Source organism: Salvelinus sp. IW2-2015, linkage group LG15 (assembly GCF_002910315.2).
Source record: "Salvelinus sp. IW2-2015 linkage group LG15, ASM291031v2, whole genome shotgun sequence".
Lineage (NCBI taxonomy): Eukaryota > Metazoa > Chordata > Actinopteri > Salmoniformes > Salmonidae > Salvelinus > Salvelinus sp. IW2-2015.
Window position 1 is genome coordinate 56,360,738 of NC_036855.1, and position 72,089 is coordinate 56,432,826.

The window sequence follows — 72,089 nt, forward strand, 5'->3', positions numbered from 1 at the left end:
TACAAGAGAGAGCTGACATTTGCCTTCCTGACAGGCGGTAGATGCGGCGGTGTTGTGTGTGTGTGTGTGTGTGGGTGTGTGTGTGTGTTGGTGGTGTAGTGAGGTAGATGTCCGCCCAGGGACTCGGTGTCATCGATTGAGCTGCAGGAAGAGGCCCATTATCCCTGCCCACGGTTCAAACGGGGGAGTCAAGTGTGTCATACGTGTTAGCTCTAATTGGCTCTAGCTAGTGGAGTTCCAGCTAGCTCAACCTCCCCTGTCTGTCTGCCCACCACTGTCTGTCAATAATAGTGTGCCCTCTTCAAAACCCGGCTTCATCCCATGTCATTGTTAATAGTTTGGTTTTACATGTGTTTAATTCCCATAGCTGTTTGACCCTCCTGATCCTGACTGATCTTATTCAGATAGGTAGTGATTCATGTCAGAATGGACTGATCTTTCCTGGGTCTGGGTGTCTCTATTCCTTTCTCACTCCGCTCTTCTCCTGTTCAGGGAGGTCATTAAAGGAGGAAGAATGGACATGTCTGGTTGGACAGGTGGCTGTAGGTTTTAACCCTCGCCAGTCTAGAAACACCCCTCTCTGTGTTCTGTCTGTGCTCCGTTTGTGTTGTGGTTGGTCTGTGTGTGTGCGCTGGGGTAGAGGGGGTCTGATGGGTAGGCTACCCTCAGACCCCTTAAAGCATAGGCTTGTCTGTCTTATAAAGAGTGAGAGAGATGGAATACAGAGAAGGCAGGAGATGAATCAAAAAGAGGGAGCAGAACAAACAGACTTTGATCACTGCTAGAAACCATATTTTATTCTGCACCACAGCCACACTGGATTTGACTCTTCACAGAGCAGGGTTGATTTGAAATTTGTTTATGAATTATTCCCCATAACTGGAGGCTCCTCTAGTTATCAATAATAGATTTTAACTTGAAGATCTGTGGCATATGATACTTTGTTATTTGTACCTTTTTAGTCTTTATTATCCTGTTATAAAATCATACAATTATTGGAAAAAAATCTAATGACAGACCATATTCATCTTAATGCTGATAATGATAATTATGTATAATGCGGACAGATGTTGTAACGTTTGTTCATTTCTAAAAGGGAATCGAACAAAGACATTGAAAGCACCTCGGCTAAGCTCAATCAGGGCCATAGACCTAAATGGGCTCTCATAACAAAGATAAGTGTCAACGGGCAGATTTTCCTGGAAACCTTAGAATGGACTCAACTTCAACAGCATGAAACTGCAGAATTCTAACACTTTGTCATTTTTTTTACTGTTGGGTGATGCCGATAATCTCAAACTGAATTTATTGGTGAGCTATCATATCTCTATTGCCTCCATACTGAACGGGGTCAATACGGACCGATGTTCCCGACTACAAAAACTTGGTCAGGCTTTGACCCCTAGTATCATATAAACACACATAAGACATGGAAAAACTTGTAGAATTGCCAGATATGAGATTTAAAACAGCAAAAGAAATCTCTGCCCCATGGAAAATGTGTAGAATTGCGGAACATTTGTTTTAAATCTGCAAGCTGTTCTCTCTGCCAACAAAAGAGGTGTGAACTGTTTGGGGTCGCATGGGTTGCGTGGTGGGGGTTTGTTACTATGCCGATAGACGACAATATCCATTCGTACCTCTGCCACCTAGGAAATCTGTGTGACCGGACCTTCTCAAATAGTACTGTAGGGGAGACTGGGGATGGTTGTAACACGGAATAGTTGTAACACTCTCAATATCTCCAATCAGGAACAAGCTAAAATCATGTGACTCACTGTGCACATGCTCAGTTTAGTCCTCAACATTCATGTGAAGAAGCATGACCCTTTGATAAACTGCAGATTTTATTGACAAAAATCTGATTTTGAGGTAAGAAAGTAATTTTGGGGGCTAAATTTGTTTTTGTGATGACATCACCTGGTTTGTAGTTAGATTCACCAAACGTATTTCAGGTTTATAACCAGTTTGTGTAGATATATTTTATGTAAGTTAGCAATGCTAAAGTTTTAACATGTAGCTAAAATTGAAGCTAGCTAATGGCTGCAAGGGTCAGGTTTAGTTGTAACAAGCCTAATGAGGTCTGGGTGCAGTGCTGGGAATACAAATGATGGGCCCACCAAACCTGTACCCCAGGACTACCATTACACTGTCACAACTGTGACTCTGATTGAGTGAACATGTCCAACATTCACACACACTCACCACCGCTCTCACTCACTCACTCACTCACTCACTCACTCACTCACAACTCACACTCACACTCACACTCACACACACACACACACACACACACACACAACACACACACACACACACACACACACACACACATACACACACACACACACACACACACACACACACACCACACATACACACACACACACAATGATTTGTATTATGACTTTATTATTTATGCAACACAAAATGTTAAACATGGCAGTGTTGTTCTCATGTTCTCAATAAAGGCTTTCAGTATCTTGTTGCATGTCATGATTTAAGCATGATTTTAAACTGTTACATTTCACCCCAAGCCCTGTTACAACTGACCCGGGAGGTGGGGTAAATTGTAACATTTCACTACTTGTATTTGAGACAAAGTCACACCGTGTCTGTTTGATTTAGAGAGATAATACCAACACGCGTTTGTAGCAGACAGATGGTTGTTCCTATCACATTTTGAAAGTAGTAACTCAAACAATCTTGGAGAAATTGACAAAAAAATCTAAAAGTGTTACAACCATCTCCGGTCTCCCCTACTTGAGTAACCCTGCTCTATTGTATGTGCAGTTGATTGCAAATAGGATCATTCGGCTATATGCCTACAACAGGCTGTGGAAGAATGGTCACATCATTCATCCTAAATGGGGCTTGCTGAACCTGGATATTGTATCTCATAGTTGAGGTGATACAAGAAACTAAACGGGGTGATGAAGATTACCCCTGATTAACGTTATCCTTCATAGCCACTGAGAAAGAGAGGGGGGAATAAGAAGATCAAGATAATGTGAAATATATGGTTTAATGATAAGCATTAGGAGGCAGTAGATTTGTTAGGACCAGTGAAGGAGGTGTCTCTGTAGCCCAATGTGTCTGTTAGATAGTCTTCTACTGCCCTCTTCTGGTGAGTATGAACTCCTCCTTTATTATTTACATGCCAACTTGAACAAACTCCACTAATCATAACAATAGAATATGAATTGGTCACACATGAAATATACAGAGATGGAAGAACGTAAAATACTTTCTAAGCTGATGAGACATGTTTTATTGAACAATTGCTAGAGATCAATCCAGAGAGCAGACACAAAACCGTAGTGTCCATTCACATAGCCTTCTTATTTCCAGGACCATCATATCCACCTAAGGCAGTATAATTATAATGAGGACACCCAGAGTATGTTCCTAATGACACACCCCTGTACTGTCTGTCTCATTATCTCTGGGCCTGATGGGGAGAAAGGTTGCTATGCTTGTTACTGTTCTTATTGCTGCTTCAGAATGGTCAGAGCCACCTGTCACCCCGGCAGAGTATAATGACATAGAGAATGAGCCCCAAACCACCACAGGCTGCTCTTACTATTATCACCTCCATGGGCATTGCATGTAAGAGCTCTACAAGGACAGATGAGTAGAGGTGAGCCATTCTCTTAATAGAGATCTCTAGCATGAGTAACACCACAAACCCTGCTCTCATCGTTGCTGCTTGACATGTTCTCTATATCTTTTTGATGGACTTTTTTCTGTTCTTCTCAAATGCTTGACTACTTCTTCCTTAATACATACAGTACCAGTCAAAAGTTTGGACACACCTACTCATTCCAGGGTTTTTCTTTATTTTTACAATTTTCTACATTGTAGAATAATAGTGAAGACATCAGAACTATTAAATATCTCATATGGAATCATGTAGTAACCAACAAAGTGATAAACAAATCAAAATATATCTTATGTTTGAGATTCTTCAAAGTAGCCACCCTTTGCCTTGATGACAGCTTTGCACACTCTTGGCATTCTCTCAAGCAGCTTCATGAGGTAGTCACCTGGAATGCATTTCAATTAACAGTTGTGCCTTGTTAATTCATGGAATTTCTTTCCTTATTAATGTGTTTGAGACAATCAGTAGTGTTGTGACAAGGTAGGGGTGGTATACAGAAGATAGCCCTATTTGGTAAAAGACCAAGTCCATATTATGGCAAGAACATCTCAAATAAGCAAAGAGAAACGACAGTCCATCATTACTTTAAGACATGAAGGTCAGTCAATACGGAAAATTTCAAAAACCATCAAGCACTATGATGAAACTGGCTCTCATGAGGACCGCCACAGGAAAGGAAAACCCAGAGTTACCTCTGCTGCAGAAGATAAGTTCATTAGAGTTAACTGCACCTCAGATTGCAGCCCAAATAAATGCTTTGCAGAGTTCAAGTAACAGACACATCTCAACATCAACTGTTCAGAGGAGACTACGTGAATCAAGCCTTCGTGGTCGAATTGCTGCAAAGAAACCACTACCAAATGACACCAATAAGAAGAAGAGACTTGCTTAGGCCAAGAAACACGAGCAATGGACATTAGACTGGTGGAAATCTGTCCTTTGGTCTGATGAGTGCAAATTTGAGATTTTTGGTTCCAACCGCCGTGTCTTTATGAGACACAGAGTAGGTGAACGGTGATCTCGGCATGTGTGGTTCCCACCGTGAAGCATGGAGGAGGAGGTGTGATGGTGCTTTGCTGGTGACACTGTCTGTGATTTATTTAGAATTCAAGGCACACTTAACCAGCATGGCTACCACAACATTCTGCAGCGATACACCATCCCATCTGGTTTGCGCTTAGTGGGACTATCATTTGTTTTTCAACAGGACAATAACCCAACACGCCTCCAGGCTGTGTAAGTGCTATTTGACCAAGAAGGAGAATGATGGAGTGCTGCATCAAAAGACCTGGCCTCCACAATCACCTGGCCTCAACCCAATTGAGATGGTTTGGGTTGAGTTGGGCCGCAGAGTGAAGGAAAAGCAGCCAACAAGTGCTCAGCATATGTAAGGAAATCCTTCAAGACTGTTGGAAAAGCATTCCAGGTGAAGCTGGTTGAGAGAATGCCAAGAGTGTGCAAAGCTGTCATCAAGGCAAAGGCTGGCTGCTTTAAAGAATCTAAAATATATTTGTTGTTTAACACTTTTTGAGTTACTACATGATTCCATATGTATTATTTCATTGTTTTGATGTCTTTACTAGTATTCTACAATGTAGAAAATAGTACAAATAAAGAAAAACTCCTGAATGAGGAGGTGTGTCCTAACCTCAGACTGGTACTGTATACTTTTGAAATGATCTGTGACAAGAACAGCTTGTTTTTGTATTGCTTACAAAAAAAAAACGGCATATTGGGGTTATACTTTGTACAATGAGAAAGCAATGGAACTCGGCTAGTCTAACGTGAAATGTAGAGTTGGCGTGAGACCATGGATGGCCAGAAGTGGGCAGTAGACTATTTCCCTGTGTTCAGAGGGGAATCCAACCACCTCCTCTCCACCCCCCGTGGTCTGGCTGAGGAATGGGGGGATGGAGTTTGTGTTGTGGGCGTGATGAAGGGCATGCGGGGGCGGAGGAGCGGGGAATGGGACGCTCCTGCCAGCTGCTCCCCTAACATGACAGAGACAGGTGCTGCACATTTATCCCTCAGTCAGCCTAGGAACTTCCACAGACACACACAGAGACACATTCATGGACAGACATTCATTCATCGCACATACCAGGGTTAGCCAACAAACACACCAGCTATTTTCACTCTTGTTATAGGCCTTCTGTACCCACTGGGCACAAAAGTCAATTCAACATCTATTCAACTTTGGTTCAAAGAAATGTTGTTTAAATGTTGTGGAAACAACGTTGATTCAACCAGTGTGTGCCCAGTGGGTATATACTTCAACTTTAACACACTTCAACTGTTACATTAGTTTCAATAGTCTGTTTCACACTTTTGCTACAAATCACCTTATTACTTCCATAATAATTCCATTACCCCAAACAAGTAGATTTAAACAGCCTTTAAACCACAGTGTAACTGTGGATCTTGCCTCCCAGAACCATGTTGGATGGACAGCTTTAGTACATTGGGAAACATGGTGTAATGCAGGGCCGTGCACAGACCTTTCATGGGACAGGTGATCAAACTGAAAAAAGGGCATAGGCCTATTTTTTGTTGTTGTAATTTATCTACAAAGCTCTTAAATAATAACTTCATAATTTAATATTCATAATCTTCTAACTCAAGATATATGGCTGGCTGGCTAGTGGCTTGTGTGGGTATTTTAGTATAGACTAGGCCTACCTGTGTTGCTGCTGCCGACTGAGGAAGGAATGGAGTTGGGTCGTTGATGCAGCCGCTCCCCTCGCTGGAACCTGGACTCAGGTGTAACTGTAACATAGTAAATGTAAATCTGCCTGCCTCCATTTTGTATGATATTTTACATTTCGTATGTTATGTATTAATTTGTGGATGTCCATCATCCATTTCATATGATATGTTATGAATTCCAATTTGTTGTGACTAACGTTAGCTAGGTGGCTAGGTGGCTAACGCTTACCTTTGGGTTGCTAGAAGTTTGCGTTATATGCCCACCATTCCACCCCCACCAACCACCCACCTTTCATTTTTGCTGTCGCCCTTTCTTGCAGTCAAATTACCAAATCGCCCTCTATTGGCCTCATAGGTGGAATGTTATGATTTTTTTCATAATTAATAAACTTAATAAACTTTTTTTTACTCTGAAAATCCAGTGTTTCTATGTCAAACTGTTTAGTTATATTTCAGTCTTCTGTGATGTATATAGAGTGTTATATTGGGATGCAAACTCAAAATTGAATACATTTCAACTCTACATCTGACATGGTACAAGTGTCTTCTTTTTTGTTGTTGTTGCCCATAACCATGAGTGTAAGGTGTTTACTTTTGTTTCCAAGTAGATTTGTTTAAGACTACCAATAAACACTACGTGTGACCCTGATTTACCTTGCTGCAGTAAATTAAGTAACCTTCTGTCTCAGTATATAACCATACCAAACGTAACATATGATACTAATTTGACTATGCCAAATTTATGTTACATCTAGTCTATGAGACCAGGCTGGTCGTTCTGGTTCTCTCTGCTGCACATATCAGCGAATCAGACCGAATATTCATGATGATGTACAGTGTATTAAGCGTTAATCAAATGTTATACAACTGGTGGGTCTAATCCTGAATGCTGATTGGTTAAAACCACATTCCAGCTGGTGTCTGTCTATTCCACAAGTTACCACCGGCTAAATCTATTACGTTAAAATGCCTATTTACTCTGTTCCATCTGATTGCGCAATCCACTGTCTCATCAGCCAAGCAATTTATAAACTTGATCTCCACTATAAAAAGCATCTAGACATTCTCTCACATTTCTTTTAGACTAACATTTAGTTTTCAACAGTGGATATTTGTATAAACCTTGCTGTCTGTCTCTCCAACATTTGCAACATTGTTTCAATTTTCAAATTCCATCTCCAGCTGTCCCACAGTAATGAATGTGTCGAGAGTCGGGATGAGACAGACAGGCAGGCAGCATTTCTCAGCCAGTCGAAATCATCAATCAGCTGGCATAATATTTATGAATATATACAAAGAAATGTAAATTGAAAAAATGTCAAACGAAACAAAGTGCAGCTAGTTTGCAGTCTTTCCAGCTTCAGTTTGAAGTGATTGTGTTGATGGCTAGCTCCTCGGAACAACAGTGTCCTTACTGACGAGTGAGCACATTTTCTATGCCAGGCGGAATCGCGCCTCATTAGCTCATTGTTATGGATGTATCCAAATAAATGTCACTAGAAAACCGCTTAAACAAATGCAAATACAGCTACTTTGCTATTATTCCGGCTGCACTTTTTGATGTGACTGTAAATTAGCCGTAGTTGGCTAGCTAGCAAGCAAGGGATAAGAACGTTTCCAGACAGTATAGCAATGTAACATTTAGAACGAACAACTGGGTCGTGTCCATAGATACAGAACAAAAAGACTGAACGACTGGGTTGTGTCTCTAGCAACCAAACCGATAGAACGAATGACCAGCCGGCTTGGGTAGCAATGGATGGGGTGGGGGTGGGGGTGGAGGGTGGATGGTTACGAACTTTACAACGCCACAACGATTTGTGGGCATGGGTTCAGAAACAACGACAAAACTTTATTTAAAAAAAATTGACCACCATCCAAAAGGATGAGTGTGAGGACAAGGGGGCATGTGCTGGGCACAGGTTGACTACTATCTGTGGCAAGTGCCTGGTGTAAAGGTATAATGTGTTTACTCCCAGCTACTAATTTTTAACGTCTGACCCTAGAGAACACTCAGAGACAGGGGTGATGAACATTGAGAGTAGCTTAGAGAACAGTCTGGTTCAGATCCCCCGCGGCTCCCCCGTTCTCCCCTCAGTCTCCCTCACCCTCGCCTCATATCAATCAGCAGTCAGCACAGAGGGTGAAAAACAGAGATCAGTAAGTGAGCAGCACTCTCTGAGGAGATAAACAACAGTCTGGACTGGGTGAGAGGCCTAGCTCCACATCTCCACAAAAGTAACACTACCTCCTCCGCTCTGCTCTTTAATGACTCCTCACAACAGCAGAGTCAGCCACCCTTCAAGGATGCCTTTTGAGAGATTCAGCACATTGAAAGATTCCCCACTGCCATAAAAGAAGTGCCATACTACACTGCTCAAAAAAATAAAGGGAACACTTAAAACAACACAATGTAACTCCAAGTCAATCAAACTTCTGTGAAATCAAACTGTCCACTTAGGAAGCAACACTGATTGACAATAAATTTCACATGCTGTTGTGCAAATGGAATAGACAACAGGTGGAAATTATAGGCAATTAGCAAGACACCCCCAATAAAGGAGTGGTTCCACAGGCCACTTCTCAGTTCCTATGCTTCCTGGCTGATGTTTTGGTCACTTTTGAATGCTGGCGGTGCTTTCACTCTAGTGGTAGATGAGACGGAGTCTACAACCCACACAAGTGGCTCAGGTAGTGCAGCTCATCCAGGAGGCACATCAATGCGAGCTGTGGCAAGAAGGTTTGCTGTGTCTGTCAGCGTAGTGTCCAGAGCATGGAGGTGCTACCAGGAGACAGGCCAGTACATCAGGAGACGTGGAAAGGCCGTAGGAGGGCAACAACCCAGCAGCAGGACCACTACCTCCGCCTTTGTGCAAGAAGGAGCAGGAGGAGCCAGAGCCCTGCAAAATGACCTCTCAGTAAGGCCACAAATGTGCATGTGTCTGCTCAAACCGTCAGAAACAGACTCCATGAGGGTGGTATGAGGGCCCGACGTCCACAGGTGGGGGTTGTGCTTACAGCCCAACACCGTGCAGGACGTTTGGCATTTTCCAGAGAACACCAAGATTGGCAAATTCGCCACTGGCGCCCTGTGCTCTTCACAGATGAAAGCAGGTTCACACTGAGCACATGTGACAGACGTGACAGTCTGGAGACGCTGTGGAAAACATTCTGCCACCTGCAACATCCTCCAGCATGACCGGTTTGGCGGTGGGTCAGTCATGGTGTGGGGTGGCATTTCTTTGGGGGGCCGCACAGCCCTCCATGKGCTCGCCAGAGGTAGCCTGACTGCCATTAGGTACCGAGATGAGATCCTCAGACCCCTTGTGAGACCGTATGCTGGTGCGGTTGGCCCTGGGTTCCTCCTAATGCAAGACAATGCTAGACCTCATGTGGCTGGAGTGTGTCAGCAGTTCCTGCAAGAGGAAGGCATTGATGCTATGGACTGGCCCGCCCGTTCCCCAGACCTGAATCCAATTGAGCACATCTGGGACATCGTGTCTCGCTCCATCCACCAACGCCACGTTGCACCACAGACTGTCCAGGAGTTGGCGGATGCTTTAGTCCAGGTCTGGGAGTAGATCCCTCAGGAGACCCTCCGCCACCTCATCAGGAGCATGCCCAGGCGTTGTAGGGAGGTCATACAGGCACGTGGAGGCCACACACACTACTGAGCCTCATTTTGACTTGTTTTAAGGACATTACATCAAAGTTGGATCAGCCTGTAGTGTGGTTTTCCACTTTAATTTTGAGTGTGACTCCAAATCCAGACCTCCATGGGTTGATAAATTTGATTTCCATTGATCATTTTTGTGTGATTTTGTTGTCAGCACATTCAACTATGTAAAGAAAAAAGTATTTAATAAGAATATTTCATTCATTCAGATCTAGGATGTGTTATTTTAGTGTTCCCTTTATTTTTTTGAGCAGTGTATAATGCACAGAGAGCAGTAGATCTTCTTCACCCGCTGTTTTGACATGTTGTTCTAAACAGCTGAAGATGAAAGGGTGTTGGGAAAATGGTCTGTCTTTCTGAGGGCTCAACATACACATAACAGAACTGCATAGACAGTAAAGGTTCCATATGCACCCTTAGGACATTTAATTACCTCCAGCTAGGCAACAGGCTTGTGTCTGTGCCAGAGTTAGTGAAAAGCAGATGACCTGTTCAGAACGGTAGAGAGAGGACCTTCACTAACTGAATTTAGGGAGTTCAGTCAAATGACATAGTTTTGGACATGTGTTCTGTTTGCGACAATTAATATTTTATTAGTACGTTGAGGGTGAGTGCAGTGTTGAGTGCGAGTGTGTACATACAGTAGAGGCTCCTCCTGGGCTATGTGGCCCAGGGTCAGGGACAGGAGGCAGGCCAGAGCAGAGCAGTGACAGACTGAACACTGCTGCTGAGGACTGACCTTCCCCAAGGCTCTCTCCACACAGTACAGCCACCAGCTGCTCTTCTGCTCTCCTCTCCACACTCCTTTATTTCCCTCTTTCTCTCTCGTTCCCTCACTATCTCATTCTCTTTCTATCTTTATGTTTCTCTCCATCTCTCCTTTACGCTTTCTCTCCCCTCCGTCCCTCTCTTTACATTTTCTTTCTCTCTGTCTCTCGCTCTCTTTCTTGCTATCTCAATCTCTCTCTATATATCCATCTTTCTCTCTCGCCTTTTCTTTCTCCCTGCATCCAGTGACCCCCCCCCCCCCCTATTTCCCTGCCCATAGCTGGGGTGTGTCCCAGTTGGAGACTCGGAGGGCTAGGGGGTTAGAATTTCAAACTTCAGCCCTCCCATGCACATGTGCTGTCACTCAATTGCCTCTGCACACACTGCCCAGAGAGAGAGAGAGAGGGAGAGAGACACACAGGGGGTTTGGATTTGAGACATTTGGTTCCATTGCCCAGTACTGTCAGGAACCCTGAGTTTCTCTTAAAACTGGTTTGAGAAAGAGGATCCACCGTGGTCATTGGGTACAGTACGTGTTGGGGTTCGTTGAGAAGATCGCATGCTGGCACAGGAGATGGCATCAAGGGGGTTGGCAGTGCTGTGTGTGCTGGTGGCTGGCCTTGGTCAGGTAGGAAATATCATACTACTTTGAGAACTGCGGTGTCACTTTATAGACTTCATGGCCTACACTTTCTTAAATCACACAGAATTGGAACCATTTCAACTTCAGGCTATAATATATATGCCATTTAGCAGACACTTTTATCCAAAGCAACTTATCTGTGCATACATTTGACATATGGCTGGTCCTGGGAATCGAACCCACTACCGTGGTGTTACAAGTGCCATGTTCTACCAACTGACCCTTTTMTATTTTCTCACAGTCTGCTTGTCAGACTTTAACTTGGATGTATATGTGTTATTTAAAGCAGTTTAAATGTGATTTAAGTCGTTTTAGCTGGGTTTGTTCTATATGTTCTATATATCTATATTCCACAGTGCAGGAGTTAGGGGTTAACAGTGGTGGGACAAACTTTTAACTGTTTATTTAGTAAATCTATGGTTTATATTTGAATTTATGAAATATGCTTTGTTTAACATAACAAACTGATTTTCATCAATATAAGTGATAAACATCATGTGAAGAGGTGAACGTGGCTATTGGCTAATCTAAACATTTCAGAACCGCTGTAGATCAGATGATGAATACTCTTGTAAACGACCAATGAATGCTGATGTTTTATACATCAGGCGGAAATCGGGGCTCCACTGTTAGCAGGCTTGTCATCAACACCATTATTAGACACATAATGGATGACATTGTAAACAGACATTTTACAAACATAACTTCAAAACTCATTCAGTCACTAGGGCTGTTTATACATGTAATGGAACCCAGGTTGGAGACTTAGACAATTGGCCCTCAGTAACCTCTTCTGTTGAATGGCCTGAAATCATTATGGATGTTGCAGGTTTGCAGCTAATTCATTTCCAAAAGTATGGATAGCAACACTTCAAACTATTTTTTAAGCAATGGCTTTGAATTGATGATGGCAAAGTGTGTAGCCTACTGTATATTTTTTATAATGACAAAGTTCTGAAATGGGTAAGGGCAACTATCTGAGTCACATTTTCTTTATTCGTGTATCCAATTCGAGAACCACATGGTAAAYGACATCAGCTGTAGAAGATGGTCGTAATAGATCATTGAAACAGCCGTGGGGAATGCCAGTCAGTCACAGTTTGCCGCCGGCCATCGGCCATGTGTCTTACTGTGATTTAGAGGAACAGGTATGTGATGACGCAACCTATGGGGCTTAGCTTGCATCACAAAATGTGTAATCTGAAAGTAATACACTTTAAGTACAAACATGTCCTGAACACCAGGACCATCAACAATGGACTACAGCCCAATGCCCACTCTACACTTGAAGGCCCATACATACAGTGGGGCAAAAAAGTATTTAGTTAGCCACCAATTGTGCAAGTTCTCCCACTTAAAATGATGAGAGAGGCCTGTAATTTTCATCATAGGTACACTTCAACTATGACAGACAAAATGAGAAAAAAAAWTCCAGAAAACCACATTGTAGGATTTTTAATGAATTTATTTGCAAATTATGGTGGAAAATAAGTATTTGGTCAATAACAAAAGTTTATCTCAATACTTATGTGATATCCCGTGTTGGCAATGACAGAGGTCAAACGTTTTCTGTAAGTCTTCACAAGGTTTTCACACACTGTTGCTGGTATTTTGGCCCATTCCTCCATGCAGATCTCCTCTAGAGCAGTGATGTTTTGGGGGTGGGGGGGGGGGGGGGCAATGCAAATAGTCTGGGTAGCCATTTGACTAGATATTCAGGAGTCTTATGGCTTGGGGATAGAAGCTGTTTAGAAGCCTCTTGACCTAGACTTGTCACACCGGTACTGCTTGCCGTGTGGTAGCAGAGAGAACAGTCTATGACTACGGCGGCTGGAGACTTTTTTTAGGGCCTTCCTCTGACACCGCCTGGTATAGAGGTCCTGGATGGCAGGAAGCTTGGCCCCAGTGATGTACTGGGCCGTACAAACTACCCTCTGTAGTGCCTTGCGTCGGAGGCGAGCAGTTGCCATACCAGGCAGTGATGCAACCAGTCAGGATGCTCTCGATGGTGCAGCTGTAGAACCTTTTGAAGATCTGAGGACCCATGCCAAATCTTTTCGGTCTCGTGAGGGGGAATAGGTTTTGTCGTGCCCTCTTCACAACTGTCTTGGTGTGCTTTGACCATGTTAGTTTGTTGGTGATGTGGACACCAAGGAACTTGAAGCTCTCAACCTTCTCCACTACAGCCCCATCGATGAAGAATGGGGGCGTGCTCGGTCCTCCTTCCTGTAGTCCACAAACATCTCCTTTGTCTTGATCATGTTGAGGGAGAGGTTGTTGTCCTGGCACCACACGGCCAGGTCTCTGACCTCCTCCCTATAGGCTGTCTCGTCGTTGTCGGTGATCAGGCCTACCACTGTTGTGTCATCGGCAAACTTAATGATGGTGTTTGAGTCGTGCCTGGCCGTGCAGTCATGAGTGAACAGGGAGTATAAAAGGGGACTGAGCACGCACCCCTGAGGGGCCCCTGTGATGAGGATCAGCGTTGCAGATGTGTTGTTACCTACCCTTACCACCTGGGGGCAGCCCGTCAGGAAGTCCAGGATCCAGTTGTAGAGGGAGGTGTTTAGTCCCAGGGTCCTCAGCTTGTTGATGAGCTTTGAGGGCACGGTGGTGTTGAACGCTGAGCTGTAGTCAGTGAATAGCATTCTCACATAGGTGTTCCTTTTGTCCAGGTGGGAATGGGCAGGATGGAGTGCAATAGAGATTGCATCATCTGTAGATCTGTTAGGGCAGTATGCAAATTGGAGTGGGTCTAGGGTTTATGGAATAATGGTGTTGATGTGAGCCATGATCAGCCTTTCAAAGCACTTCATGGCTACAGACGTGAGTGCTACAGGTCGGCAGTCATTTAGGCAGGTTACTTTAGTGTTCTTGGGCACAGGGACTATGGTGGTCTGCTTAAAACATGTTGGGATTACAGACTCGGACAGGGAGAGGTTGAAAATATCAGTGAAGACACTTGCCAGTTGGTCAGCGCATGCTCGCAGTACACGTCCTGGTAATCAGTCTGGCACTGCGGCCTTGTGAATGTTGACCTGTTTAAAAGTCTTACTCACATCGGCTGCGGAGAGAGTGATCACACAGTCGTCCAGAACAGCTGGTTCTCTCATGCATGTTTCAGTATTACTTGCTGATGGATCGTCGGAGGGCATAGCGGGATTTCTAATAAGCTTCCAGGTTAGAGTCCCGCTTGAAAGCTACAGCTCTAGCCTTTAGCTCAGTACGGATGTAGCCTGTAATCCATGGCTTCTGGTTGGGGTATGTACGTACGGTCACTGTGGGGACAATGTCATCGATGTACTTATTGATGAAGCCAATGACTGATGTGGTGTACTCCTCAATGCCATCGGAAGAATCCCTGAACATATTCCAGTCTGTGCTAGCAAAACAGTMCTGTAGCTTAGCATCTGCTTCATCTGACCACTTTTTTATTGACAGAGTCACTGGTGCTTCCTGCTTTAATTTTTGCGTGTAAGCAGGAATTGGGAGGATAGAATTATGTAATCTATTTCAGTAATCTATCTGTGAGTGGACCGATGTGAGAGACCTAACACCACAGAACAAGATCCTTCATACCTGAGGATCCTAGTTACTCAGGTTACATACAGCACATCAGATAACTATTTTAGCTCTGTGTGTAAGTTTAACCTATGTGAGTTTGAGGTGTTACAACCCAGTGAGTGGAAAGTGGCTGGTGAGATTTCACAAACACCTACTACATCTACCCCAATGGGAGGAAGGCTGTGTAGTTTTTGAGGATATCCCTGGGAAAGAAAGAGGGTTGTGTTGCCTACAGAGCGTGGGCTCTGTTCATAGAGGAGGTCATGTTGGCCAGCAGCTGTTCCCAGATGCGTACTTGATGCCATTTGTGCTGCTCAGTAATCCCCGCAGCGGAAAGAGGAGTCGGTCACTCCCTAAACCATGAAATCAGGGACAAATCCGTCCATAAAGCAGCAGCTGGGGGTGCTGAGTTCATGCTCATTGGAAGAAATCACTCAGTACAGCTGCTCAGCGTCTGAATCACAGGCCTGTTCTGTCTGTGTGGATGCTTTCTGTTTTACACAGACTTGGGTTTCAGGAACAGGAAGGGCCTCCACTACAGGGGCAGAATCAACATTAAAACCACTATGCCAGTGCACTGTTACCAGAAATTATCTTTCCCAATGGCTCTTTCCCAATTCATATTTCCTTGATTGCTGGCATCCACTCTCCTCACCTCTTTCTCAAAGATCTGAGTGGAGGGGCCTTGGATCTCCCCCTCCAATGTGAGGTGAGGAGAAAGGACACGAAGATGAAGGAAAGACAAATTAGGAAAGAGACAATGTTGTAACAGGCTTTGGTGTTACCTCCATTTTCCCCAGCTGAGTCATTGACCAATTAGTGACCCTTCAAAGGATAGGGTCTCTCTCTTCATGTTGTTAGAAAACAGGTTCCATTTAGTCTTTGTGTTCATGTTCCATTCACCACAGATGTGACAAACATTACATGGAAAGGAACAGGAAAATACATTTTTGAAATGGGACACTTGTTATCCCATCTCATTCAGAGCACCTGATGCCTTGCATCAAAGGATGTTTTCTCTCTGACACAAAAGGTAATGTATTTTCTTTTGAATGAGATAAGGGAATGGCAGTGGCAGACAAGGCCGATGGAACAAAAACAGCAGTGCTAATGGACACGGTAATGGTCTCTCCTTGGACTTCTATCATGACCCGCTGAAAGAGGACTGACCCTGGAGCAAAGAAGGGGTAGTGGTGGAGGTGGTGGTGGTAGGGGTGGTGGTGGTGGTAGTAGGGGTGGTGGTGGTAGAGGTGGATGGTGGTGGTAGGGATGGTGATGGTGGTGGTAGGAGTGGTGGTGAGGGTGGTGGTGGTAAAGGTGGTGGTGGGAAGACTCCTGAGCCAGAGCTGGGAGAGAGAAATAAAGGTGACATCATGAGCTGAGGAAGTGGTTTTGGTCCTGGTACAACCTCCCTCAGGTTTTAATAAAATTCCACTCCAAATTAACAAGCGCTATTTTCACTCCCACACTCTGGGAGCGGAGTCCTAAGTAACTCTCACCGTCCCCATTAGGTCAGCATTCATGAAGCTCAGACATCTGCTTCTGTGAAACCCTGGCTCGTACCCCCAAAAATAGGAGGCCCAAGAAGCCATAGCTGAGGGGGTGGGAAGCGAGGTAGATAGCTRCTCATTACAAGACAATGAATGAGCCTTTGGAACAGTGACGGAGGGGGACCATGAGGGGAACAGTGGCACCTGTCTGACCCTCCACCCCATGGCCAGAGGGATTGTCAGGCATGCTGCTTGCATTCTCTCCCTCTTCCCCTCCTGCTCATGCTGTGGCACTCTGGCCAGTTCACATACACACACTGTACCTCCACTCAGCTAGCACATGGCTGACTCAGGGGTCTATTTTATATTCTATTTTAGAGAGGCAAGTCTCTAAAGCTATGACTTACTGTTCGAATCCGTAACAAAGCAGACATAGAATTTGGAACTCTAGCAAGAGCATACTGTAATTCTAAAAACCTTATGTTTCTGTCTAGATATGTATGAGTAACGGTAAATATCTGTGTCTCTTGCACTGACTATGACCCTAGGACCAGCTGCGGTAAATGGAGTGAATTAGGCAAATATAAGTGTTTTATCACACAGCAGCAACTACTGTAAACCAAAAATACACATTTGAAACAGAGTTACTACTCTCATGACATACCTCATACAGTTGGTGCAAGCTTGTAACAGCTTTGAAGATATAAGGGAAGGGTATCAGTCATGCTCCCCCACCATGTCATACCTATGGGTGTGTGTGTAACTTTTTTTCTCTCTCTCATTTTCAAGGCACTTGTTTTTTGTTGTTGTTTATCATTTGAAATCCCTCCCCTGACTGAGCATCCTTGACTCAACAGCATGAATTTGAATAATTTCATCCTTGGATACTATAGTAGACAACGGCATAATGTTCTATCTACCAAGCTTCAGTAAATAATTGTCCACTCCATGGGACAGATGTTGGTCTCTTAGCAGCTAAGTTTCATTCACAATATGCAGGATCTAAATGAGTCTGAGAGATTGGCACACTTTCAAAGCTATTTTTAGAGACAACCGAGAGTTGCCAAGGGTCCTTGCTGCTGGCACTACCCATGACAGTCTCCCTTCAGCTCCTCAGTGTGGGGTCAGTCTGAGCAGTAGTTTCGTCACAGCAACCGATTAATACGTCGAAACGTTGCCGCAAACCTTTTGACAGTAAACGTTATCACACACCGCGAATAAGATCCTGGATGTTTTGATTTTGAAATACACAGTGATTTTGAAATACAATTTATTGAGATACTCTGCATAGTTGTATATCAAGCTTGGTGTTGACCTTGATATCAGCAACACTGACCGCAATAACACATCTGTTCTGATACTTTAACTTCCCCAATACGTTTGCCAGCTTACTCCCTCCTCTTGGCCACGTCATTAACCAGGCTGCAAATCAACACAAATCAACAATTGAAAGGTTGTGTATAAAGTATGATCTGGTTTGGTACCGCGAGACACAGTACCAATGTCAACAGCAGACTCATAGAAAAAGGTTCCTTACCCTACCTACCTACTTCAGATCACAGTCCCACCTACTTACTTCAGAACGCAGTCCTACCTACCTACTTCAGAACGCAGTATTCCTCACTGTGTTAACGGGGGTGTTGACCCCCAAGAGACACCAGGCAACTGCTGGCCACAGGGTGAGAGGCCAAGGTGTAAAAGTATCTGGGAAAAAGTCCCTAAAACAGTTAATGTTGGTGAGAAGAAAGAGGAGGCCTGCTGTCCTTCACCCTAGCTGTCAGAGGTGACTGGTGCTAATTGGTAAGATGACTCCTAGGTGTAGCCCAGTCACTGCTGAACTGGAAAAGAGATGAAGACATTACGGAGCCCTTCTGGTTTTGTTTGCCACCCAGATGGAGTTGAGACCACAGGAGATCAACACAATGATGTTAACTGTGTCTGTCTACCGATCCTCTTCAGAATGTAGCAGGCTCTTTCCAAATTAGACCTCTAGCCCCATTCAACAACCTGATCTCACAAAACTAAACAGGAGCACAGGGGTCAGTTCTGGTTCACAAGGCTAGACCGCAACATCTATTTCTCTAATTCTGATAGTGTATATGCTATTATTTTACTTTAGTTATTCTTCCTGAGCTGTTGTTGTATTCAATCAAAACCAGTAACCCCACAACAAAAAAGCCTGTTTGAATTCATAACTTGCCGAGTAGAGCGGTTGAATCAGGAATTCAACAGGAATGTAGTTTCACTCTTAACCGCATCATCCAGTTACAGATTTTGATTGAACAGGGCCTTTGGCCTCTGACTGGCCGTAGCTTGATCTCTGATCTGTGATCAGAGCGGTAGTGGAAGGTGAGAAGGATTTGCTGTCTAGACTGGTATGTGAGTGTAAACATCTCTGTATGAGCGTAGGCAGGGCTACACCAGTGGCTTAGGGTCGGGGTCAGGAATATAGAGCACTCTAAGATTAGTCTGCTCCTAACTCAGCCTGCACATGGCACTCCCAGTTGACATTCTCCTCAGACTGTATGCTACAGCAGCGTGACAAAGTGCCAGTGTGCCATATCTCCAGGCCTAAGGGACAGGGAAGGGCCACCATGTCCCAATACACAATAGTGATTCAATCTAATACTGTATTCCACATATCAGTGTCTTTATGTATGGAAAGAGTCACGTGAGGAATGGGCCATGGTCAATGTTCCATRTTCTGTTTAGTTGTATTAACATGTTATTACTCTGAAATTACAAGTTCTTACTACAGACTTCATGATTGACGATGAAAAGCTGAATGAGAACAAAAAGTGTTATTTTTATATAGGCAATACTTATCTGCCAATGACCGTGATCATGTTGTTACCACTAAATGCTGAGATTTTTCTTCTGAGGAGTGACGACAGGCGGTGTCTTTCTTAAGGAATGTGTGTTTGAATGTGTGTGTGAGGAATTCTGTCATCAGAGCGGATTCGTAAGGTGACCCCCCAACCCCTAGTCAGGTGCAAAGTTGAACATAAAGGGGAGTCTGTAAATGTGAGAAAGAGAGAGGGTGGGAAAGCACAGGAACTAAATCCATAGGTGACAGCTGGTGTGAGTGTGTCTGAGTGTGTCTGAGTGTGTGCTTGAGATAAAGGCAGAGCGTGCGTGATAGAGAATGAGAATGAACATGAGAGTAATTGTTTTCGGCAGGCATAATGGGACCCATGTCGTCCAAAAAGTTATACTTTTGACTCATCGGACCATAGAACATTCTTCCAAGAGTCTTGATGATCATCCAGGTGCTTTTTGGACAAGATGGGTCCCATTATGTCTGGTGAAAACCAAACACTGCATTCCACAGTAAGAACCTCATACCAATGGTCAGCATGGTGGTGGTAGTCTGATGGTTTGGGGATGCTTTGCTGCCTCAGGACCTGGACGACTTGTCTTAATAGAAGGCACCATGACTTCTGCTCTGTATCAGATAATTCTATAGGAGAATGTTAGGCCATCCATCTGTGAGCTGAAGCTGAAGCGCAGCTGGGTCATACAGGAAGACAATGATCCAAAATACAATCAATTCTACATGAAAATGGCTAAAAAGAAACAAATTTGAGGTTTAGGAATGGCCTAGTCAAAGTCCAGACCTAATCCCAATTGAGATGTTGTGGCAGGACTTGAACCCCCTGTCGCTTAGWTAAAGCAGCTCTACATGGAAGAGTGGGCAAAATTTCCCCCACAGCGACGTGAGAGACTGATCAACAACTACAGGAAGCGTTTGGCTGCAGGCATTGCAGCTAAAGGTGGCACAACCAGTTATTTAGTGTAAGGGGGCAATTACTTTTTCACACAGGGAATTGGGTGTTGCATAGCTGTTAATTAAATAAATAAAATAAGTAACATATTTTTGGGGTCATTTGTAAACTCAGGTTCCTTTTATCTAATATTAGGTTTTGGTTGAAGATCTAATAACATACAGTATCAAAAATATACAAAAGTACAGAACATCAGAAAGGGGGCTAATACTTTTTCACGCCACTGTATGCATACTGTATCTGTATTCTCAGACGTGAAATCCATTAGATAGGCTAGGGGTTAGGGTTAGGAGTTAAGGTTAGGGTTAAGTTTAGGAGTTAGGTTAAGGTTAGGGTTAGGGATAACTAAAAGTGTTAAGGTTAGGGGAAGGGTTAGCTAACATGCTAAGTAGTTGTAAAGTAGATAAAAAGTAGTAAGTAGTCGAAAAGTTGCTAATTAGCTAAAATGCTAAGGTTGTTCCAACCATCCAACCACCCTACTTTTGTTTTTTCCTTAAGTAACCATCTGCCAAACGTTACATATCATACTAATTTGAGCGTCCAGGATTTACATTTACTAAGTCTACGAGACCAGGCTGGATTGTAGGTGCCAGGAGAAACCGGTTTGTGTCAAGAACTGCAACACTGCTGGGTTTTTTACGCTCAACAGTTTCCCGTGTGTATCAAAAATGGTCCACCACCCAAAGGACATCCAGACAACTTGACACAACTGTGGGAAGCATTGCAGTCAACATGGGCCAGCATCACTGTGGGATGTGTTCCTAATGTTTGGTATACTCAGTGTATGTCTCCACACTTAGGCTATTGAGGGATTCAAGACAATGTTTTTTTTTTATTGATCTCAGATTCTGTCTGTCATTGTAAAAGTAGCCTGTCATTTAGATCATTTGTGAGGTAAAGTCTCCAGTCATCTAAAAATTTTCCTGGACGCTAGGATACAAAAGAATTGTCCCCATGTGTGCAACTTATGCAAGCACCTTGCTATATTACAAAGGTGATTTCTTCTCATACGTTCCGGTACTTCAGAGCACCCCCCTCTCAGGCTCACTTTTTGTTTCCGGAACCTCCCAATTTACAAATTAAGCGCTGGAGATGTAGTGTGTGAAACCTGAACCCATGCCTCTCCACCCCCTCACCCACTTTAGGGACGGGGCAGGGTCACCATTCAACCACCACCAGGCCACAGAGAGAGGCCAGCTGCTGCACCCCTCACCAACTGATATTAGTAGCTACAACACGACTACCAAAAATATACAAATGTATTTGTGTTCTGTACTCCTTGACATGAAGAATGTGAATCATGATTTCAATGACTTCATTCATCCAGAAATGTATGGCCCTCACTCAGACCATCTAAATGGAAGTTGTCATTGAATGAATTGTGTATAACGGCTCTCTTAAATGAATCCCATTCTGTTGCCCCCAGGTCGGGAGCAGTGGCCAAGCGGGCAGGGAGGACCTTAACCCAGCGGCCCTGTATCCATGGAGACAGAGGAGCAGTGGGGGTCTGAGCAGGGTGAAGAGAGACTGGATCATCCCTCCAATCAGGGTGCTGGAGAACAGCAAGCAAGTCCCTGAAAACCTGGTCCAGGTACTGAATCACGACATCTCATCTATACTGATGTTAGGGCCTCTATATTGTACACATTAACTGATAAGAGTGTTGGCTAAGTGACTACAACGTAAATGTTAGGGTAACACTGACACTTTTCGGTCCAGCGAAATTGATCTTACCTAACATGGTATGTAAGATCAGTCACATGTGATCAAGACAACCTACTGCTCTCAGACTAAAGTGAACATGGTTATTGTCCAGACAGACAGCCCTTTAAACTGAGCATAAAAGAGCCACGCTGGCCTCGCTGACCTCCAGAACCACGAACCAGTTATGTGCTGTTGCTCTCCCTCTCTGTTCCCATCAGTGACCACATTCACATCTGGTACTCTATGTGCTGTTCTGTTCAGTTCGCTCTCCTCTCACCCTTCCAATGAGATTCTCACCCAGCCATCCTCCTGTGTTGTTTGTTCCTCCAGATCAAATCAGACAAGATTTTCACTGGAGAAGTGATCTACAAGCTGGAAGGACCAGGGGTTGACCAGGACCCTAAGAACCTGTTTGAGATAGATGATAAAACAGGCTGGATCAGGAGCATGATTCCCCTGGACAGAGAGAAATACAGAAGCTTCACGGTACAACTCACAGGAGAGACATTAGCACTATTGCCTTTGACACGTAAATTATACTATGTCACTGCAGGTCAGCCAGAACCCTTCTTTTGTTTGGGTAACAAGGAATGTCACATGACATAATAGCATGTTATTCAATGTTAGCATGTCATTCAATGTTTTTCAACTAAAGGTCTACCAATGTGATTTTGTTAAATTGACTGTCTTGGTTGAGCGAGAAGGGAAGTATGTTACTATAGTGGGTTGTTTTCTTCGCAGGTCTACATGAGCAGCTGAATATAGATCCAAATCAATCACAGTCAATAAGCTGAGAATTGTGTAAGAACAGCAAACACTATGAATGAAAAGAGGATGTCGAGAAACATATGAGTAATGTCCTGTTTCTGTTCTCTACAGCTGAAAGCCTTTGCCCTGTCGCCCAGTGGAGAGAGACTGGAGAATCCCTCCACCATTGAGATCGTAGTGCTGGATCAAAATGATAACCGGCCCAACTTCTCCCAAAAAGAGTTTGCTGGGTCCGTTTATGAATTCTCYGTACCAGGTAAACACATRCATCACCTACACAYGCTGTGGATGTACRCRMAGTCGGTACACAAAATGCCAACTGATTGGGTAGTGAACTGAGAGAGTGATTGATGTTGTTTTAACAGGCACATCTGTGATGTCTGTGACTGCGACTGATGCTGACGACCCAACCACAGACAACGCTATCCTGAGCTACTCTATCATTGACCAGGAGAGCATCCCGCCTCTCCGCATCAATAAGACCATGTTTGGCATCAACAACGAGACAGGGGCCATTTACACACGAGACGTGGGTCTAGACTGGGAGGTAGGGGCTCTTCCTTTGTCTTTTCATTGACCCATTATTTAGGTCATGCCCTTTCTGGTTCAACAGAAGCACAAYATTTTGAAAGGTGTTTGAAAGRAAAAACDAATTCATGTMAAATAATATRCTGTATGTGCCATAMATGACTGTGAACATCTGTGCATTCCTTACAGGTGGTTAAAGGTTTTAGGTTGAAACTGCAGGTTGCTGACATGTCAGGCATGGGGTTAACCAGTCTTGCCAATGCAGTCATACATGTGACTGACATCAAYAACAATCCCCCACGATTCTCCCCAGACATGGTGAGTTTCACTGTTTAATCTCTCAGAAGCTGTTAGCTCCCTTCCATCAATTGACTTTTATCAGATGATATAAACGATATGGACACATCATTCAGACCAGCTTCAAAATATAGACATGCACATTCACATGTGTTTATATAAACTAAACACAACTGCTTTGTGTCTCTTTTTCCTGAATACAGTACACTATGTCAGCTGTGGAGAACAAAGTAGACTTCGTGATTGGCTGGGTCAACGCCACAGACAATGATGAGCCAGGGACAGGAAACTGGGAGACAAAATACACCATCGCCAAGGGCAACCCCTCTAGGAACTTTGCCATTCGCACAGACCCTGTGACCAACGAGGGTATTCTGTCAGTGGTGAAGGTAAGYTATTCTCCATCCGGCAGGAGGACGGGAGGGAATGTGTGGGGGACATTCTGGCTCCATGTTAGAATGACAAACATGACAATCAGTTCATCCAGTTTATATAGAGCCTATATAGAGTACAGAGCATGTGTTCACACACAGTGGTCAGAGCCAGGCCTTGATACATGACACTGTTACCCCATCTAGTGGTGACTAACTATCCAAGTTGTCTTTCAAAACCTCTGCCTTTTTTTTATTGCAGGCTCTGGACTACGAGTCCCAAGAGGTGTATACTCTGACTCTGACAGTGGAGAATGTGAACCCTCTCAGCATCAAGGCCCCCAAGAACCCTGTAAGCAGTGCCACAGTGGTGGTGACTGTGGTGAATGAGAACGAGGCCCCACGCTTTATTAAAGACCCCATAGAGATCTTGGTTCCTGAGTCTGTGGTGCCTGGCACCGTGCTGGCCAGTAACATTGCCTACGATCCTGATAATGCAAAACTCAAGTAAGATTGGTGCACTGGAGAACTCTTTAATTTGTGTTTACACTGAATATATAAGAATATAAGTTTATATACTATCTGTATCTATAAGGAAATGAAAACATTGCTGTCATTTCAATCAGGTATGACATACTCAGAGATCCTGAGGGATGGCTTATAATCAATCACGAGACTGGAAAAATCGCAGCCAGGAAACCGTTCAATGTCCGCTCCCCTCACGTCAAGAACAACATTTACAATGCAGTCATCAGAGTCACAGACACAGGTGAGTATCCCGAGTTAGTCACTGCTTCACCTCACATAACTTGAGACATCAGGTCAAGCAGGAAGTGACAGTGAATAATGATGTCATTTCCTCCTAGATGCTGGTGGAATCTCGACCACAGCGTCTCTGGTGATCACGTTGTGGGAGACCAATGACTTCCTCCCTCAGCTGTTCCCCCTGATGGGGACGGTGTGCAGCGAGTCAGGCCGGGAGACATCTGGTCTGTTCCTGAGTGCWGTGGATGAGGACCTGCCCCCTCATGCTGAACCCTTCACCTTCCACCTGCAAGACATTAATGTGTCTGCCAACTGGACCATCATACAGGTCAATGGTAAGGACTATATATAGCAAGGACAGGACTAGATACTCCTAAAGTCCATGCAGAATGGGTTATGGAGTAGTACGCTATGTCTTCTCATTCCATCTCCCTCGCCCTCTGTCTGTGTTTGTGTGTCGCTCTCTCTCTCCAGAGACTCATGCAGCGCTGCGACCCCTGGTAGAGCTGGAGACAGGGGAATATGCTGTCACTGTGTTGGTGACTGACTCTGGCACCCCTAGTCTCGGTGCATATGCTCAGGTCAATGTGACTGTGTGTCCGTGTGGGAAAGACGGTGAATGTAAGACCGAAGCTGCTGCCATATTCGGAACACGAGTTGGTGTCAGCTTCATCGCCTTACTGGTCATCATGGCCAGCATCGCACTCCTGCTATGTAAGCTATACCTCATGTAAACCCTCACAACACCTGAACAAAGCACATMGCTACATGAACACACACATTTYCCCAAATGTTTCTGTGCAGTGAGATGGGTCTCTGTGTTCYCAGTGTTGCTRCTCCTGGCTGTAGCCGTGGGTAACTGCAGACGGCATCATATGAAGAAAGGAGAGGGGCTGCTGGTGGGGGAGTCAGACGAAGACATCCGTGACAACGTCCTGAACTATGACGAGCAGGGTGGTGGAGAGGAGGATGAGGTCAGACATAACACGTTACAGCTGGCAGAACCAAGTTATCTGGTGACAATATCGCCTCTCTTGTCCTATAGACACTTCATATTCCTCATCCTTTACTCTCACTAGAATGCCTTCAACATTGACCTACTGTGGAACCCAGTGGATGTGGGACCACTCCCAACATCCTTCTACCCTCCCATCTCTGGCATCCCCAGGGGAAAGCAGCCACTCAGGAAAGACTACCCAGACAACCTGCCCTCCCCCTCATATCCACGGAAACCCCCAGCGGACCCCACTGACATTGAGGACTTCATCAATGATGTGAGAAAGGTTTCCATCATGGCCCTGGCCTATTGTTTTAGACAGTTGAAATAAGAACGGTCCATATCCTCAGAGAGAAAATAAAGTATTTCTTGCCTATTTGTGTCTCCACAGGGCCTGGAAGCAGCAGACCATGACCCCAACGTCCCGCCCTACGACACAGCTCTGATCTATGACTACGAGGGTGATGGCTCCCTGGCAGGCAGCCTGAGCTCCATTGCCTCAGCCAGCTCAGACGGCGACCAGGACTATGACTACCTCAACGACTGGGGACCACGCTTTAAGAAACTGGCCAACATGTACGACCCACGCTAAGGAGACTGTCTGGTTATTTAGCGACCAGTACATTTACCGTAACTTTATCCTCAGATGCCATCTATTTTCTCCTAAACTCCACCCAACTCCCTATTCTTCATCATACATCCTCCCTCTTTTTCTTGAAGCTAGAACCTGATATCATCCTCTCAGTGTAGGACAGGGTAGGATTTTGACTGATTGGCAGGGGTTTAGAGTAGATCTGTGTTCCTATTCCTTCATGTTTCCAATTGTCTCCGGCAGTGCATGAGCTCAATTCTTTAGGCTCTTTTGACACTACATATTGTCCTCCTCCAATCCCTCTCTTTGCAACTGTAAAGGTCACCATTGTCATTTTCAGGACTATCATGGACAATGATATTCTCCTCACAGTTCAGCGAGTTTCTGACCGGCTTGATGAGACAACCACACAGCATTCTGCGGCATATGAATGGTTCACCTTGTGCTGAGTGGTATGCGTGTGAATGGCGAAGGGAGGGAAGGAAACACATGGTAGAGCATACCAATGAGAGAAGAGAAATATGCACTGTAGTCCTCCAGTCAGTCAGTCCATAGAGCCACTTAAAACCACAGTGGCCTTACCAGTCAGGTGTGTTGTCTTGAGGTTTCTCTAATAATTTTTTGTTTGTGTTTTGTAGAAAGCTTTTTATGTGGGAGGAATGTAGAGAAAGGTTGACCATGTACTTGAACAGTGATAGCAAAAAGGGCTAAGCATGCTATAAGGGAAACAGAACATCTGTGGGATTGTACCCATGTCTGGTATTAACTTTTAAATACTGTATGTGACCACTACCATTTGAAAACATTGAGGTTAGTGTTAAATTCCTTTTTTATAAATATTTTGTACATATATTTTCCATTTCTTTAATTTAGTGTTCCCCTAACAATATTACATTAATCCTCAACTCCTAAAACAAAATCCACTTGTGAGGGCTATACACTTGTTTGATAATTTGTTAATTCTCCTGCCATTTCAGTTTGACACCTACAATTATAACATTTGAAGCCAATAACCAATGCCATTACATTTGAGGAGATATGGCTTGGTGAACAGTTTTCCTTCCAACATAATGCAATACTCAAACTCCTGTGAGAACCAATGGTTTGGATGTGACATTTTTGTTTTCTTGATTGACATGTATAAATTATTTACTGACATCTTTACATAATACATAAAAATGTTTCAAAGCAGTTCTCATATTGCTATTCATTTATAAATACTCTAAATAGAGGACATTTTCTTGAAGTCATATTGAAGTTTGGAAAACAGAACACAAGATGGCGCTGGCAACTCCAAGGACAGTTGAAATAAAGCTTTATTTAAACACCCCTGAGCATCACAGGGATTTTGGAGCGCAGTTTTACAACTCAAGGTAGGATTCTGCCCATAATACAATGAACTGCATATCCACTGCAGCAATGAGCAACCTTTATTGGTACACCATTTATGCCATGCTAAGGCTGACCCAGACCATGCGTCAAACAGAAGCATCCTTTTCAGTGCCACTTACCCAGAGTATTGTTGAAATACTCTGAAAATATAAAAAAGGGCCACCAAATGTTCCCTCTAAGGAAGTGAAAGAGGAACCTTGGTCCTAAAAGGTCTATGACTACACTGTTCCTCACCACTAACAGATACACCTCGTCTAGTTACACCTCACTGTAGTGGATGGACATTGATCAACAAACTGAACTGATATCCACCAGGAAAAGCAGGTGAGGTGGCACTTAACTGTTTATAGTGATTTGTGTACTGGAAACTCGCAGCCCCACAGAGAGGTGCTCTCGTCCTCCTACATTATATTGCTGGAGGAGTGTGTGTACAGATTCCTGCAGAGGAGTGTTGAGACYGACCGGGTCATACAGGCCTCAGGTTCAGATGTTCATCATTATCGTCCTTCCTACGAGGAGGTGGGCGTGGCTCATCATCCTCCCCTGTGTCCTGCTTGTCCTTCTCCGCTTCGATCCAGCTCTGAGGGGCAATCATCTTCTTGGGCCCGTGGGGAGGGGGTCCCAGCAGAGCCTCGATGTCCTCATAGTTCACCACTTCCCGCTCCAGAAGAGCATTAGCCAACTGAAAATACACACAGAGAAAGACAGTTAGCCAATTGTGAATGCAAAGTTATGTTTGACAATGGAACACAATGCATGATGAGTGTTTAAAGATGGTAGATATGTAGACACCACATCACACAAAAATATGACTAACTAATGTGGAATGAGGATCTCACCATTATCAGCTTGTCTCTGTTATCCAGAAGCAGTTTCTCGGTCTGTCTGTAGGCACGTGCTATCAACAGCTTAGCTTCCTGCAAGAACCAAAATGCAAGGCATACTTCACAAGGTTATCTCCAATGAACAGAACTACAGGTAAACTTACAACAGGGAAATCTACTACTTGTACTGTTTCGTCTCTAAAGTGTATTTGGGCAGGTGCAGACTTACGTGGTCCATCTGCTGCTGGAGGCCCTGACTGAAGGGCCTGCGTCCGACAGCCCCCTGCTCCACCGTCTCGGGGAAGGACACCTGACCCACACTGGAGGACATGCCATACTGCTTCACCATGGAGTAGGCCACACGAGTCACCTTCCGCAGGTCATCCTGGGCACCTGGCGCAGAGACCAACACGTCTCACACACTGAATGCTATAGGTGTGTGTATGTTGTGATGAATGGTCAGACTCCCTACCTGTGGTGACCTTGTTGAAGGTGATGGCCTCCGAGGCTCTTCCTCCTAGAGCCATACACATCCTCTCAAACAGCTGTTCTTTGGAGAACAGGTACTGGTCTCTGGGCAGGATCTGGGCAAAGCCGAGGGCAGCGTTGGTCCTGGGGGCAATGGACACCTGGCAAACAAGACAACCAGTGAATATATCACCTTTGTACAATATATGGCTATCTACCATGTTTTTGGTCCTGTTCAATTCTCCATAGTATTCAACAATATCGCATTGAGCAAAGACACACTGACAGTGGATAGACAGCTATGGAGGTGGTGTGTCACCTTCATGAGTGCCTCTGTGTGCTCTAACAGCCATCCAACCAGGGCATGGCCAGACTCATGGAACGCTACAATCCTCTGCTCCTCTTTGGACAGGATCTTACTTTTCTTCACACTTCCTGGACACACAAATGCAGAAAGTCAATAAGGGACCCGAAATCAATCTCTACCACAACTTTGGCGGGTGAGTTCCATGGTGGCAGACATTCATAGACATCGTCGTGACCTCGTACCGGCTAGGACTCTCTCCACAGCGTACTCAAAGTTGAAGGTGTCGATGGACTTGTAGCCTTCCCTGGCAGCGTGCAAGGCTGCTTCGTTACAGATATTAGCAATGTCTGCCCCTGAGAGAGTAATACACAATCCCGTTAGTAAATCCATGTATTCTGAAAACTGTGAGCCTATGTTCCGCGACAGCGTACAAGAAGGTGAATATAGTTGTTTTAGCGGGGTGCTATTTAAGCAAAAAGGCCMGAGGAGGTGTGGTATATGGCCAATATACCACGGCTAAGGGCTGTTCTTATGCACGATGCATCGCGGAGAGCCTGGACGCAGCCCTTAGCCGTGGTATATTGGCCATATATCACAAACCGCAGAGGTGCCTTATTGCTATTATAAACTGGTTACCAACGTAATTAGAGCAGTAAAAATACATGTTTTGTCATACCTGAAGTATATGGTTTGATATACCATGGCTGTCAGCAAATCAGCATTCAGGGCTCGAACCACCCAGTTTATAATAGTCTATGTGTGTGTTTATTTTAATTTAAAAAAAATATGCCACCTTTATTTAACCAGGTAAGCCAGTTGAGAACAAGTTCTCATTTACAACTGTGACCTGGCCAAGATAAAGCAAAGCAGTGCGAMAGAAAACAACAACACAGAGTTACACGTGGGAGAGTGTGTGGGAGAGACCCACTGAGTAACTTCAGCCATGTGTGTACATACCACTGAACCCTGGGGTGAGCTCTGCCAGACGCAGGGAATAGCTGCTGGSTGGGTGGGTGAGCTTGAGTATCTTCAGGTGCTGCTCGTAGATCTCCTTCCTCTCCTGAAATGCACAAGGAGAAGGAAACAGCTCATGCACACTTAATACGTTGGAGATCTTCTGSACATAGATACTGTCAGAGGACMGGGCACTGTACCTGCAGAGTGGGGAAGTCRATAAATATGTGCCTGTCCAGTCTMCCTGGTCTCATGAGMGCATTGTCCAAAATGTCCGCCCGGTTTGTGGAGGCCAGGACWATCACATGGTCAGTAGTGCCCATTCCTATTGGRRRAWSRKWAWWAAMMRKWWWWWARKKMMAAMMAWKKKKTKKWRWAKMSMMAAAWWRMMMKRRRWWMKSWWWWTWWKKTCCMCCMMMMARAWAYWYWWAMMYYYWCRYMWGTYAKKWWWRAKARAKWGATWRMYRWSMSKRASRAASKRRMRRSWAWYWWTTKKWKWAMCCYWAWYYYSGKTWAMYYMRRAMMAAMCCCCYYCYYMMCMWYCMWYYYCMMCMRSMRKYKRWTKRRGGKYYKSYYYTYCYYYGKKKTYSRRRARSCMRRMMWKKTWWTKGRRSSSYTYYTTYCCMMMRSMWYMAWYYYMWYYWWKKWRRMSRWKSMRGGGGSYYSGGSMMSKSSCYYYTTKRAMMRRMYYCYYMMCCYKGSMRSMMCMARRMCYKSMMYTWMMRRMMRAARWWWMYTTWWTWKYKYTKWSWYKTKSTMYMCMYYKYRSWSTYYTYTKKRSAMMYTWAMYKRWTWMYKRMTWKRMYTYCKRWTKGRARMAAKKSCAAWYYTWMCCCCMAWKRMYTYCMMMAAMYYMRRRSCYKSCMWYGSCMRGRARGGSMMCYKKKSCYYYKKKGSCMMMRSCYTKGSCMRRMRRRKYYTTYCMMMRSCYKGGGGSCCMMRSMRSMRGGRRSCCYTWRGGRMYTTKGSCCCCMRSKTKRRGKWMCYKKYYKGGSMMYKSCMARRRRRAWYMRKGGKYMRKMARRMMMYKRWKKWMCTKKTKRMMWTGSYWAWWAWCMWYMMMMMWAWWCMYCTYTWYAMATTYRCCCTCTTACCTTCAAATAGTCAACAAACTCCTTCACCTCCATCTTTGCCTCGTGCATGCCCGCCACATCTTTGAAACTCACACCCTTCCCAGACTTGCCATCCACGATAGTGAACTTGGCCATTTTCAGCTGGTTCTGTCGAGCACATCACATATGAGCATGAGAAACACAACAAAATGGCTAAGACCATTAGCAAAGGAAAAACAGTTCAACAGCCCCTACTTACAAATGCACTGAAGCCGCCCTCTTTTCCACCCATGCCAGCCAGTCGGAAAATATACCACAGGATTGCCACCCCAATGGCAGCCATTCCAAGAGCATAAAGTGCACTGTGACAGAAACAGAGACAAAAGCAGTATTGTACCAATGCCATGGAAATACATATTACATGTTGAGGTATAAACATATTACCTAACCATGGCACCCATGTGATATTCATTCTTGCATGATCACATCACAGATACATATGTTGGTTGAGAGTCAGGTACTCACTTTCCAAAGAAGCCAGTGCGCTTGTAGGAGACTGGTATCCTGTCCTTGGCGTCAATGTTCAGCTCCTCTTCTGCAGCTCTGAGCTTCTCCTCAAATTTGTCAATGTTGGCCACCTGCATACGGTACATCAGAGCCAGCCTCTGCACACAGACGGACGGAGGAAGCGTGTCAAGGGGGGCATATTTCACTGAACATCATCTAGATTCCTGTGCTTATAAATAGATGACATGGCCATCACAACATTAAAGTGGGAATGGAATGTAATCAACATTCTAAAAGCTGAGGGGTATACTACAAAGTAGGATCAATGCGTCAGCCAGCCAACATTGATAAGCAACCAGAAATAACTATTGATTTTCTGGTTCATTAAAAAGATACATTTAGATATGCGTTGTCATTTGTTGAATCAATTAGACCAAGCTCATCTTTCTAAAAAAATATCTGAATATTTAGGCAAGTTAACTGGCTAACCCCTTGATTCTGATTTGTAGTATACTGTACATCAGTGTCCAGATTCTAAAATGAGGAAAAGGAACGTACAGGCCTTCCGAAGATGACTGCTCCAGGGTGGAGGTAGATTTCCACAATGTCACTCTCCGGGACCACCTGCACACGAGAYACCTCACCCTTGGCCAGCATCTCATTGACAAAGTCATTCCAGGAGATGTTTCCCCCGCTGGTATTGATGGAGTTGAGGAGGCTCATGACCAGGGCGATGATGAAGAGAGTGCGCAGACGTTCCCTGTACATCTGATCCTCTTGCTCCCGCCGCTTCTTCTCCTCTGAAAGACAATGGGGAATTAAGAGGGGCAGCTAACATCTCACCTGTGTCATCATGGCACAAGATAGCTAGTATAAAGGACTGTAGCCTGAATGCAATGCTGTGTTGAGGTTTCTTACTGACCTTCATCTTCCTCTGGAGTTTTTCCCTTGGGTCCATCACTGTTCTTTTGATCTTGTTGTTTAGACTGAGATGTGCTGAAATAATTTGTGGAACCTGCAATGATAGGTTACGAGTCAGTGTCAGACTGGGAGATATTAGATCATCTTCAAATTAGTGGGTGGGGTGGCTGCTTACCTAAAATATTCCACAGGCCAACAGGGTTTTTGAACAAGCTGTTCTTGATCAGTAGCTTACTTATTGCAGTCAATCTGGGACTCATGGGTCTGTGTAGCAGTTGCTGGAGAAAGAAGTGGTAACATAATATTAGACTAGGACCTTTTCCTGTTGCTCACAGTTACAGTAGCTAAGTACATAACAGAGGAGTGGCATGACYATTGTGATATAAATGACAGTCAGCTATTGTCATGCTGGAAACAAAGACAGGCAACTAACCTGAATGAGTCCAGGGTTGAGGCCATTATGTGGTTGAGTCACAAATGGACGAAGTGAGCATGATAATATTTTACAGTTCATACATGTCCATTGCTGCAGTTTGGCGCCATCGTTGTTTGGACGCTTGTTGACAAATTGACAGTTGTTGCGTCCCGACACGGTCCATATTATGGTCTTGTAATTTCTACAAGAACTGGCACGTCGCAGAGCTGCCATTACACTGAAAGCTAGGCTACCTAACGTTCGCACAGGTTAGATACAACCACAGTACAGCTGGCTAGCTAATAAAACTGACATGGTCACCATTAACAGTGCATTCACTACCTGGCTAGCAAACGTCAGTAATGACAATAGGCTTTCGACCTTGAGATTGCAGCAGTGGTCAGCGCGGTATTGTGTTATAAAAAACCGAACTACATAGTTAGTTAGCTGTTGTTATTCAACAGGACAAGTATAATAAAGATGGTTTGTTACATTAAAGACATATCACTCCTTACACTGATCCGTCCTCAGTACATGTACAACTCTCTATGTATCTTAAACGACAAGGTTTCGTTCACAAATCCTTTGATATTCTCTGAAATGTAGATGTACCCATCATTCTGTTTTGGTAACTAATTTGAAGCAAGGTCAGTGAATTAAATAGGTAAAATTCCTTGTTAAGCTGACCACGAGAGCAAATAAGCACATACATATCCTGACGCACTTAAAAAGTGTTTGCTGATGAACCCCGAACTTTAACCCCAAGAGGTATGTGTCCGTTGACCAACGAGTATCTATATATCTGATTTGATTCTATGTTCACGCTGAGATAGACATAACTTTCAATTATAATTTATTGTCAATAAACTAATATTAGACTAGAACATTTTCCTGTTGCTCACAGTTACAGTAGCTACAGTACATAAAAGAGAATATTCAGTACTGAACGGCCCTTTGACCCTTGTCGGGTTACGTCATGATGTTGCTTCATGAGCGTTCTACCTGCGCAGGATTTTCACATCCAGCAAACACGTTCCTTGAGATAAAAATGGCACATAGAATAGATGCTAACTGTAATAAAATACAAAAATACACTTATTATTGACAATGTGCTTGTGCGCTGATACATCATTGTATTTTACTGTATCTGCCTCTTGTGTATGCTAAATAATGTCTCTATGGACTTCTCTGCTGTAGTTACAAAAGTAGCCACCAGAGGTAGCTATGGCATCGAGCATTCATTGTGTTTATATTTAGAAAAAAATAACATTTCTAATACTTTTATCAGTAAAATCATGGTGAAACAGCTTGGAAAGTTTTGTTGTTTTCTTGTTCATAAAGGTTTGTGCATGACATTGTGATTGTAAAAGCTGCCCTGCCTAAGAAATACCAGAGAAAATCTGATTGTTTGGGAGCTCCTGAGTGGCGCAGCGGTCTAAGGCACTGCATCTCAGTGCTTGAGGCGTCACTACAGACAGTTTGAGTGCTTCCTTGGTGTCCACATCACTAAGGATCTATCATGGTCCAAACACATCAACACAATTGTGAAGAGGTCATGACAACACCTCTTCCCTCAGGAGGCTGAAAAGAATTTGCAATGGGCCTTTCAGATCCTCAAAAAGTTCCATAGCTGCACCTTGACTGGCTGCATCACTGCTTGGTATGGCAACTGCTTGGCATCTGACCACAAGGTGTTACAGAGGGTAGTGCGTGTGGCCCAGTACATCACTGGAGTCAAGCTCCCTACCATCCAGGACCTCTATACTAGGGGGTGTCAGAGGAAAGCCCTGAAAATTGTCAAAGACTGCAGCCACCCAAGTCATAGGCTGTTCTCTCCTGCTACCTCATGGCAAGCGATAACGATTAGTTAAATAGTTAACCATATAGAGGTACAGATTAGTTAAATAGTTAACCAAATATCTGCATTTACCTATTTTACACAAACTTTTTTGATCACATACACTGCTGCTATTGTTTATTATATGTCACTTTATTTCTAGTTATATGTACATATCTACCTCAATTACCTTGTACCCCTGCACATGGACTCGGTACTGGTACCTCTTCTATATAGCCAAGTTATTGTTACTTATTGTGTATCTAATATTATTATGTGTTTTACTTAACTATTTACAAATAATTTTTTWAAATTTACTTTCTCTCTGCATTGTTGGGAAGGGCCGTAAGTAAGCATTTCACTGTTAGTCCACACCTGTTGTTTACGAAGCATGTCACATAAAAAAAAGTTTTCCTAAAAGCATGCAGTACAACGTGTATGTCCATTTAATATGGTAGAGGACCTAAAAACAATAATGTTTTGAAAGAGTCAAATTAAAGGCCCAGCCCATCACCGTGACGAACATTTAAATAAGCCAATGAGGAAATAGATTCAATAAAAAAAGATTATCTTAACCAATGGTAGCTCTTCTTACATCTCCGTGCATGTCATGTTGTCGCCCAGCAGAGGCCGCTCTTCAATGGGTGCAATCGATATGCATTACCAAACAACCCAAACCCGTCTCACTTTCAAAGTGTGCAGAGATCATCATCAACAACAACAACAATATTATGATATCGAGACTGTAGTTATCAACGGTAAGAAATCATGTATTGATGATAGCACTGAGAAAAAGTGTTTTGGAAGTGAAATAGGCTATTCAGACCTGTCCTACCTGTGATCTGGACATTTGGGTCAGACTAGGGTCCTAGTTACCTGTAAAGGTTAAAGTATGCAATAATATGTTTGTTCGCGTGAATGATAATAATACGATATGAGGTGTCTCACTCGATCACGCTGGGCGAGGTAAGTCAAGTGCACCCAACCTTCGTACTCCATTTCCTTTGCTTGCTCTCCCAACTGTATAATGGAGATGGGTCCCCAACCATGGAAACTGAAGTACTCGGTCAACCATGTTCGCGCCTTCATATTATTGAACAATGTAGATTTAGTACTTTGATTTGATCCATAATGGCGCCAGTTTCATCGGTGCACAAATAGTACCCGCCCACATTCAAGAGCCAACCACAATCAGTGTTTCATTTGGCCTCTTTCTCTTTCCTTCAGACGCATATCGAAGCCCATCTGGAAACAGTTTGCAAGGGGTCGTTAAAGAAGATTAAGCCGGTAACAAAATATCGTTTTTTTAGCTACTTTAAGTTTACCTTTCAATGCTCCAGTTTTGATTACTGAGCATACAAATCTTCAATTCAGACCATGGTGACAAAATAAAAAGTGTACAAGGACGTTTTCGAGGAGATTTTAAGCTTTCTCTGTCGGTTGTTGGTGTTCAGGAATTAGCAAGCTAGTTAGCGCCAGCCTAGAAATACTAGCTAGCCTAGCTTGCTAACGTTAGCTTCCAATAGTCTGATTATCAACTGAGATGTTTGCAGCATTTCTCGGATGTCTACGGACGGCAGATTGCTGAAACAGAGGGCCTCAAATGGGAAAAACAAGCATCGGACAGGAATATCGGGGATAAACTTGTCGACGTAACTCCGATTCTGTTGAAGGTAAGACGCAATAACATTAGTTGGCTAGCTAGCTGTGTTTGTTAGGCGAATAACGTTAACGAACTAGATATGCTTAGCTAGTTATACCGTTCGCCTTAGCTGTTAAGCTAACTAGATAACATGGCTTCACGCTCGAGTCGAAGAAATGTGTTATGAAGCTAGATGACCCTCCCCCCGACCCAGCATTCTAACTGCGTACGCGTTTAACTAGCAAGATGACAGGTAACGTTAAGGACTTAATTTAGGCGAAATGTGTGGCATACTAGCTAACTAGCCTGCGAGTCGTTTGTTGACCTACAGATCCTGTTAATGTTATAGCTAGATATTTAGTTRCATAGGTAGTTGGGATATGCTCACAAATGTATTTGAAAGGCTTCAGTGCAATCCATGTAATAGCCTACACTTCTCTTCAGTCGAAGAGGCTGATGTATTTTGTAAAAAAAAAGAAAGAAAGAATAACACCATGTGTTCAAGGGGATATTGTATCACTKCCAGTGACGTTATTTCATACGACTCATCTGCTTATTTCTTCTTGGAAAAAGACACTGAGATGGGATGAAATAATTGGTTATGTTGATGTGTAATGCAGTGGTGAGATCAACTAAGACGTGCCTCATAATACATTTATGTTAGTGCCCCCCGAAGTTGCTTGACCTCTCTTCGATTTGGTATTGTGTTTTCCTGGTCGACTCATGGTCCACGGATCCAGGATTGGTACTTTGATTAGAATATGTTACTGTAATGTATTAACACAGTTACTGTGAAATATGTCATTTACTCTGTCCTAACAAGAACATCATTATGGTTGTCATRAAAGTAACACAGGTGTGCAGTGTTTTCAAATTAGTTCCTATATTAGTGCCAATTTGCTTGACAGGCTCTATCATTTGAGTGGCTGTGGAATGGTATGAATATTTCAAGTCAACAAGAAGTCACAACAGTAACAACAGTAAGGATTTGACTTCTGGTTGTGGGAGAGCATGAAAAGAAGGGCAAGGTTCCTAACAAACGACCACTCTACTTGGAGTAAACTGGTTGATAATGTTTTGGTGCAGTATCAGTTCTGTTGAAAACACTGCAGTGGAGCTGCTGGCTCTATTCTCTTACAGAGATACTCTGAGCTCTTCAGCTTGTTGGGCGTTCACATTGAAATTCATTGCAGACGCAGCAATGTATATAATCCCCCACCACCTTTGTCAAGATGTTGGAAGCGCCAATTTCTTTTCTCTTAGTTTCTGTAGTTATTTTGCAACTTCTTCCCCCTTCATTTTTGATGTAAATACACCTAGGCTCAGTGTTGGATGTATTAAATCAACTTTCTGCAATATGTAGCCCAAGTACCCTTGTACAACACACGTTACTTGATGTATACGCTTGGCACACTCCCCATGTTAGTTTCAGCCTTAGGATGAGGTTTTGGAGAACTTTATAGCCTAGATTTTCACCAGAGTGTCCTGTTGTAGTGTGTAAGCCTAAGACAGGAAATTGTGTCCTGCCTGGGTCAGTAAGGTCAGGAGCTGTGTTGAGAGCTGGGATTTCTCAGAACGATTTCCTGTTCAAGGCAGCCATTCTGTGCCGTCCTGTGTGCCCCGTCTTCAGCTGCCTCAGTGAACCTCTTTTATTCAGTTTCAGAGACCATGGTTCCTGTTGTGTCCTGGCACAAGTCATCTGAGCTTTAGCCTGTTTGTGGTCATGGCAGTGCCACTATTTGACATGTTCCCACTGTGCCCTCTCCTGCCTACACAGTGTGTAACGTGACACCTTCAGCGCTTTCAGGCAGGCCAACAGGCACAAATATAAATCGCAGTGGGGAACAATGAGTGTCCCTCACAATGCCTCTCTGGCAGTCTGGATTGGACGGCATGTTATATCTTGTGTAGAGGAGAGTGGCGTGGCTTCCGCAAGTCTGTACTTCCTCCGTCTTGCAGCCCTCTACTGTGTTTACGTTGCTGCTCTGTGCGACTATCTAAACCTGCAGTGCAGGAAAGACACAGCAAAACATCAGAACTGCGACTGTCTGTGGTTCGTCCCACCACATCCTCTCTCTATGCTTTTGCCCTGAGGTCAGTGTGCAGTAGCTGCATTGCCCCCACACTTGTTGTGGCATGCAGGGCTGAGAAACTGCTCACCTAAAGATTAACAATGTTTATACACAGGCAACCTTTTCCATTGACTTGAGTCATAGCTCTGACAAGGTTTTGGGTCTTGAATCATAATGTTTTTTTATATCTGTTTACTCTGGTTCCAGGCCACATGTTTGAATGTGGGAAGGGATGTTTTGTTATGATGAGAAACCCAGTCATTTAGCTGCCCCCACCAATACTGTGGAGAGCATTTAGGTATAGCCAGTGTTCCACATTGGCCAGCAGTGTTTCAAAAGCTTCTGTGCCCACAGCATGGAGCTTTTACGTTTTGTAGATCAAATAAAATTTTATTTGTCACGTGTGCCAAATACAACAGGTGTAGTAGACCTTACAGTGAAATGCTTATCATGCAACATTATGTGGGTCGACCGTAATGACAGTGCCTGACATACGCAGCAGTAGGGTGCGTGTTGTTGAGGTATCCTACTTATTCTAGTTGAAATGGGAAAGCAGAACCCATCGTGTGTAGGCACAGGGAGAATACAGCTCAAAGTCCTCACACGGTCTGGCTTCTTCCTACCAAACTCTCCCAGTGCTGAGTGTTGGTCTGTTGGCAAACAAGGATGTCTACTCCTGCTTCTCTTTTGTTCCCTTTTTTCTTGGCAGTATCAATCTTTTATAGCTTTCTCCCAGCTAGCGCAATCTCTCTGGACCGTCAAATGCCATTTAAACCTCTTTGAAATTGGTTCCCGTCCYTCCACACACACACACACACACACAAATAACAACATGGCTGTGTCCCATTCTCCCTGCTCTGCCCCACGAATAGGGAAGCCTCATTTGGGGTTTGGGTAGTCCTGTGTCTGATGCCTCCTCTACTGGTCACCGGTTTTGCTCACGTCTTCCACTGCAACACTTTTGTTAATATTTCTTCCCTGACTCTTAGATTAAAGGGAACGGGTCTCCCATCCTCCGATTTGCTGCATTTTTTAAACATAACTTTTAACAGTTTTGTTTTTGATCTTCTGGTAAGGGCACACTTGAAGTAAAACATTTTGTTATTGCTTTTAGGTAAGAGGTACGCAGTGTTATTTTTCAGAGACCAATACATTGTTTCCCAAACATTCTCATGACACAAAAGCTTTAATGATGGGCTTTTGCTTCCTTGTTAACAGATGGATACTGTTGTACTTTTGTGTATTTCCTCCCAAAAAGTCCAGCACTTTATGTTCAAGAAGTTGTTTGCGTATGAGAGAGCGGTTACTGTGTCGAGTGTGGGGGAGGCTACTGCGTTGCTAACGTGGGCAGATGTGAGCTGGGAAAGATCGTGGGGGGGGGTGGTCGTGTTAAGCTGAAGACAACAGTTGGTGTTTTGATTGGATGTGCTGAGCACTGCGTGATGTTTTATCCATACGTGGCACTGAGAATGTCCTTTTGTAGCGGGCCTGCCTGTGTAGAGTCACTGCCTGTGAGCCCCTGAAAGAGGAGAGCTCTGACGTGTTCTCTACTGCTGTCTGGGTGGAAAGAGGCCAAGCTCAGCTCACATGGACTTGCTTGCCTTGCTTCAATCACTCCTCACTCTTAAATGTTTTCGTCTTTTTTTCTCTCCTCTCCCTCTGTTGCTCAAGTTCTAAGTGTGCAGAGGTTTATTCATAGTTTTGAAATGCCCCTCGATCACATACAAAAAACATGCTTGGGAGGAGGTGGACTGCCTTTTTAGAAATGGGTTTAGGCTACTGGCTAGAGTTGTGCCAGAGAATTAGAGCAGTAGCCAGTTGAATTTCCTGTGGGTTGTTGTGGGCTCGTATGTCCCCTGTGATGGGGTGGGTGGGGGAGCTTGGCCTGGCTGAATCTCAATCACTGGGGCCTTCAGCTCTGCTGTCCTTTTGACGGGGCAGCTGCAGCCATTCAATCGGCCCATTTACATTGAAATGCAGCAACAGGAAGGGGGAGGGGGACGTGGTGCAGTGCGTGACAGAAAAGCAGACCTAACCAAAGAGGACATCCACCACGGGGCAATGACGCTTTGTTTTCACCAGCCGTGGTGCCATATACATTACACAAAGGCCCTAAGCACCCTCCTTTGACCACCAAAGACATTTTCACCACTCAGCTATTCTTTAATTAAAAAAAATATATATACAACCACGCTTTGATTTGTGGAGTTTGTTTGTTGGTCAATCTCTTTCCAACAATTAGCAACTGAAGTTTTTGTTTGCTTTTGTGCTTTGCACATTGCCAATGTATTTTAACCACATATTTGTTATGATTCTTTCATCACATTGTTTCCACCATATTCTCTGGCTTATTTCCACTAGCCTATACYCTGGTTGTTATTATGCATTGCATTCAGTCCTTCCCGTTGCCAGTTATAATGGGTGTCACACTGTGATCTTGGATGTTAAACTAAGCCTGCACACAGGAACTTTCTGTTACTCATTAGGGTTTGATAGACAACTGTGTTTCAGACAAATGAGGCCACTGTGTCATGACTAGGTTCGTATAGCTAGCTTTCCAGGATTGCTTGAAGCTCCTTTGTGAATTGTGACACTGATTTAGAGGCTCTGTCTGGTGGGGTGGTGGGTTGTTTGTCTACATGCTGTTCATTTGGACAGGTTTATGTTTGTCGTACTTACCCTGTGGGCACCTTCACTTAACTGTTGAGATGGCCTTGCATAGTTCCTTCTAAGGTTAAAGCATGCTTCAGTTTGTTTTGCACCCAAATACTGTTTCCTCTTGCAGCCAAGCCAACTGCCCTTCAAACCAGTTTGTGGTGTTTGAGTCTAGATAGTCAACCCCTGCTGGCTGAGGTGCTGGTTGACACCTGCTTTTCCTAAAGTGTCTCATACTGTGCATTCGGAAAGTTTTCAGACCCCTTGATCTTTTCCACAGTTTGTTACGTTACAGCCTTATTCTAAAATTGTTTAAACTTTTCCTTGTCAATACCCCATAATGACAAAGAAAAAACAGGTTTGTAGAAAATTTTGCACATATATTAAAAACAGATATCACACTTGCATAAGTATTCAGACCCTTTACTCAGTACTTTGTTGAAGCACCTTTTTTGGCAGCGATTACAGCCTGGAGTCTTCTTGAGTATGACGCTACAGGCTTGGCACAACTATTTGGGGAGTTTCTCACATTCTTCTCTGCAGACCCTCTCAAGCTCTGTTAGGTTGGATGGAGAGCGTTGCTACGCAGCTATTTTCAGGTCTCTCCAGAGATGTTTGATCAGGTCCAAGTCTTGGCCCCTCAAGGACATTCAGAGACTTGTCTCGAAGCCACTCCTGTGTTGTCTTGGCTGTATGCTTAGGGTCGTTGTCCTGTTGGAAGGGGAACCTTCGCTTCAGTCTGAGGTCCTGAGCGCTCTGGAGCAGGTTTTCATCAAGGATCTCTATGTACTTTGCTCCGTTCACCATTGTCTCAGTCATGACTAGTCTCCTAGTTCCCTGCAGCTGAAAAAGTTCCCAACAGCATGATGCTGCCACCATAATGCTTCACCTTAAGGATGGTGTTGGCCAGGTGATGGGCTGTGCCTGGTTTCCTCCAGATGTGACACTTGGCATTTAGGCCAAGGAGTTCAGTCTTGGTTTCATCAGACCAAATTATCTTGTTTCTCATGGTCTGAGTCCTTTAGGTAACTTGGCAAACTCCCAGAGGGCTGTTGTGCCTTTTACTGAGGAGTGGCTTCCATTTGGCCACTCCACCATAAAGGCCTGATTGGTGGAGTGCTGCAGAGATGGTTGTCCTTTTGGATGGTTCTCCCATCTCCACAGAGTGACCATTGGGTTCTTGGTCACCTCCCTGACAAAGGCCCTTCTCCCCGATTGCTCAGTTTGGCTGGGCGGCCTGCTCTAGGAAGAGTCTTGATGGTTCCAAACTTCTTCCATTTAAGAATGATGGAGGGCACTGTGTCCTTGGGGACCTTCAATGCTGCAGAAATGTTTTGGTACCCTTCCCCAGATCTGTGTCTCGACACAATCCTGTCTCATAGCTCCACGGACAATTCCTTCAACCTCATGGCTTTGGTTTTTGCTCTGACATGCACTGTCAACTGTGGGACCTTATATAGTGTGTTCATTTCCAATTGATGTCCAATCAATTGAATTTACCACAGGTGGACTCAATCCAGTTGTAGAAACATCTGAAGGATGATCAATGGAAACAGGATGCACCTGAGCTCAATTTTGAGTCTCATAGCAAAGGGTCTGAATACTTATGTTTTTTTCTATGTCATTATGTGGTATTGTGTGTGTGTGTGTGTGTGTAAATGAATGTGGAAAAACATGTATTTAATCAATTTTAAAATACGGCTGTAACGTAACAAAATGTGGGAAGGAGTCTGAATACTTTCCGAATGCAATGTACCCCCTGCAGTTAACTGGAATGGTCCGCTTGGGGAAAAACACCTTCAGCACGGAGGTTTCATACTCTCAGGCGCAACATTGACTCGAAAAACCAAATTGGTGTTTGGTAAGACAATGGGAGAAGTAAAAATAAACGTGTCCTTACTTGTTAATTTTCTCATTCTAAAGGCAAAACCTAGAGTGGAGCTGATGCCTGTCACTACTACAGCCTTGTTAAACAGCTGACTAGCGCTAGCTAATGCTACCTAGCAAAATCGGTACTTCCAGTCAAAGTATGAATATAATATTCAGATAACCTAAACACTAGTTTAGTTACTTATCATGCTAGTCCTCATGCTCTTGTTTTGATGTTGATAATGTTAATCATCCTACTGCCAAATGTACGCCTACTTTCATAATTTGTCCTACGTGTGTCAAACTCCACTCGGTAGTGTTGCTTTTTATGGAAACACGCCAGCCTTATCTTGCTGGAGTGAGTATGTATGTAAGTAGAACAGAACAATTTATTACTTGCTAATTATGTATGCCTCCAACGCCATTTTTCACCTACAATTATGGCACATGTGTTATTTTCCATGTAGAAAGCCTAACGTGCCTGTACTATGCCTTAGGTTTGAAATTCCATGCTAATTTCCCAGAATGATGTCTTGTTTTGAACATAACACAGGAGATTTTGAAGTCTGAAGGTGCCGGTTTTCAATTTCATTTGGAACTTGCGGTGCACTTTCAGAGAACCATTCCAGTTGCAGGGTCCACATTGAAATCTATTTAAGGCTATTGCTGTTCTATTATGAATGTTTTACATAATGAATTATTCAATTGTGCGTAACGGGGTTATTTTTGGAGCACTTGAAAGTGCAGTAAGAGCGCTGACCAGCCACCCGATGAGAAACTTCACAGGGTCGAGGCCTGCTGTGCCCCTTCTTGCTACTGTCAGTCAGTCATGCTTATCTGCATTCCTGGCTGGCCCCAGCACAGCCAGGTGTGGCCATGTCATGCACAGTCATGCTAGCTAAACAAACACCCTCCTGAACCACACATACACCCACACAAACAACTAGGGCTGGGAATTGCCAGGGACCTCACAATAAGATATTTAGATTCTGCGACGTTATATATATATATATATATGAGTTGATGTTCCAAATGTATTGCTCACTATAGACTACTGGTCAAAAGTTTTAGAACACCTACTCATTCAAGGGTTTTGATTTTGACTGTTTTCTACATTGTAGACTAATAGTGAAGACATCAAAACTATGGAATCATGTAGTAACCCAAAAGGTGTTCAACAAATCAAAATATATTTTATATTAGAGATTCTTCATATTTGAAGAATATGCCTTGATGACAGCTTTCCACACTCTTGGCATTTTATCAACCAGCTTTTCCAACTGTCTTGAAGGAGTTTCCACATGCTGAGCACTTGTTGGCTGCTTTTCCTTAACTCTGCGGTCCGACTCATCCCAAATCATCTCAATTTGGTTGAGGTCGGGTGATTGTGGAGGCCAGGTCATCTGATGCAGCACTCCATCACTCTCCTTCTTGGTCAAATAGCTCTTACATACCCTGGAGGTGTGTTTTGGGTCATTGTCCCGTTGAAAAACAAATGATAGTCACGCAAACCAGATGGGATGGCGTATCGCTGCAGAATGCTGTGGTAGCCATGCTGGTTAAGTGTGCCCTGAATTCTAAATAAATCACAGACAGTGTCACCAGCAAAGCACCTCCACCTCCATGCTTCACGGTGGGAACCACACATTCAGAGATCATCCGTTCACCTACTCTGTGTCTCACAAAGATACCGCGGTTAGAATCAAACATCTCAAATTTGGACTCACCAGACCAAAGGGSAGATTTTCACCGGTCTAATGTCAATTACTCGTGTTTCTTGGCCCAAGCAAGTCTCTTCTTCTTATTGGTGTCCTTTTAGTAGTGGTTTCTTGGCAGCAATTCGACCATGAAGGCCTGATTCACGCAGTCTCCTCTGAACAGTTGATGTTGATGTGTCTGTTACTTGAACTCTGAAGCATTTATTTGGGCTGCAATTTCTGAGGCTGGTAACTCTAATGAACTACCAAATAGGGCTATCCTCTATAAACCCCTCTACCTTGTCACAACACTAACTTTTTATGAAGTCACACCTGTTAATTGAAATGCGTTCCAGGTGACTACCTCATGAAGCTGGTTGAGAGAATGGCAAGAGTTGTCGTCAAGGCAAATGGTGGCTATTTGTTCAACACTTTTTTTGTTGTTGTTAGTACGTCATTCCATATGTGTTTTTTCATAGTTTTGAAGTCTTCTAGTATTCTACAATGTAGAAAATAGTAAAAAATAAAGAGACTCTCTCATGAATGAGTAGGTGACCAGTAGTCTGCTATATAGACACGAGAGAGCATGAGAGAATTAGTTTTGAACAGTCATGGAAATATGTTCTGGAAACATGTTGGCTTACTATTTAAAAAAAGTTGGAGAACAAGTTATAGGGTGAAAGTTTCTGCACTTTTGACGCAGGTACAGCTGACTAAAGCTACCTAGTGCTTTTTTAAATTTAATTTCACAAATCGATACTTGGGAGTCACATCACTACAAACAACTTTTCTGCTCAGGGTGGTCCAGCTAGAACGTGTCTGCTTAAGGTGCTGCTATACTTCCTCACACAGTTGGCAAAGCACTCTACCTATGCATAGCTCGAGTTCTTCAGGAAGCGCTGTTCACCGGAAGTGAAGGGCGTTGGAGCTAACTGTTTGCCTCGTTGCCTTCATTGAGTAAATCACTGACACACTTTAGCGTGTCTGTGTTTGGGAGAGGGGCAATGCGGTACCAGCGTTTTTTCCATCCCCACTGTTTCTGCAAAGTTTGTTTGCCAAGTCATAGGTTCCTACAGTGTTTCTGCAACATGTAAATTCTGAGTGAAAGAAGACTGTTGTGAAAGTTCACTTCTCCTTCAGTGAGAGAATGCCAGGTATGCAGCACCTCGAATTAAGGCAGGAGGTGGAGAGACATCTCTCTTTTAATCTGTGTGATCAAAGCCTCTGCAGCATGTACTTTAAGCACTTCTTTAACCTCTCTGGTACAAGTCCCACCTCGACAACAGCCAGTGAAATTGCAGGGCGCCAAATTCAAAACAGAAATCCCATAATTAAAATTCCTCAAACATACAAGTATTATACACCATTTTAAAGATAAACTTCTTGTAAATCCAACCACAGTGTCCAATTTCAAAAAGACTTTACTGCGAAAGCACACCATGCGATTATGTTAGGTCCTGTCTCTTATACACATCTAGATGTGTATAAGAGACAGCAACACAAGTATGTTTTGTTCGGTAAAGTTCATATTTATATCCAAAAATCTGAGTTTACATTGGCGCGTTATGTTCAGAAATGCATTGTCTCAAACAAACATCCGGTGAAAATGCAGAGAGCCACGTCAAATTACAGAAATACTCATCATAAACATTGATAAACGATACAAGTGTTAAACATACGAATAAAGATAAACTTCTCCTTAATGCAACCGCTGTGTCATATTTCTAAAAGGCTTTACGGCGCAAGCACACTTTGCTATTATGTTAGGTCAGCACCTAGCAACAGAAACCCATACAGCCATTTTCCAGCCAAGGAGAGTGTCACAAAAGTCAGAAATAGCATTAAAATTAATCACTTACCTTTGATCTTCATCTGGTGGCACTCTCAGGTCTCCATGTTAGACAAATGTTCGTTTTGTTCGATAATGTCCTTTATGACCAAAAACCTCCTTTTTTGTTCGCGCGTTTTGTCCAGTAATCTGAATGCTTAAGGCGCGTGAACTAAGTTCAGACAAAGTTTTTTAAAAATACAATAAAAGTTAGTAGAAACATGCCAAACGATGTTTAAAATCAAGCCTCCGGTTGTTTTTGTCATAAATAATCAATATTTCAACCGGACAAAAGCTTCGCCAATAGGAAAGGAGAAACAAGAAAGGCGCGTTCCCGATCAGGCGCATGGCTGATGTCTGGAAATTTCCGCTGGCCTCTGATTGAAAGTGCTGTATCTCCCTCATTTTTCAGAGTAAAAGCCTGAAATAATGCCTAAAGACTGGCCACATGTAGAGGAAGCCACAGAGCTCGTGAACCGGGTCCTAAGTCTTTGTATGGTGGATAGGCTTTCAATGGAAAAACAGCCTTTCAAAATAATAGAACTTCCTGGTTGGATTTTCCTCGGGTTTTCGCCTGCCATATCAGTTCTGTTATACTCACAGACATTATTTTAACAGTTTTGGAAACGTTAGTGTGTTTTCTATCCAAATCTACTAATTATATGCATATCCTGTCTTCTGGGCCTGAGTAGCAGGCAGTTTAATTTGTGCACGCTTTTCATCCAAAATTCTGAATGCTGCCCCCTACCCTAGTGAAGTTAATCGCTTTTTTTAGCCAACATGCTCCAATCTCAGATTCACCTCTGCTCGTTGGGATGCTGCAGCCGTGTAGTGGGGGGGGGGTGTGTGTGTGAGATTCTAGGTGTGTGTTTCCTGGCAGTGGAAGGTTAGAAGGGCTAATGGTACTGCTGATAACATATGCAAGGACTTGGATTCTGAAGCAAATGACTCTTCAGGCCAGAATAGTCAGCCTGCTAGCTGCTGTGAGTTCTTCGCTTTTCATTTGACACTGCCATGTGATACTGATTCTTACCACTTAAAAAGACAGATCCACTGCAGCATTACCAAGATTTTAAATAGGCTAATGCTCTTTTTTACGGTAGTAGACATGCTGTTCTCCTGCCTTTTTGCGAAGTCACCATTGATTTCTCTCTAATCTAAAAAGGAACATCATGTTGACATACGATTCAAGCTTAAACGTGTATTAATCTGAATGTGTGTGTGCCCTTAAAAGAGAGAGAGAGCGAGGCGGTATGAGCACAGCATGATAGTGGAGAGGGTTGTTAGGGAACGCAATAACCCTTCATAATGACAACCTGTCAGGCCTAGCTGTAGTGTTTTGTACAGCGCTGCATGCCAGCCCTGCCTGTGAGAACAGGAAGTTGATGCATCTTTTCCACAACCATGCCCAGCACCATCAGTGCTCTAGTGGTGAAGTGAGAGTGACCACCACGGCCTTTGAAGCGTGGCCTCTGCCTGTTAGAATCCTGTGTGATTCTATGTCTGTGTGTGAATGAGTGTTTGTTTGGTAACACCTCCGCACATGGTGTTGTTCTGAGCCCTGTTAAGGCTGGCTGTAGCTGCAATCTGTGATGTTTTCAATGCTTCATCTTCCAGGTGGTATTTGGGAAGCATAACTAAATACACCCTTCACTAGTGACCACACACAGACTTGCACACACACAAGCATGTACACGCATACTGCCACACAAATGTTCCCCATCCCCTCTGTGGACTTGGCAGTCATTTCTGCCCAGCCTTAATTCATGCATATCCACTTCTCCTGGGSAGACAGGTTTCCGATGAGGAGAAAATGAGAAATCACAGGGACCGTGCCTGTTGGAGGGGAGGGTGGGGGGGTTGGTGGCTGGTAGTTTGGCTCCTGGCTGATGGGAGAGGATTGGAAGTGACACAGAGGACCGAGATCCTCTAAAATGCCCCCCCCCCACACACACACAAACACCTGACACCCACAGCTAGCACCCAATAGCCATGGTGGTCAGCTCCCGTTACAGTGAGACCCCGGCCAGAGACGGCGTGCCTCTCAAAGCTATGGGAATGGAAATCCCCTTCAGAGCACATTACCACACGACCCATACTGCCTTGATGAGGGAGAAGAGTGTTGACTGTGCTTAAACAACCATAACAGTCATTGGTTTCTGCACCACAGCTATTATATCCACGTCCTGTAAGTCAGCTGGTGTAGCAGCAGATTAGATGAATCGGTTGTGTCTGGCTGCCTGGCTGAGAGAGAGCTGGTGAGTGGGTGGATGGCTATGGGCAGTCTTAATGCAGAATTGATTTAGGGTGGCTGTATGGGGATGATGTGCCATGTGCTGCTGCCTGCACCTCCCTCCCATCTTCAGATTCACTCAGCCATCATTAAAACCCCTCTGCCTTTGCTGCCATGGGAACAGGAAATGACAGACAAAATGGTCCTTGAAACGGTCAGGTAGGCTCTCTAGCAGCAGATCTTACATCAGTGAGAAAATGAAATCTTCGACTTTGAGGAATAATCTTTTTATTTTTTACTTTGCTGTCTCTCTAGGGTAATTGGCCACCTCAGTTCCTATATACTTGGGTGAGGGGAGTCGTTGCTGCTAGTATAACCTACGATACTGAGGCCATCTTATGGGTTTCTGAGAAGCTTGTCACAGTTTCCCTCATGTCACTTTCCTTTCTCATCATAATGTCACTCTTAAGGCGTCCGCATGCTTCCCAGCCGATATAGTTCGGAAGAGTTTGCATATATTACGACGACATTTTGATGTTTTTGTTCGTTTTGGACTTCGATAAGGGTTTTTTCGGCTGTTCGGTCACATTTTTCTCGAGGCAAGCTGAAGTCTGTAGGGAGTCTTCAACAAAGTGTGTGTAGTCATTCAACGAGAGACAACTCGTCCTCAAATGTTTTAACTTGAGATACTGCATCAAACATCCTAGCCACCTTTTTCTTGTATTTCAAGCAAAGGTCTTTTAAGGGAGAATGCATGCTCAGTTCGGCTAGGTACCAGCCAAATTGAAGCATGCTGACGCCTTTACCCCCCCAGGGCCCGTCCTCTAGTAAATCTCCTCCACCATATTTTCCATTCCATTTTTAATTACCGCTCTTTCTGTTTCTCTCTCTCTTGGTCTCTCGCTGCCATTTCTCTCTGCATTCGAAGACCGTGTCAGTGCACCAGCCAAGGCTCCTGCAGCCCTGTTCGTCTCAGAATGTTAAGTGCGTGAGGCTGCTTATGCAGTGAGCTGCTCCACAGAAACACAGCACTCTTCCCTTCCCTGCCTCCATTTCTGCTGTGACTCAGTCAAATGTTGTTTACTTCATTATTTCAGTGCAGCCATCACAGTTCCAACATGAGGGGGCTGGAGATGGGTGGAGGATAATGCTCATTTTAAAATGTTTTCTCACACACATGTAGCCTCTCTCTTACCAGGTGTTTCTACTTATTGGTTTCCTCTGGGCATATCAATGTCAAATGATGAAATGTTGGTGGTAATGGTAGTGTTAATTATTCTGATACACCTCTCTTTCCTGGGGTTCAAATGGATTTAAACCCCTTAATTGTTAATGTAAAGAGCTACTAAGAGTTATTCTATGGGAGAAGTGCGCTTTGGTTTATTAGTTAACTTTTTCTTCCTAGATGGCGTAACAGTCGGTCGTGTGTTTGTCTTATCCCGTGTAAGTAGCTATTTTTTTTCTTTTTTTCTCGTATACATTTTAATCTCACTTTCTATCTATGAACTAAATATACTTTCCTGCAACCCGCCTCACCCAAAGTGGTACAGATCTGCTGTTTTTATTCCTTATAACTGGAACCTCCGTCAGGAGCTAGCCAGCTAACTAACTACTAGTCTTTGTTAGCCACGGCTAGCGGTCTTCACCTTTTAGGTCAGACACCGCCAGCTTTAGCTCGGACAATACATGCCAGTCTGCTCTGCGTGATATCAATCCAGAGCATATCGGACTGCTTCTCCCTACCACATCACCGGATTCCTGCCGCTTTGGATCATTACACCGGATCATCGCAGCAAGCTAGCTGCTACCGAGTGGCTACTGTTAGCTAACGCCTCTGTCCTGAAGGAAGCACCAGTTAGCTTTGGGCTAGCCACTAGCTAGGCCCATATACCAGCTAATTCTAGGGCTACAATACCTCTTTTGCATTTAGCCAATTGGCGGAGCCCTGCCGATCCATCACGACTGGTCTGCCGACATGGTCGCCCGATGTGGTCTCAACGGGCTTTTCCATCGTGATGCCGCCGAAGAACCATCTTCTTGCCCCGGCCCGCTAGCTTTCTACGCGCCGTGTCACCCACTCGCCTAGCGTAGTACTGACTACTGAACGGCTCCCTGACTCACCTATTGCTGTTCTTTGGACCCAATGATCACTCGGCTACACAGCTGATGCCCCCTTGACTGTTTCAAACAAAATTATGTACCGTGTTATTATCTGTCGGCCCCAGCCTCGAACTCAGGTCCTGTATGTACCTAACTGACCCGCTCTGACCGTTCATTGCCATTTACTTGTTGTTGTCTTAGCTCTCCCGATCAGCACCAGACTGCTTTTTGCCTCTCTCTCTAATGTTAATATGGCTTGTCTACTGCTTTCTCGGCTAGTCCTTATTGTTTTATTTCACTGTAGAGCCCTCAGTCCCGCTCACCTTGTCTTAGATATCTCTTTTGTCCCACCCCCCACACATGCAGAGACCTCACCTGGCTTAACTGGTCCCACCAGAGGCGAAACCTCTGTCACTCAACGCCTAGGTTTACCTTCACTGTACTCACATCCTACCATACCCTTGTCTGTACGTTATGCCCTGAATCTATTCTACCACTCCCAGAAATCTGCTTATTTTATTCTCTGTTCCCAACTCATTAGACGACCAGTTCTAATAGCCTTTAGCCATACCCTTACCCTACTCCTCGTCTGTTCCTCTGGTGATGTAGAGATTAACCCATGCCCTGTAGACCCCAGTACCACACCTATTCCCCAGGCTCTATCATTTGTTGACTTCTGTAACCGTAAAAGCCTTGGTTTCATGCATGTTAACATAAAAAGCCTCTTCCCTAAGTTTGTTTTATTTACTTTACTGCTTTAGCACACTCCGCCAACCCGGATGACCTAGCCGTGTCTGAATCCTGGCTTAGGAAGGCCACCAAAAATCCTGAAATTTCCACCCCCAACTACAACATTTTCCTCCAAGATAGAACTGCCAAAGGGGTCGCAATCTCCTGCAGAGTTCTGTCATCCTATCCAGGTCTGTGCCCAAACAATTCGAGCTTCTACTTCTACAAATCCACCTTTCCAGAAATAAGTCTCCCACTGTTACCGCTTGCTATAGTTCTTGCTGCTGGTGATTCTCTGATCCACCTCTACGCAGACGACACCATTCTGTATACTTCTGGCCCTTCTTTGGACACTGTGTTAACCTCTCTAGGGTACGTGAGACGTTAGCGTCCCACCTCTTCAACAGCCAGTGAAAGTGCAGGGCGCCAAATTAAAAACAACAGAAATCCCATAATCTTGTTGTTAATCCCACCAAAGTGTCCGATTTCAAAAAGGCTTTACGACAAAAGCAAACCAAACAATTATGTTAGATGAGTGCCTATTCACAGAATATCACAGCCATTTTTCCAGCCAAAGAGAGGATTCACAAAAAGCAGAAATATAGATAAAATTAATCACTAACCTTTGATGATCTTCATCAGATGACACTCATAGGACTTCATGTTACACAACACATGTATGTTTTGTTCGGTAAAGTTCATATTTATATCCAAAAATCTGAGTTTACATTGGCGCGTTATGTTCAGAAATGCATTGTCTCAAACAAACATCCGGTGAAAATGCAGAGAGCCACGTCAAATTACAGAAATACTCATCATAAACATTGATAAACGATACAAGTGTTAAACATACGAATAAAGATAAACTTCTCCTTAATGCAACCRCTGTGTCATATTTCTAAAAGGCTTTACGGCGCAAGCACACTTTGCTATTATGTTAGGTCAGCACCTAGCAACAGAAACCCATACAGCCATTTTCCAGCCAAGGAGAGTGTCACAAAAGTCAGAAATAGCATTAAAATTAATCACTTACCTTTGATCTTCATCTGGTGGGCACTCAGGTCTTCATGTTAGCAATAAATGTTTGTTTTGTTCGATAATGCTAATCCAATTTGTACAGTCGCTCTGGATAAGAGCGTCTGCTCTAAATGACTTAAATGTAAATGTAAAATTTATGTCAAATTCCTCCTCTTGTTGTTCTAGCGTTCAGTACACTTTCCAAACTCACAACGCGCGGGCAGATCCAGCGGAAAGTATGACGAAAAGTAAAAAAAGTTATATTACAGTCCGTAAAAACATGACAAAACGAAGTATTGAATCAATCTTTAGGATGTTTTTAACATAATTCTTCAATAATGTTCCAACCGGATAATTTCCTGTCTTCGGAAGTGCGATGGAACAGATGCGCTCTCACTATAACACACGCACATGGTCAGGTCATGGTAGACCTTACTCAATCCCCTCATTCGCCCCACTTCACAGTAGAAGCATACAGTCAAGGTTCTAAAGACTGTTGACATCTAGTGGAAGCCTTAGGAAGTGCAACATTACCATGATCCCACTGTATCTTCAAACAGAGCTAGTATGAAAATCGACCAACCTTTTATGGCTTTGTAGCAGGCCGGTTACTCTGGCATGCGCTTTCATCCGGATGTGAAAATACTGCCCCCTACCCCAAAGAAGTTAACCTCTAACGAGCCTCTACCCCGGGTCCGGAGCAGCCCCCCATCCCCCACACACTGATTAGGCATAGCTAGCATAGCTTCACAAGCTAGATAGTAGCATCTAAATAACATTAAATCACAAGTCCAAGCACCAGATAAAGATACAGATCTTTGTAATAAAGCCACCATTTCAGATTTTTAAAAGTTTTACAGGAGACAACAAATATGTAAATCTATTAGCTAAAAAACGTTAGCAAAATACACACCACTATTCTAACTCCATCAGTTTTATTATTCCTTACTCCTTCAGTGCTATCAACCATTGGACTCAACTAAGATATTGATATCCACTAACCAAGAAAAAACACTCTTCAGATGACAGTTCGATAACATATTCATGGTATAGGAGTATTTTGTTAGAAAAAATATGCATATTTCAGGTAGAAATCACAGAGTAATTTACAATTGCAACCCACCATCACAAATGTCGCTAGAATTACTAGATAGAGCAAACGTGTAATGACCAATTTCTACACATATAAAGGACATGTTCATCACATGACAAGACATCAGATGCGAAAGAGTACAGCAGAAGACTTCTTGTGATTTCAGACGACATATGTTACCAAGATTTACTAAACGGCGTTATTTTTCAGCCGATCATAACGATCATCAAAGATCGATAGTAGTTAGCTACATACCATATGTGCAAAGTCAGATGAGTTCACTTAGGCAATATGCAATGCGTATCTATCACAGCAAGACCGTACTCTAACCCTTTTTCACTGCACTCTAGAATTCTTACCGCCATGACATACTTAACAATTTTTACAATAACATTCTCAGATTCCTAGGTTCGACTCCTAAATCATATTTCCCAATGCTTCACAGCGGTAGTGGTGCAAATATGCAGAGCATTCCAAACCGTGGTTTAACAATAAAATTACTAAGGAAATCAAGCTCATATATGGTCTGACGTCATCTTCAGAGTGATCTAAGTGCTTAATTGCAAGACTAGTCCTATCTGACTAAAAAATACATGGGATTGAAAGCAATTTCGAAAAGACAAATTAGTTCTTAATGCAACGATGATTATATCTCATGTTTTAACACTATCCTTACTTTTCCAATACAGGGCATTTGGCACAAGTGAAGCATAGCCAACAAACAAATGAGCGAATATTGCGTTTAAAATAAGAGTTCGACAGAAACTACGATTTACGTCATTATTTAAATATTGTGCTTACTTTGAATGTTCTTTTCCATCAATTCTTTGGGGCAATCGTATCCTTTCTATGTTATAAATCGTTTTTGGACAGATAGTTTTACCTAAGAAGTATGTCCCTTCGAACAGTATGTTGTCTCGATGTGCGAACTAATTACGAACCGACACCCTAAAACTAAAATCTCCATAGAGCCACAGTGTGTGCGTTCCAAACTGTTCCAACGATGTGTCTATCCACAAAGAGAAATTACTACAAAGACAAGTCGCCACTGAAACTCGATTTTAATAACTTGATAGTAAAGACACGGATTCACAGTTAGACTACACATATATGATGTTGCGAAAAACATAAATCTGGGTGATAACGAGACTGAAACCTCGACCGAGAAAATAATTATGTAACTGGTGTTAGAAAACGATTTGCGAACGGGCAGGCTGACCAGATCTACCTGTTGCTCGTGCATCAGGGACGGAGCTTACCGCACAGTTGAGAATAAGAGGAGGGCTGTCTTCTCATACATTTAAGTCTCTTTATAATGGCTAGTGCAATGTACCCCAATTCCCGACCTTTATCACTCTCGGAAAAAAGAGTGATGACGTACAGACACCCAGAGGACAGACTACGGCAGGGTCGGTTTTGACTCGAAGTTAGCATTCACATAGACTCGCCTTAAATTTAAACAGGACCCCAGACAATGAGCTAAAACAATTTTTCTGAAATTCTTGTCACCCCTTCATATGGAAGCAAGGTGCCTATAGAATTGTTACTATGTGAACCACATCAGAGACAAAGAGTTCAACGTGTGCGATAAGAAACTTAGATAGTGCTATCTAATCCAAATAATAACAATAATATGCATATTGTACGATCAAGAATTTAGCACGAGGCAGTTTAATTTGGAGACACAAATATGCTAATGCGGAACAGCACCCCCTATAGTTGCAAGAAGTTAAGGAACCTCCAAACGAGCTTCAATGCCATACAACACAACTTCCGTGGCCTCCGACTGCTCTTAAATGCTAGTAAAACTAAATGCATGCTTTTCAACCGTTCGCGGCCTGCACCCACCCGCCCGGCTAACATCACTACTCTGGACGGTTCTGACTTAGAATATGTCGACAACTACAAATACCTAGGTGTCTGGCTAGACTGTAAACTCTCCTTCCAGACTCACATTAAGCATCTCCAATCCAAAATTACATTTAGATTCGACTTCCTATTTCGCAACAAAGCCTCTTTCACTCATGCTGCTAAACATACCCTTGTAAAACTGACTATCCTACCGATCCTTGACTTCAGCGATATCATTTACAAAATGGCTTCCAATACTCTACTCAGCAAACTGGATGCACACTATCACAGTGCCATCCATTTTGTCACCAAAGCCCCATACGCTACCCAACACTGCGAACTGTATGCTCTCGTTGGCTGGCCCTCTGCTCTTTTGCACCCCAGGATCATCATCTGCACATCTCACTCGTGTTAATGCTAAATTGTCATTATTTTGCCACTATGGCCTATATTCTTACCTCCCTAATCTTACCACATTTGCACACACTGTATATAGATTTTTCTATTGTGTTATTGACTGTAAGTTTGTTTATCCCATGTCTAACTGTTGTTTTTGTCAGACTGCTTTGCTTTATTTTGGCCAAGTCGCAGTTGTAAATGAGAACTTGTTCTCAACTGGCCTACCTGTTAAATAAAAAATTTAAACCATCCTATGTACCGCTGTTCTCCAATGAATAATACGGTAAAATTGGAAAAGAATATTTCTTAAATGTCATGGCTAAATCTGCGCAGGCATTCTAACCTGGCATTCAGCCTCTGAATTGCTTCTGCAGAGGAGGGTAAATGTAATATCAATGTACACATCACCGTGGTGATGGCGATGATGGGCTGTAGAATGAGATGGGGTTGGACATTGTACTGAGAAATGTGCTGTTGAGTTTTAGATTAGGGAAGACTATGGGGTTGGTTTATATTTTTTTGGTGTGCAATTTCTGAAGGCTCCATTTTTGGGTCTTCTAAAACGTGATGGCTAGGGAGCTGGGGGGGTTAATCTGTGTTCTCTGACTGACCCTCAATCCGCCTCTGCTGTTGCACTAGGGCATGTGTATGTGGTAGACAGCCGGGGGGAAGGGCATCAACCCCTCCCATCGTGTCTGTGAGCTAGTCAGTCACAAACAAGCACTCAGCCATGGTAGTGAAGATGTGTGTGCATGTCTGCTGCCTGCCTGACATTTAGAAAGTCTTTATGGTTTAAATAGGGGCCATTTTGAAATGGCAGTGTTATTGTCTGTTATTTCAGAAGACCGTATCAACAGGAGACCAAGGATGTCTGCCCCCCTGAGGTGAGGTTTGATTTCCTTTTGACCTCCTCGTCCACAACTCACTCATTTATCATACTCACGTTTCCTCTTGAATTCTGTAAAGGGTTTTCTTATTTCTTTAAAAAGGAAGCAGAAACTCTCCAGGAGAAAGCACACGTACGTTGAAAGCACACGTTTTGGATTCGGGAATGTGGGTTTCGGGGTACGGCGAAATGGTTACCTTGACAACAGCAGAATGTTGGGTGTTTTGCTGATCGAGTGTGTGAGCCCGGTGTGGCCGTGCTGAACAAACAAGTACTGGTCACTGTGTCAGGAATGGTGCTGATTCTCAATTCAACCCTCCTCTCTCCTTCCTGGCTTTCTTCCTTCATTTGATAAAATCCCTTAATTTCATCCTTTTTTATTTTCTAACATTATCTTCACTTCACCATCTGGTTGCATCACTCTGCCCATCTTCCCTTCATAATTGTTCCTCATCCCATTTACATTCTGGTGATTTAGCAGACGCTCTTATCCAGAGTGACTTACAGTTAGAGCATTTGTCTTAAGATGGAATGCAGATGGGATGTGGTTGTCCCGTAGGACTATAATTCTTCCTATAGTATTAGACAGGTGGACCCTCTATCCTTAAACTACCCTGGGCATGTTAGAGGCCTTCTCTACGTGGTCCTGGGGTAATAATGCACATYCCTTCAGATGGAAGTTGGCATTTTTTATGAAATCGCTTGTTTTGGGGAGGTTCAAAATTGAATTGGATTCCAGTTTAGAAATCAATGAGATCCATATGTCTGAACTGTGGTCAAAGTGCAATGGCCATTTTGCGGGAATGCCTGGGGGGGGGTGTAGTAGTTATGGGGGCCTAGTTGAAGGCACAAGCTTATCTTTTCCATATGCAAATAGCTTTTTAAAAATGATTTATATATATTTTTTTCAGTAGTCAAGCTCTGTCATCAATATCATGTTTAGGACTTAAACCTAGCCCTATTTCAGTGTGTAGCTTAAGTACCTTGTTGATTTTTTTTTTATTCTGCTAAGAACCTATCAAAGGCCATGATGTAAGAAACGATGGGGCATATGTTATTGTTCATGAATAATCAGTAAATGTTAGGTCATTTCACATTTCACTGCAGTCTTTAGAATACAAAACATGTACATGGATGTGCCTGTGAGTGCAAACAGCAAGGTGTGTTTGTGCCTGTGGTGTTGTGTTCCTGCAGTGTGAAAGGGCCTGTGGTGCTGCCTGCCTGGCTCTGTTCTCAGTCCCCCTGCCTGCTTGCCTGGCTGACTGCTTCTCTGCAGTCTCGCCTGCCTGCGCTGGAGCTGAGGAGGTTTAGCGTGGTCCCTGCAGAAGCCAGCCTGATCAATAATGTAGATTTCTTTTGAAGAAGGGCAGTGTGCAGGTCTCACACGCAGCACACATCCCTCTACTCCCCTCTCTCTCAGGTGGCAGTGTCAGGTTCCTCTCCAATGTAGAGGACCGATAGGATGGCTGAATCTAATTTGCCTCAGTAAGATATTAAAATAAGCGTGCTGCGGCTGCTGATACTTGATGCTTGAAATATAGCAGGCTGCCACTGGACTCTGGCGTCAGTCATATTGAGCTGCTCTTGTTCAGAGCTGTATGTTATTGTGGAGGCTTTGAGAGGCGGACAGGGTGAGATATTGGATAAGGTGGAAAATAACATGCANATATTGAGCTGCTCTTGTTCAGAGCTGTATGTTATTGTGGAGGCTTTGAGAGGCGGACAGGGTGAGATATTGGATAAGGTGGAAAATAACATGCACCCCTTGTTTACATATCAGCTCTCACAGGGGTCATTTTTCACGCAGGAATGTCTTGCTGCGTTTTGTAAACGCAGATCTAAAATGCTTGTTATTGTAATATCTGTTCGGTATCAGACACATTTTGTGCTCCACTCTGAGAATTCACTAATGAGTATTCTATCACGAGACTGCACTCTGACAGATGTGTGAAGCTACTTTTCTCCTGTACTTTTCTCGGTGTAGTCGTCTACTTTTCTCTGGTAAAATGCAAGATTAACTTCAAACAAAACATTAAGAATTATAGCTGGCTGCATTTTCTTCTATGATAAACATTTTTGAAATATGATGATCGTGCATAGTTTTTGCAAAAAAAGACCTTGCTTTTTCATTTTATGCTCATTCACTTGTGTGGCTCCTGGCCAAATAGCGTTGCGCTTCTGTCATCTGATGAAAATGAAGCTGTTTTCTGAATGTGCTGCACTGATGTATTTTCTGTGGAAAACTATAGTTGCACTCCCCTGATCAGCAAAAAAATAACACTGACTTTCAATATAAAACGCAGGTTGAAATGGTTTAAACATTTTTTTTGTTCACCGTCTGCTTTTCGAAAATGCCGATTTCTGATCTCTTACGCGACCCCTGTCTCGATAGTAAGCGCCAGTGTCTCGTCAAAGGGGGTAGATGGAGGCTATGCTTTTGTGAATGCGATCACTTTACTTTATACAGTATTTAGCCGTGCTAGTTTAGGCTACATGTTCCTGTTTCACCAGTTTTATTTTGGTGAAGATGCTTTGTTACATTAGTCACTTTAGACATTTTGTGCATATTTTTTATTTTTTTATGAAGGTTTGCTCCCTGCGTATGACCTCATGAAATAAGGCATTCTGTAAGGGCTCAGACACTCCAATAGCGTGCTGGACGAGAGTACTTAGCACCTTTTAAATGTAATTTGCGAGCCAAGTGGACACCGATTTTACATGTACAGCGCCTGAAGGTATTCATACCCCTTGACTTAGTCCATTTTTACAGCCTGAATTCAGAATGGAATAAATATAAAAAATTCTCACCCATCTACACACATTACCCCATAATGACAAAGTGAAAACATGGTTTTAGATTTTTTTCTAAATATTTATTGAAAATGAAATACAGAAATATCGGATTTTACCTGTGCATAGCTCTATTCCATTTATATACAGTGGGGAGAACAAGTATTTAATTCACTGCCGATTTTGCAGGTTTTCCTACTTACAAAGCATGTAGAGGTCTGTAATTTTTATCATAGGTACACTTCAACTGTGAGAGACGGAATCTAAAAATCCTGAAAATCACATTGTATGATTTTTAAGTAATTAATTTGCATTTTATTGCATGACATAAGTATTTGATCACCTACCAACCAGTAAGAATTCCGGCTCTCACAGACCTGTTAGGTTTTCTTTAAGAAGCCCTCCTGTTCTCCACTCTACCTGTATTAACTGCACCTGTTTGAACTCGTTACCTGTATAAAAGACACCTGTCCACACACTCAATCAGACAGACTCCAACCTCTCCACAATGGCCAAGACCAGAGAGCTGTGTAAGGACATCAGGGATAAAATTGTAGACAAGGCTGGGATGGGCTACAGGACAATAGGCAAGCAGCTTGGTGAGAAGGCAACAACTGTTAGCGCAATTATTAGAAAATGGAAGAAGTTCAAGATGAAGGTCAATCACCCTCAGTCTGGGGCTCCATGCAAGATCTCACCTCGTGGGCCATCAATGATCATGAGGAAGGTGAGGGATCAGCCCAGAACTACACGGCAGGACCTGGTCATTGACCTGAAGAGAGCTGGGACCACAGTCTCAAAGAAAACCATTAGTAACACACTACGCCGTCATGGATTAAAATCCCGCAGGTCCCCCTGCTCAAGCCAGCGCATGTCCAGGCCCGTCTGAAGTTTGCCAATGACCATCTGGATGATCCAGAGGAGGAATGGGAGAAGGTCATGTGGTCTGATGAAACAAAAATAGAGCTTTTTGTTCTAAACTCCACTCGCCGTGTTTGGAGGAAGAAGGATGAGTACAACCCCAAGAACACCATCCCAGCCGTGAAGCATGGAGGTGGAAACATCATTCTTGCGGATGCTTTTCTGCAAAGGGGACAGGACGACTGCACCGTATTGAGGGAGGATGGATGGGGCCATGTATCGCGAAGATCTTGGCCAACAACCTCCTTCCCTCAGTAAGAGCATTGAAGATGGGTCGTGGCTGGGTCTTCCAGCATGACAACGACCGCAACACACAGCCAGGGCAACTAAGGTGGCTCGTACGAAAGCATCTCAAGGTCCTGGAGTGGCCTAGCCAGGCTCCAGACCTGACCCCAATAGAAAATCTTTGGAGGGAGTTGAAAGTCCGTATTGCCAGCGACAGCCCCGAAACCTGAAGGATCTGGAGAAGGTTGTATGGAGGAGTGGCCAAAATCCCTGCTGCAGTGTTTGCAAACCTGGTCAAGAACTACAGGAAACGTATGATCTCTTGTAATTGCAAACAAAGGTTTCTGTACCAAATATTAAGTTCTGTTTTTCTGATGTATCAATACTTATGTCACGCAATAAAAAAAATTCTGGATTCTTCTCAGTTGAGTGTACCTATGATAAAAATTCCAGACCTCTACATGCTTTGTAAGTAGAAAAACCTGCAAAATCGGCAGTGTATCAATCTTGTTCTCCCCACTGTGTGTGTGTGTGTGTGTGTGTATATATAATATATATATATATATATATAATTATATATATATATATAATTATATAATATACACCACACTGCTAAAAAAATAAAGGGAACACTAAAATAACACATCTAGATCGGAATGAATGAAAATTCTTATTAAATACTTTTTCTTTACATAGTTGAATGTGCTGACAAAAAACCATCACCCGAGTTCTTTACACTCAGGCTCATCCACACAAATTATCAATGGAAATCAAATTTATCAACCATGGAGGTCTGGATTTGAGTCACACTCAAAATTAAAGTGGAAAACCACACTACAGGCTGATCCAACTTTGATGTAATGTCCTTAAAACAAGTCAAAATGAGGCTCAGTAGTGTGTGTATGACCTCCCTACAACGCCTGGGCATGCTCCTGATGAGGTGGCGGGTGGTCTCCTGAGGGATCTCCTCCAGACCTGGACTAAAGCAGCCGCCAACTCCTGGACAGTCTGTGGTGCAACGTGGCGAGACATGATGTCCCAGATGTGCTCAATTGGATTCAGGTCTGGGGAACGAGCGTGCCAGTCCATAGCATCAATGCTTCCTCTTGCAGGAACTGCTGACACACTCTAGCCACATGAGGTCTAGCATTGTCGTGCATTAGGAGGAACTAGGGCAACCGCACCAGCATAGGGTCTCACAAGGGGTCTGAGGATCTCATCTCGGTACCTAATGGCAGTCAGGCTACCTCTGCGAGCACATGGAGGGCTGTGCGGCCCCCCCAAAGAAATGCCACCCCACACCATGACTGACCCACCGCCAAACCGGTCATGCTGGAGATGTTGCTGGCAGCAGAACGTTCTCCACGGCGTCTCCAGACTCTGTCACGTGCTCAGTGTGAAACTGCTTTCATCTGTGAAGAGCACAGGGCGCCAGTGGCGAATTTGCCAATCTTGGTGTTCTCTGGCAAATGCCAAACGTCCTGCACGGTGTTGGGCTGTAAGCACCAACCCCACCTGTGGACGTCGGGCCCTCATACCACCCTCATGGAGTCTGTTTCTGACCGTTTGAGCAGACACATGCACATTTGTGGCCTGCTGGTGGTCATTTTGCAGGACTCTGGCAGTGCTCCTCCTTGCACAAAGGCGGAGGTAGCGTCCTGCTGCTGGGTTGTTGCCCTCCTACGGCCTCCTCCACGTCTCCTGATGTACTGGCCTGTCTCCTGGTAGCGCCTCCATGCTCTGGACACTACGCTGACAGACACAGCAAACCTTCTTGCCACAGCTCGCATTGATGTGCCATCCTGGATGAGCTTCACTACCTGAGCCACTTGTGTGGGTGGTAGACTCCGTCTCATGCTACCACTAGAGTGAAAGCACCGCCAGCATTCAAAAGTGACCAAAACATCAGCCAGGAAGCATAGGAACTGAGAAGTGGTCTGTGGTCACCACCTGCAGAACCACTCCTTTATTGGGGGTGTCTTGCTAATTGCCTATAATTTCCACCTGTTGTCTTTCACATTGCCACAACAGCATGTGAAATTTATTGTAATCAAGTGTTGCTTCCTAAGTGGACAGTTTGATTTCACAGAAGTGTGATTGACTTGGAGTTACATTGTGTTGTTTAAGTGTTCCCTTTATTTTTTTGAGCAGTGTATAATTACATTTTTTTTAAATCTTAAACTCCCTTGCCAATGACAAGTATACCCATGACATGATGCATTCGCCCCCATGCTTGAAAATATGGAGTGGTACTCAGTGATGTTGTGCTGGATTTGCCCCAAACATTATGCTTTGTATTCAGGACACAACGTAAATTTCTTTGCCACATTTTTTGCGGTTTTTCATTAGTCCCTTATTGCAAATTCTCATTTAGGTTAATATTGTGGAGTAACTACAATGTTGGTCCATCCTCAGTTTTCTCCAATCACAGGCATTAAACTGTAACTGTTTTAAAGTCACCATTGGCCTCATGGTGATATCTCGGAGCGGTTTCCTTCCTTTCCGTCAACTGATTTAGGAAGGACATCTCTATCTTTTATAGTGATTGAGTGTATTGATTCACCATCCAAAGTGTAATTAATAACTTCACCATGCTGAAAGGGATATTCAAGGTCTTATTTGATTATTTTTACCCATCCACCAATAGGTGCCCCTTGCGAAGCATTGTAAAATCTCCCTGGTCTGTATGCATCAAAGCTGAGACAGAGATACTGAAAAACAGCTTCTATCTCAAGGCCATCAGACTGTTAAATAGCCATCACTAGCACATTAGAGGCGGTTGCCCTATACATTGACTTGAAATCACTGGCCACTTTAATAATTGGAACTCTTGTCACTTTAATAATGTTTACATATTTTGCATGTCTCATATGTATATACTGAATTCTGTCCTATTCTACTATATCTTATTCTATGCCCCTCTGACATTGCTCGTCCAAATATTCTTAATTCCATTCCTTTACTTTAGATTGTGTGTATTGTTAGATATTACTCCACTGTCAGAGCTAGAAACGCAAGCATTTTGCTACACCCGCAATAACATTTGCTAAACTGCTCGACTGAGGTTGCTTACAGATAATTGTATGTGTGGGGTACAGAGATGAGGTAGTCATTCAAAAATCATGTTAAACACTTATTTTATCCAACTTAAGATATTCTTTTACTCTGAACTTATTTAGACTTGCCATAACAAAGGGGTTGAATACTTTGAATTTGAATTGATTTTGTAAACATTTCTACAAACATAATTCCTCTTTGCATCATGGGGTATTGTGTGTAGGCCAGTGACACAAAATCTCAATTTAATCCATTTTAAATTCAGGCTGTAACACAACAAAATGTGGAAAAAGTCAAGGTGTGAAAACCTTCTGAAAAATCGTTTTGGGGGGGGGGGAGAAAGTAGTCAGTCAGACGTCTACAGAGAGTGGCCCTAAAACACTGCACGCTGACCTATTGATAGAGAAATGCTAGATGCACATTCGGTGCGAGCCTTAAGTCAACTGGTTCCACACCGCAGTCCCACCGCATAAAGAATAGAGCCAAGAAACGGCGCTGTGTGCACCAATATTAAAAAATGAGGACTGCTAGGATAGCAGGCTGCTAACACACAATTGATTCCTTTCACACACACCCATGCCATACTACTTATTTATCATGTTTTGAATTGCTTTGAACTCCTACTCGTTTTTGCAGCCAGCTCACACGTGATACAAGCCAGTATAAGACGTCTATCTATGTCTGAGGACGTCAGGAGATTACATGTAAATCGGCCACTGGGGCAGCCGTGAGCGCTGTCACCTTCAAGTACGTTTAGCTAGGTCGTTGTGGACTGGGATGGCGGATGCATGTAAGCATCTGCCTCTGAATCCAAAGTTTGCAACTTCGAATCCAGCGATAGAAAGTTGTTTTTAAGATTTTAGTTTTAAGTCTATCCCAAACCTTAACCCTTAACCATTTTGAGTTCATGCCTAACCTTAAATCGAAGTTAACTTCTTATGGCTGCATCCCGCTACCGGGATCGATATGACAACAGCCAGTGAAAGTGCAGGGCGCCAAATTCAAACAACAGAAATCTCATAATTAAAATTCCTCAACATACATATGTCTTATATCATTTTAACGGTAATCTTGTTGTTAATCCCACAAGTGTCCGATTTCAAATATGCTTTTCAGCGAAAGCACTACAAACGATTATGTTAGGTCACCACAATAAGCACAGCCATTTTTCCAGCAAAAAATAGCTTTCACAAAAAGCAGAAATAGAGAAAATGAATCACTAACCTTTGATTATCTTCATCAGATGACACTCATAGGACTTCATGTTACACAATACATGCATGTTTTGTTTGATAAAGTTCATATTTATAACAAAAAATCTGAGTTTACATTGGCGTGTTACATTCACTAGTTCCAAAAACATCAAGTGATTTTGCATAGCCACATCGTTTCAACAGAAATACTCATCATAAATGTAGATGATAATACAAGTTATACACATGGAATTATAGATATACCTCTCCTTAATGCAACCGCTGTCAGATTTCAAAAAAACTTTACGGAAAAAGCAACTCATGCAATAATCTGAGACGGAGCTCAGAACAATAGCCAAATTAGCCGCCATGTTGGGGTCAACAGAAACCAGACAATACATAATAAAAGTTTCCTTACCTTTGATGAACTTCATCAGAATGCAGTCCTAGGAATCCCAGGTCCACAATAAATGCTTGATTTGTTCGATAATGTCAGTTATTTATGTCCAATTAGCTACTTTGGTTAGCGGTAAACAATTCCAAAGTCACAAAGCGCATCCACTATAACGTGACGAAATGTCCAAAAGTTCCGTAACAGTCAGTAGAAACATGTCAAACGATGTACTGAATCAATCTTTAGAATGTTGTTAACATACATTTTGAATAACGTTCCAACCGGAGAATTAGATTGAATTCAGAAGAGCGGTGGAACGGAGGTCCTCCTCATGTGAAGGCGCATGTGAAAGCATGGTCAGCTCGTGGCAGCGATTACTCATTCCTGTCTCCTTCGGCCCCCCTTCACATTAGTCATCAGACAAAGTTCTATTGACTGTTGACATCTAGTGGAAGCCGTAGGAAGTGAAAACTCATCAATATCTCGCTGTAATTTCAATGAGAGCTTGGTTGAAAATCTGCCACCTCAGAAACAATTCAAACAGGAATTGGAACTTCTCAGGTTTTTACCTGCCATATGAGTTCTGTTATACTCAGACATAATTCAAACAGTTTTAGAAACTTCAGAGTGTTTTATATCCAATACGAATAATAATATGCATATATTAGCAACTAGAACTGAGGAGCAGGTAGTTTACTATGGGCACATCTGTGCACCTTTAATCCAAGCTACTCAATACTGCCCCTGCAGCCATAAGAAGTTAATGCCTAAACTTAACCTTACACTTTGAAATTTGACATTTGCAACAACTTCTAAATTTGACGTTTGAGAAACATGGCTGAACGTCTAATTCTGAAGTGAAACTGTAAGAGCTAGTTGTGTGTTTGGTCTAGTGAATCATTCACAGTATTAACACAACTGATCTAAATAACTGAAACCTGAATTGCCATTTAGTCTCATTATTGTTTTCAGTTTATGTTTGGGTTTATACTGCTCCTGCTGTTTTTAGATCAATGTGTAATATTCTTCCCTGGTACCCAACACTCCAGCTATTTGGGTAACTTGGTTAAAACCTCTTGGCGCACGGATCCCTTTTACGGGATCATTTTCGTAAACAACCGCTGAATTGCAGAGCGCCAAATTCAAAAATATACCAAAACACAGCTTAGCTTGTTGTTAATCCACCTATCGTGTCAGATTTTGAAAATATGCTTTACAGCGAAAGCAATCCAAGCGTTTGAGTTTATCGATCACTAGACAAAACAGTAAGAACACCTAGCAGCCATGTAGATTGTTCACGAAAGCCAGAAAAGCAATAAAATTAATCACTTACCTTTTGATGATCTTTGGATGTTTGCACTCACGAGACTCCCAGTTACACAAATGTTATTTTTGTTCGATAACGATTATTTTTATAACCAAAAACGTCCATTTGGTTTGCGCGTTATGTTCAGAAAACCACAGGCTCGTTCCGGTCGTGAAGGGCAGACGAAACTTTTTGGAATTATCTGTAATGTTCGTAGAAACATGTCAAACGTTTTTTATAATCAATCCTCAGGTTGTTTTTAACATACATAATCGATAATATTTCAACCGGACGGTAAACTATTCAATACTACAGAGAAAGAAAATGTTGCGCTACATCTCTCGCGAACTAATCAAAGGACACCTGACGCGTTTTGATAAATCTCACTCATTTTTCTAAATAAAAGCTTGAAACTATGTCTAAAGCCTGTTCCACAGCCCGAGGAAGCCATTGGGAAATGAATCTGGTTGATACCCCTTTAAATGGAGATTAGGCAAGCAATGAAACAGTGATTTTTCCAAATGAAAGGCACTTCCGGGTTGGATTTCCTCAGGTTTTCGTCTGCAAAATCAGTTCTGTTATACTCAGACATCATTCAAACAGTTTTAGAAACTTCAGAGTGTTTTATATCCAATAGTAATAATAATATGCATATATTAGCATCTTAGACAGAGTAGGAGGCAGTTCACTCTGGGCACGCTATTCATCCAAAGTGAAAATGCTGCCCTCTATCCCTAAAAAGTTAACATTGTTTCAAGAATAATTCACAACAGTAGGTCTATTCCTGTATTCTATTTAGTAATACTTGTGTTTTGGGACAGATTTTTAAAAATGCACTCTACAAACAAGTGTTGAATAACAACGCCACCCTGAGCAGCTTGGTGCCCCGCCCACAAAAAAATGGAGCTAGGGGAAATGCTGTCTGTGTGCATGCTGCTCTGTAGGTGAGCAGTGCAGACTCTCCCTGTCCCCCTGTGTGCGTGTCTGCTCTGTGATGCTTGTTCAGTGTTCAGACATAAAGGTCGGAGCTAGTGGCCCAGTCCCATGCTGCTGTCAGCTCCGTCAGATGTGTTCTCTGATAGGGCAGCCAGAGAGGACTGGAGAGGTGCTCTGTATCCCAGGGACACAGGGAAAGAAGGGAAGGGGGTGGGTCTGCCTCATCGTCCAGATTTCCCTGATAAACGGAGCTGGCCAGATTGTGAAAATGGTGGCGCTTCCTCTAGTCCAATGCCCTGGGGAGCAGAATAGAGGGAGAGGGGAGGGGGGGGGGGGGCAACAGAAAAGAGGCACGATAAAGGATGGATGTGCATGCCCTCAGGCGGCCATTAGACCACCCGTCTCCTCCGTAATCCCACAATGCACTGGTGCCCCACATGAGCCTGCATGTTCGCGCAAGCCACGGGCCAGGCCGCAGACACACAGTGGCAGCCCGGGCTGAAACAACACAGTCCAGCCTGTTGTTTTTCGAGCTCCACTCACTTTACCCTCCCCCCAGCCATATTACTAAAGCTCAAATGGGGCTGACCTCTCCTCTCAGTAGCTCGGCTCTCTTTTCCATATTTTCCAGTTTTTGCTTTGAGCTTTGGGCTTCAGACTAGCATGTGTATACACTCTTGTGTCCAGTATTCCCCCCCTCTCCTGCAGACACAGCCAGTGTTTTCAGCCATATCACCATTGCAACATAGACTAATCACCGGAAATATACACTTTAAATAGCTACGGCTCTATGGCATGTGGAATTGTTTTGTGTTTGAGATCGAGGGTCTGAGTTTTAACGTTGTGTGTGTTCCTTCTGTCTTATTTCCATGCAGTTATCTGGACACAGTGTGGTATGGTTGTAACAGAGCATCTCTGGCAACCATTGTCTGTTGTTGATGCTAGATCCTAGGATTGGCCATGACTGCTCTCCCAACTCCAAAACCCTGGACGTTGGGCTTCAAAGCTGGACTCATGAGTCTATGGAGACCGTAGTTGAAATCAACACTGGCCAGGTTCTCAAACTTGTCAGAGGTATGACTTGCCTTCTCATGCACATATGTGCACACCACTCCTCATGAACAAAGTCCAGTACTTGACATTCCCCTGTTGATGTTGAAATACTCCATATCTAGTAGGGATTGGTTTTAGAAGACGGTCTTAGTATTTTCACTTCAAATAGCCAAACATGCAAAAGAACACATTTGTCCTGAGGGAGGGGGAGGCTTGACCTCTGACCTTTTGTATGTTTATGTCAACTCCTATATGTCCTGCTTTACTTGTATTTCTTCTCATCAACTTGGCCATATCATAAAACCTTACCCCTGTAGGAGCAGAACAGGGATGTTAGCAAGAATGAGAGAACTAGCTAGTACTTGTAGGCCTATGTCCTGTAGCATGTTTGGATGTGAAGCTACAGGCTAGTTGTGTGCTGACTGTGCTCTCTAAGCCTGGTCTTTCTGGTAGGCTCACCTAAAAGCCATGCTGATTAGTATCTCTGGATTTTTGTGACGCTTTTGTGCCAGGTTTTGTGCCTCAATCGGCAGTTTTTACTGGTTGCCTGCCTTCTCAATCTCCCATTGTGCTGAGTCAAACCTAATTAGCCAGGATAGATGCAGCCGTTACAAATGAGCACGTCAATGCCTCAGTGTGGCTCAACACAAGTTGTGTAAACACGGCTGGTTTTGGGGAACTCATTCACCAGAGAACCCTGCTAAACATGTCTATTACCACACAGAAATAAATTGGAGTAGTAACCTGGAGACGTTGCGCCTGGATGGCCACTGTAGGCCAAACACACACACTCTTTTTGGTGGGAGACCCTGGAGGGGCACTGAGCTGCAGCACAGAACCAAACCAAAAGGGAAAGAAAATGAATCTAACTTCAGCATCTCCCTTCTTCTCTCTGCAGACAGGCCTCACTCAAGCCTCACTGCCCCTGCAAAGAGGCTCTTAAAATGGGCCAGAAATAGCCCAGGCTCCCCACATGCCCTGCAAACCTTCAGTTAAGTCTAAGTAACTAGGATTTCTGGGTTTGACTGTGAATGGCCAAACCTATGGTGGCGTCTCAGTGCTCCCAGCAGTCTGTCCCCCCATGTGGTAGAGATTAAAGGTCCAGTTTGGTCCTGTTAGACTTTACTACTTCCCCAGTCATAAATGTACAATTCCTGAACACATTGGACTGACTGGCAGCTCCCTGCACTGCCTCTGTGTGTGAACGGGTGACTTCTAGTCCAGCTCAACGTCAGCAAGTAGTAAATTACCTCATCGGCGTGTATTTAAAAAATAAAAAAACAGTAGTCTGTCTCTGCCGTCTTCACATGAGCCGAGGCGCCAAACATATGTCACATCCTGCCCAGCTGCTTCTGCCAGACGGGACTATGGATATTTGCACAAGAGCATTTGTGTACTTCTGCCTCGCTATAGCCAGGGCAAACACACTTACAGGAAGCCTCAAATACTGACACAGGATGAACTTGTTTTGGCGTTCTTAAAATACCTGGTCTTCCCTGCCCCCTGCATACAGACATAGCTGTCTCTTTTCGTTGAGTCTTGTGCCTGCCCCGAGGGCATGAGGGGGCCACCACATTACCACAAGGTAGGAGCCATGTGTTTTTGGCTGAGTCATCCTGCTTGAGATGTTTGAGAAGTGCAGGCTTGGGCGCCTTGCTATGACTGGTAGCTTAAACAGTCTCAACTATGTTGGCATGAAGTCTGCAGAGCCTGGCCCATGCCCTGTGGTGAAACTGAACTCCTGTCTTTGGTAATCCCTCCCAGTGTATGAATAATTGTGGAAGCATCCTCTTTCAAGAGGAAAATAACCAGCTCCCCGAGAGCTGCGGCAAAGCACTGGAGCTTGGCTTCTCAGGCTCTGTTTCCCTTTTAAGGTCAACATAGTGTGCACCCTACGAGTGGAGGAAAACCTCTGGCCAGCCCTAGAGGGAGAGAGATCCTCCATAGACAGATAATAGACTGTTAATGTGCAGTGTGTTTGCTAGTAGTAGGGGCTCTTATCAGTGACTTAAAGGAAACATGTCTCGCTCATTTGTTCATAAGGGCACAAAGGGAAATCAGTGAGTTTGGCGTTTATCGCAAAAAAAAAAAAAAAAATTCAATCAGGATTTAAAGCTCCATACGGATTCTAAATACGACATTTCACTCAGTGTCAAGTTGAATTTAACCCTGGCATGATATCCTCAGATGTCCATAGTCTACCCAACCAAGAGCTTACCCTGGGTCGGTCTGACAGAGACTGATCTGTGTTATCCATGAGTGATGTCTTGTGTGTTTTAGCATGGCCCGGCTTAAAGTGAGTGTGCTTTGTCACTGTGCGGTCGGGGGATTTTCTTAGTAAGATTACAAGCCTGTATTCAAGCCCCATTTAAGAGGGAGTGCTCTGCTCTCCATTCTGGATTAGTCCAATCCCTGGATTCCTGCTGGGAGAACCAACAGGGTTCTGATTTTAACAGACACGTCACCATCCCCCCTGTCCATCCCAGTGAGGCCTGGCCCCTTTAATCTGGCCTGCATGCCTTTTTTGCCCTGGCACCTCCAGCCCTTGGCCTGGCCTGGGCTCTAGTGTCATCCACTTCAATCGGTATGTTAACTTGAGATTCTTGCTGTCCCATTTCTAGCTGCTAAGATTGACAGACATTAAAATGATTGCAGATGTAACATATTTTCTTAATCTATGACTATTGAAACAGTAAAAAGACGTGACCTACAGAAATTGCTATGCATGCATACAAGGAACTGACATTTTTCATTAAGAGTAATGAACGCATGCAACAAAATGCTTCTATCTTAGTCAAAAGGCTATATAGCCTATTATTGAACATGCAATTGTTGTAATGAAGCTGTTAATAAAACATCATTTTCAAACATTTGCCAAAATGCCATTCGTGGGAAACACTGTTGTAAACAGAGCACCTAATGCCAGCGTGATAGAAGAATTTGTATGTTTAAGATAATGACTAAAGTATTCCACCCTGAAACCATATAATTGTATGAAATGTGTTCGAGTCATAATCCAATAATGTGTGTGACTAGACTTTTTAAGACTAGGCCATTGTGTTACTATTTCGCAATATGAGCAGGGTATAGTTGAGACATTCAAGGACAACTGAACTGTCGACTTGTGATAACGGTGAAACTAATAACTGGA

The 72,089-nt window shown here is 43.5% G+C and overlaps 2 protein-coding genes across 2 annotated transcripts; one reads left to right on the forward strand and one right to left on the reverse strand.

The window, feature by feature from the left end:
- The first annotated feature begins 11,286 nt into the window (after positions 1-11,286).
- On the forward strand, positions 11,287-26,610 carry cdh15 (cadherin 15, type 1, M-cadherin (myotubule)). Its single transcript, XM_024001218.3, has 14 exons — positions 11,287-11,439; positions 21,720-21,884; positions 22,328-22,483; positions 22,877-23,021; positions 23,131-23,312; positions 23,483-23,611; positions 23,794-23,979; positions 24,224-24,468; positions 24,588-24,730; positions 24,828-25,061; positions 25,201-25,440; positions 25,555-25,700; positions 25,806-26,000; positions 26,115-26,610. Exons 1-14 carry the CDS (start codon positions 11,371-11,373, stop codon positions 26,313-26,315), a joined length of 2,436 nt encoding a protein of 811 aa, XP_023856986.1. The 5' UTR covers positions 11,287-11,370; the 3' UTR covers positions 26,316-26,610.
- A 1,062-nt stretch (positions 26,611-27,672) lies between these two features.
- On the reverse strand, positions 27,673-33,667 carry spg7 (SPG7 matrix AAA peptidase subunit, paraplegin). Its single transcript, XM_070447378.1, has 15 exons — positions 33,174-33,667; positions 32,916-33,018; positions 32,742-32,834; positions 32,378-32,619; positions 31,838-31,977; positions 31,572-31,674; positions 31,336-31,480; positions 30,461-30,585; positions 30,264-30,366; positions 29,549-29,659; positions 29,319-29,434; positions 29,004-29,160; positions 28,761-28,924; positions 28,547-28,624; positions 27,673-28,389 (listed from the first exon to the last, which is right to left on the reverse strand). Exons 1-15 carry the CDS (start codon positions 33,387-33,389, stop codon positions 28,174-28,176), a joined length of 2,112 nt encoding a protein of 703 aa, XP_070303479.1. The 5' UTR covers positions 33,390-33,667; the 3' UTR covers positions 27,673-28,173.
- Between the last annotated feature and the right edge of the window lie 38,422 nt (positions 33,668-72,089).